The 69,403-nt window shown below is 48.0% G+C and overlaps 5 protein-coding genes across 5 annotated transcripts in view; 3 read left to right on the top strand and 2 right to left on the bottom strand.

The window, feature by feature from the left end:
- P2RX5 (purinergic receptor P2X 5) overlaps positions 1–8,924 on the top strand; it is a 20,495-nt gene extending 11,571 nt beyond the window's left edge. Inside the window, exons 7-12 of the mRNA XM_056865095.1 lie at positions 1,069–1,207; positions 3,671–3,807; positions 4,925–5,018; positions 6,776–6,841; positions 7,516–7,598; positions 8,816–8,924. Coding sequence (XP_056721073.1) covers positions 1,069–1,207; positions 3,671–3,807; positions 4,925–5,018; positions 6,776–6,841; positions 7,516–7,598; positions 8,816–8,924 — 628 coding nt within the window. The remainder of the gene's footprint in view (positions 1–1,068; positions 1,208–3,670; positions 3,808–4,924; positions 5,019–6,775; positions 6,842–7,515; positions 7,599–8,815) is intronic.
- A 4,761-nt stretch (positions 8,925–13,685) lies between these two features.
- Positions 13,686–14,045, bottom strand: EMC6 (ER membrane protein complex subunit 6). Its single transcript, XM_056865317.1, has one exon. It carries the CDS (start codon positions 14,043–14,045, stop codon positions 13,713–13,715), a length of 333 nt encoding a protein of 110 aa, XP_056721295.1. The 3' UTR covers positions 13,686–13,712.
- A 4,190-nt stretch (positions 14,046–18,235) lies between these two features.
- On the top strand, positions 18,236–26,774 carry TAX1BP3 (Tax1 binding protein 3). Its single transcript, XM_056865343.1, has 4 exons — positions 18,236–18,343; positions 23,251–23,370; positions 25,096–25,173; positions 26,619–26,774. Exons 1-4 carry the CDS (start codon positions 18,305–18,307, stop codon positions 26,754–26,756), a joined length of 375 nt encoding a protein of 124 aa, XP_056721321.1. The 5' UTR covers positions 18,236–18,304; the 3' UTR covers positions 26,757–26,774.
- A 5,300-nt stretch (positions 26,775–32,074) lies between these two features.
- On the bottom strand, positions 32,075–49,372 carry CTNS (cystinosin, lysosomal cystine transporter). Its single transcript, XM_056865028.1, has 11 exons — positions 49,357–49,372; positions 48,511–48,609; positions 45,452–45,530; positions 44,795–44,879; positions 44,210–44,313; positions 43,574–43,705; positions 41,646–41,745; positions 40,526–40,645; positions 36,969–37,139; positions 33,617–33,734; positions 32,075–32,205 (listed from the first exon to the last, which is right to left on the bottom strand). Exons 1-11 carry the CDS (start codon positions 49,370–49,372, stop codon positions 32,075–32,077), a joined length of 1,155 nt encoding a protein of 384 aa, XP_056721006.1.
- A 3,481-nt stretch (positions 49,373–52,853) lies between these two features.
- On the top strand, positions 52,854–68,967 carry SHPK (sedoheptulokinase). Its single transcript, XM_056865356.1, has 7 exons — positions 52,854–53,057; positions 56,497–56,638; positions 60,102–60,285; positions 61,094–61,246; positions 63,423–63,598; positions 64,170–64,370; positions 68,565–68,967. Exons 1-7 carry the CDS (start codon positions 52,854–52,856, stop codon positions 68,957–68,959), a joined length of 1,455 nt encoding a protein of 484 aa, XP_056721334.1. The 3' UTR covers positions 68,960–68,967.
- The last annotated feature ends 436 nt before the right edge of the window (positions 68,968–69,403 follow it).

Genomic DNA, 69,403 nt, shown 5'->3' with positions numbered 1-69,403 from the left:
TCACGGAGCACTAAGTTTCACCTAGCACCTATATACTAAACCGAATGTCAGTAGTATTTTTCTTTCCAATCTCTTCGCGGAGCACCAGGAGATGTCTCGCGGAGCGCCAAGTGCTCCTTGGAGCACAGTCTGGGAACCTCTGCTGTGGTGTGTAGATATATTTCCTCAGTTGGGCTCCTCATTGCAACTTGGGTTGCCAACCTGCAGGTTTGTGGGGGAGAAACAGGCACCTCTATACTAATACCAAAGGTTAGGAAAACAGTATAGGAGCGAAAAACATTTACAAACAAGGGGCAATTTTTATATAAGCTACTGAGATTCCTATAAACGTACAATGTACAAATACAAGTAACCACACTATGCAGCATGATGTGAAGTACCTTTTGGACGTCTTATAGTAACCTGATTTATACTTACCCTATGAGGGATATGAACATGATTGTGTATGACTATACACTCCTTAGAAGCAATTCTCTGAAGGCCTGAAGAAGGATTCTACACTATTATGAATTTGAAACGGCCGTATCCTATTGAAGATTGTGACTTCTTATTCATCTGAATTTTCATCTGAAAACTGAACTTGAACTTATACATACTTGGTACTCTGCTGAGAACTTTGAAAGATTTTTTGCTCCTTTACTGTATATTTTGTACATACTATGTGTTGGTTATAGTGTGGTTACTTGTATTTGTACATTGTACGTTTATAGGAATCTCAGTAGCTTATATAAAAATTGCACCTTGTTTGTAAATGTTTTTCGCTCCTGTACTGTTTTCCTAACCTCCAGGTTGTGGCTGAAGATCTCCTGCTATTACATCTGATCTCCAGGCAACAGAGATCAGTTCACCTGGAGAAGATGGCCACTTTGGAAGGTGGCGTCTACGGCATTATACCCCATTGAAGTCCCTCCCCTCCCCAAGCCCCGCCCTCCCCAGGCTCCACCCCTCAAATCTCCAGGTATTTCCCAACCTGGAGCTGGCAACCCTAACTGCAACATTCATGGAGTTAGAAGATTCAGGAGATTAGGGACTGCTGTATATGCACTGTTTCTTTTTATTCCTATGCAGGACCAATGTTCTTGACACTGAAGACGAGACCTATTTGAAAACGTGCCGCTACGGACCGGAGCATCGTTACTGCCCCATATTCCTTCTGGGAAACCTTGTCAGGTGGGCTGGGAGCAACTTTCAGGAGATGGCATCCGAGGTACGGAAGTCAGCACTCCCGCTTCCTCCAACGTGACCTGTCCGCCAGATATCAGCTCTCTGCATGTAGACAGACAAACACTCCCCCCCCCCAAAAAACTCTTTTTGTCCCCTATCTTGTGAAGGCCAGGGCATGAAGGAGGTGTCTTCCCAGGTCTATGGCTTAGCTGAAGGCCCACAGCACATCAGAGACCACTGGCCCATCCATTTCCATTTAGGGGTCCTATTAGTTTTTGTGGCTGTGCTATTATGGGGTGTGGTTCCAATGGGGCTTCTCCCTACTTGGGATGAAACTAGGGTTGCCAGTTGTGGGTTGGGAAATACCTGGAAATTTGGGGTGTGGAGCCTGAGGAGGGCAGGGTTTGGGGAGGGGAGGACTTCAATGGGGTATAATGCCATAGACTCCACCTTCCAAAGTGGCCATTTTCTCCAGGTGAACCAGTCTTTGTCGCCTGGAGATCAGCTGTAATAGTGGGAGATCTCCAGACACCACCTGAAGATTGGCAACCCTAGATGAAACTGAGAGTACTAATTTTTTTTGTTAGTAATACTGCCATTATATTTTGTGTATAAATGGTGTGAAAATGGAATAAAAATGCCAAAAAGAAACCAACAAAGCACGGGGTTCAAGAGACGGAAAGAGCCCGGTGTCATTCTTTCCTACAGGAGCGGGTTGGGGTAGCATGCTTAGTGAGGGTTGCCAACCTCCAGGTTGCGGCTGGAGATCTGCTATTACAACTGATCTCCAAGCGAAAGAGGTCAGTTCCCCTGGAGAAAACGGCCTCTTTGGCAATTGGACTCTATGGTATTGAAATCCCTCCTCTCCCCAAACCCCGCCTTCCTCTCCACTCCCAAAAATCTCCAGGTATTTCCCAACCCAGAGCTGGCAACCCTAGGGGCAAAGCAGGGTGGTGGGTGGGGTTGGCATACCCACTGGCCCCACCCTGACAATTAGGGTTGCCAGCTCCAGGTTAGGAAGTACCTGGAGATCTGGAGGGTAGAGAATGAGGAGGGTGGGGTTTGGGGAGGGACCTCAGCATGGTATAATGCCATAGATGTCACCCTCCACATCAGCTATTTTCTGCAGGGGAAATCTTTGTTGATTAGGGTTGCCAGCTTCCTCTTCACCACCGGAAGCAGGGTTTTGGGGCAGAGCCTGAGGAGGGTGGGGTTTGGGGAGAGGAGGGACTTCAATGCCATAGAGTCCGATTGCCAAAGTGGCCATTTTCTCCAGGGGAACTGATCTCTATTGGCTGGAGATCGGTTGGAATTGTCAGGACCAGGCGTCTGTCCCTAGCACCCCATAAGCAAACTCATCCAGACAGGTAGCTCTGAAGCAGTAATACTTTATTAGGAGCAAAGAGACAGATTAAAGAACTGACTACCTACAGGCAGGTAAGGCTGATAATGGCGAACACAGGCAAGTTACATGCTTAAAGGCACTACGGGCTGAAAAGGTAAACATCGCTAAGCAACCCCGAGATAAGCGGTTCCCAGGAAGACAGATTAAACAATACCACAGCTGCAGTAAACAGGAGCGAAACTGTACACAGGCATTCCCAGGCATGAGAACCAAGGACTCGACGTGTAGCCAAAACCTGGCCTAACTCATGTCAAGAGCCTTTACTCCCGCTAAAAGGCAAAAGGCCTGACAGTAATAGCAAGAGATCTCCAGCTAGTACCTGGAGGTTGGCAACCCTATTGTTGATGGAGATCAGTTGCAACTCTGGGAGCTCTCCAGGCCCTACATGGAGGCTGGAAACCCTACTGGCCATGCCCTTGGGTAAATATGGTGGGAAGCCGAATCCGGGCTGTGTGATCACTCTGCTCTGGTTAGACCTCAACTAGAGTACTGTGTTCAGTTTTGGGCACCACAATTTAAGAAAGATGTAGACAAGCTGGAACGGGTCCAGAGGAGGGCAACGAAGATGGTGAGGGGTCTGAAGAACAAGTTCTATGAGGAAAGGTTGAAGGAGCTGGGTAAGTTTAGCCTGAAGAGGAGACGACTGAGAGGGGATATGAGAACCATGTTCAAGTACTTGAAGGGCTGTCATATAGAGGAGGGTGCCGAGTGGTTTTCTGTTGCTCAAGAAGGTCGGACCAGAACCAACGGGTTGAAATTAAATCAAAAGAGTTTCCGTCTAGACATTAGGAAGAATTTTCTAACAGAGCGGTTCCTCACTGGAACAGGCTTCCTCGGGAGGTGGTAAACTCTCCTTCCCTGGAGGTTTTTAAGAAGAGGCTAGATGGCCATCTGTCAGCAATGCTGATACTGTGACCTTAGGCAGATGATGAGAGGGAGGGCATCTTGGCCATCTTCTGGTCACTAGGGGTGTGGAGGGGGAGGTAGTTGTGAATGTCCTGCATTGTGCAGGGGGTTGGACTTGATGGCCCTGGTGGTCCCTTCCAATTCTGTGATCATAAAGCGAAACCCCTGCTGAAAACGTCTCTCTCTTTTGTCAAGGGTGGTGTGATAGGCATTCAGATTGAATGGGACTGTGACCTTGATAGAGGTGCCTCTGAATGCAACCCTCACTATTCTTTTAGCCGGCTGGATAACAAGTTTGCTGAGAAATCCATCTCGTCGGGCTACAACTTCAGGTAACAAGCTGTGTTTTGTGCGCATTAGCAGTATCCATCTCAAGTGCAAGCCAACGGGAGTTGTCACCCAGGTTCTGCATCTTTTTCGGTGCCAGAAAAAAGCTGGATTCTGTGACCTGAATGCATTTTTTCAAACCCTTTGCATGTTTTAACCTTGTTTTGCATAACTCATTCCCTCTGGGGAAAATGAATGCTTTGGACTCTATGGCATTTGTACCCCACAGTACCTGGAACTGGCAACCTTATGTCCATGCTCTGCCCCCAAATCTCCAGTAGTTCCCCAACCTGGACCTGGCAACTCTAACCCCCACCTCATCCCCTAGCAGTGGCCAGGGGGAACTGGCAATAGGGTTGCCAACCTCCAGGTGGTGGCTGGAGATCTCCCACTATTACAACTGATCTCCAGCCAATAGAGGTCAGTTCACCTGGAGAAAATGGCAATCGGACTCTATGGCATTGAAGTCCCTCCCCTCCCCAAACCCCACCCTCCTCGGGCTCCACCCCAAAAATGTCATGCCGGTGGTGAAGAGGGACCTGGCAACCCTAACTGGCAACTTTACCCACACAAGCTGTGGCATGCTGATGGCTGGGGCGGGGGGCAGAGCCGCCAACTTTCCCAAGTTTCAGAAGATTTCCTGCCTAGAAGGCAGTTCTTCCTCACCACAGGCAAATAGGCAAGGGGCTGTATTCAAGCTGAGGAGAGCGGGCCTGTTGCTATTAAACCGCTTTCTCTCTGATCTGGCTTATTCTAGCAGCCTTCTTCAGCCAGAGCTCAGCCCTGGGTGGCATTTCCATCTGAAACCTCAAATTCAAGCTCAGTTGTGAAATTGACCCTCCAGAGAGACCGATGTTTAGGTGACAAACCCCAAGCAATGCGACCATTGTGGTATAGTGGTTAAGTGCGGTGGACTCTAATCTGGTGAACTGGGTTGGTTTCCCCACCCCTCTACATGAAGCCAGCTGGGTGACCTTGGGCTAGTCACAGTTCTCTTAGAGTTCTCTCAGCCTCACCTACCTCACAGGGTGTGGGGAGAGGAAGGGAAGGAGATTGTAAGCCAGTTTGATTATCTTAAAAGGTAGAGAAAATTGGCATTTAATAACCAACTCTTCTTTTTAGATTTGCCAAATATTACAAGGATGCAGCTGACGTTGATTTCCGCACACTGATCAAGGCATATGGAATCCGCTTTGATGTGATGGTGAATGGCAAGGTAAACAGGGGGTGTGATGAAAAAATTGTGTGTGTATATATATATTTATTGAAGCGCACAGACTTGCCTCTTTTGTCTTTCTGTATTTGTATGTTGTTGTTGGGAGCCTTTTGGTTTTGCTCATTTTTGTGGCTGGTGTTCCTCATTCTTTTTCTTTAGCAAAGGTATTGTTCCAATAATAATAACGTATCATTAAAAAAAAAAAATTACACTTGTAATTTATTATTGTTAGAAGCAGCCCTGAGTCCTGCTTGGCCGGGAAAAGGCAGGGTACAAATTAAACAAAATACAAATAAAATAAAATAAATAATTTACATCCAAAATCATATTTTAAAAATCTGCATTCATTTGTAATACAATGTGAAATATGTTAATACATCTTAACAATGATCTGAACCGGTAGGGTTGCTATCCTCCAGGTGGTGGTTAAAGAGCTCCTTGGGTTACAACTGATCTCCAGGAGACAGAGATCAGTTCCCCTTGAGAAAATAGCCACTTTATAGCATTAAGTCCCTCCCCTCCCCAGCCCACCCTCATTAGGCTCCACCCCCAAAATTTAAAAAGTAATTTTAATTTTTTAATATTATTTTTTCAGTTATTCTGTATGTTCAGTCTAATTGACATAGTATCTATTTTAATTTTTTATTAGATCCCCTGACAAAGTTTATAGTGAAACATGTTGGGATCTAAATGGTGTACTAAACTGTTCTCCCCTGCCCTGTGTTTCCCCCCCAGGCTACATGCTGGCCCAACAATCAAGGATCCAAGTCCACCTATAAATGCACAAGAATATTTGCTTCGGGCAAACCATGTCCTATTTTTCAGTGAAGTAGTCAACTTGACCTGGATAGCCCAGGCTAGCCAGATCTCCCCAGATCTCAGAAACTAAGCAGGTTTGGCCCTGATTAGTATTTGGGTGGGAGATCAGCAAGGAAGTTCAGAGTCCCTTCTCAAAGGCAGGCAATGGCAAACCACCTCTGTTCATCTCTTCCCCTGAAAACCCGCCTACGGGGTCACCATAAGTCAGCTGCAACTTGACAGCACTTTCCACCACTGTTTTGCCCTGACCTGGATGGCCCAGACTAGACCAATCTTGTCAGAACCTGGAAGCTAAGCAGGGTCCACCCTGGCTAGTATTTGGATGGGAGACCACCATAGAAGTCCAGGGTCACGATGCAGAGGCAGGCAATGGCAAACCACCTCTGAACATCTCTTGTCTTGAAAACCCTACGGGGTCACCATAAATTGGCTGCGACTTGATGGCAGAAAAAAAAGTAAACTTGTGTTAGGGGTGTCACACTTCAGATTTAGATGGAGGGGCTTAACATGACTGAATAATAATTTTTTCAAACCTCCACATTGGAAACACAGATGATGGCAGAAGCTTCCAAGCCTGGCTTTCCCCTGTGCCACGTGAACTTTCAGTGTAAAGGGAATTTTCCGGTTTTAGGTGGTACAGACCATGGACAGGATTAGTGCTTCAGTGATGGCCAGACAAAAGCAATGGTGATCTCGAGTGGAGCCCAGATCTTACCTGCAGTGTCGAACCAACAGGAAGTGACCATGATCGCTACAGCTTAAAAGGAGAGGCGTTGATAAAGAGAGGGGATCACTTTGGCCCTGGTGAAATTGCAAAAACTGTATTCTCAAGTCTGGCATTGTTCATCACGCATAAATGATTGCAGCTGAGGTCCGAATTTAAAAGTTCATCTTATCCACAGATTTTTATTTATCTATTTATTTTACTTTTCTTCCAGGCAGGGAAATTCAACATTATTCCAACAATTATCAATGTGGGATCAGGCCTGGCTCTCATGGGTGCTGTAAGTACATCAAATTCAGTTTGGGTCTGGCAACAGGGGTGCCAAGAGGGAAAGGATCATCTTCACCCTGAAGTCCTAGGGAACAGAGGAAGAGGCCGCTGAAAGGGAGGGAGTAGTAGCAGCTTATCACTTCTAGTCACACATCTTGTGTGTCCATCTGAATGAGAAGGGAGGATCTTTGTCAGGGACCCTACAATGGATCTTGGTAGTCTTGTCTGAGAGACATTTGCCCTAATCCAGAGACATGCACGCTAGGGTTGCCAACCTCCAGGTACTAGCTGGAGATCTCCTGCTGTTACAACTGACCTTCAGCCGATAGAGATCAGTTCCCCTGGAGAAAATAGCCGCTTTGGCAATTGGACTCTATGGCATTGAAGTCCCTCCCCTCCCCAAACCCCGCCCTCCTCAGGCTCCACCACAAAAACCTCCTGCTGGTGGCAAAGAGGGACATGGCAACCCTAATACATGCTCTTTCCCCCCGAAATGGCTGCCCTGCTCATTTATTCAGAAATCTGTAGGCATTATCCCCCCTGTACACACCCACAATTGCAACCTGCACACACCTGAGATCCGAGCATACTTTAGTGCACATACACAGTGGTGGGGAAAGGCCCAAGGTTTTAATTTTCAAAATGTACAGTATGTTGTAACAGGATTTTATTGTTTGTTTATAGGGAGCTTTCTTTTGCGATCTGGTGCTCCTCTATCTGATCAAAAAGAGCAATTTTTACCGGGGCAAAAAATATGAAGAAGTGAGGTATGTTTGCCTTCAGATGTGAAGCGTGACGGTTTTCAGGATTCCTACATTGAGGGAACCTTTTCATGTGGATTTGGATGCCAGGGCACCTTGTGCTTCCGTGAGGACTTTGGGTCAAATTAGGGGGCGACGGGTATGGCGATGAGTGAGGCTGCCAACGGTGCCTAGTGTCAGTTCGGTCCCATGGGGCTCCGGGCCACTCTGTTGCTACTAAGCTCATTAACCCCTGAAATGCACACTGCAGAAAGAAATGGTCTTTTAGGGAAGAGTTAGTTTTTATACCCCGATTTTCTCTACTTTTAAGGAGTCTCAAACCGGCTTACAATCTCCATCCCTTCCTCTCCCCACAACAGACACCTGGTGAGGTGGGGGCTGAGAGAGTTCAGAGAGAACCTGTGACTCCTGACTAGAATCCGCCACTCATGTGGTGGAGTGGAGAATCAATCCTGCTTCTCCAGATTAGAGTCTGCCGCTCTTAACCACTATGCCACCCTGGCTCTCATCTAGTAGGATCCAACTAGCAGACTGATTAACTCAGTGTTTTTCAAGCGTCCTCCCTCTCTTCCCTCTTGTCTTGCTAGACTCCTGAAATAGATGTTACAGAGGATTCTGGGGAATGATCTAGGCCGTGGGCAGAAATTGCACAGGGCACCGGGCAGGTTCATTGGGCCTTGTGATTGCCTCACGTTGGCCAAGTCATCATTGCCAGATCCAGCTATTATATAATGGAGGGGAAGGGGTGGAGCCCTACACAGGTACCTGTTTCTCCTTGGAAATGCTCTTTCAGAACAAGTCGTACCAGAATCCATCCTTTGGGGTTTTTTGCCATCAAGTCGCAGCTGACTTGTGGTGACCTTGTAGGGATTCAAGGCAAGAGGGGAACAGAAGTGGTTTTCCATTGCCTGCCTCTGTGTAGCAACCCTTGACTTCCTTGGTCTCCCATACAAATACTAACCGGGCCTGACCCTGCTTAGCTTCTGAGATCCATCCTACACCAGATTAAATGTTTAACCCAGCTGCGTAGTGCAGCAGGAAAAGGTACCACAGTTCCTGCTGCCTTTCAAGGGACTACCTCACGGAGAAGATGTGATAGGTTTCCCAGATATCCCTGAATATCGTTTCAAAACCACTGGATTCAAGCTTGTAACTGTTCCCTTTTTCCAAAATGTACAAAAACAATGTGACCTTTTCCTCCTCTGCTTCTGTCGTTATGGCAGGTCAAGCACAAGAAAGCCCTTGCCCGAAAGTACGGTCAACGGGAACCAGAGCGACGACTCTTTGTCTAGGCTAGATCAGCTGAGACAACTGCAGACTGTTGAAACTTAGCACCGAGACTGTTGGCTGGAAAACGCGCCCTGCAAAGTCTAAAGCAGCCAATTAAGAGGGAGCGACCATGGACCTCTCAGGCGAATGGATGGCAGGATACAGAGGTCCACTCTGGCCTTGGCACCATAAGAACTCCTTGTTTTCCCAGCTGGGGACATTCAGCAATACCCTGGCCCAAGGACATCTCTGCTGGTCAATACAGGATTTTACATTTTTGATAAACACAAAAGCCAAAACCATGTGTGATGAAGATACAGAAATTAAGTTCCGTCTGCACAGCCACCTGGAATGCACATCTCAGCCTGCCAATGTTACAGCTAGTCAGAGGGTTGCCATTTTCAGACTCATCTAACCTTTATTTGGGGTAGGGGGAGAGTCGTTGAAATCCATTGGACCAGACCCTATTGGCATCCTGATGGGAGGGCTTACGTAAAGCAACATATTTAAACCCTTCAGGCTATTCATTTGTCCATCCTCCACCTGGAAGGTTTTTTTAATGGACAACCCTGAACAAACTCACGATTGTGTCCCATGTGGGATCTGACCTGTCACTGAATTGAAGAACTTTGTGTCTTCACTTGTCAAACATGGGGCGGGGTGTGTCCTTTTTTCTGTATTATGTGTGTAAATTTACACCTCTGAAAAGAGAGACTGGACCTTCTCTCTAAATGTTTGATGTTAACTTTGGACATCTGCAAAAGGTTCTACGGCCTATCCATACAGATGGAAAGTCACTGGAACAATGTACAAAAGACACACATACGATGACATTGGTTTTACTCCTGGCTGCTCCATCTTAAGAACCCCTAATCCGTATAAAGGAATGGATTGGCAGACAGCAGCTGCCCTAGGATCAGCGCTAGTGATGTCTCATCGCTTGCTGCTACTTGTGGGTGTTAAAGAGGCAGCCCAGATCAGTTCCAGGATTGTGTGGTCACCACAGCAATGGGATCAAAGAGAGGGGGTGGTATTGGAATTGCATGAGACCCAACAGAGCCTGACTCCAAGGACTTACAAACACGCCTGCTCATCAAGACTTCTGCTGTTCCAAAAGACATTACAAAGAAGCCTTTCTTTACCTCATTTCCTGGGTTCAGTCACTGGAGGGGTTTACCATCCTTCTGTTTGACTAAAGCTGAAGCGAAGGTTTACGTCCAGATCTTTAGGAGTCCCATTTGCCGATGGATTTTTTCTTCATCGACAGTCTTTGTTTTGCAAGTCACTTGTGTGCATGTTTAACTGCTGGCCAATTAGCTTTTCTTTGTTACTAGTAGTTTAATATCAGGCTAGGCCTGAAAAGACCTGTATTCAAATCCCCAGGACACTGGGTGTCTAGGGCTAGTCATTCTCTTTTAGCCTAACCTACCTCACAGGTGTTGATAAGGAAAAACAGAGGAGGGGGAAACCAAATGCATTGCCCCAAGCTCCTTGAAGGAAGGACAAGGTAAAAAAGGTTTTTCCCCCCCTTCAAAACAGCCATTGTGCTGACAGGTAGAATGGCAGAGGAAGGAACTGTATGTTACAAAGTCTCCTGGGGGGTGCAAAACATTTCTGTCCAGAGGCACATGCCACCCCTCTGTGGGACCTCTGACTATCAAGTGATGAAGGCATCAGGGAAGGCACTGCAGCAGTGACCCCCCCCCCGAGTACAACACTTTGCTATTCCCATAGGAGTAAACAGCAAATATATGGGATAAAGCAAAGAGGCCAACACCATTGAGGTTCAAGTTAAAACCTGCTTCCTGCCCTTACAAATCAAATTGGCTCCATTCTTCATAGACCTGCCCACCCCATCCCCCACAAAGCCCCCATCTTAATTTTGTTGCTTGATCACTGCAGAGCGCGACAGAATCTTGCAAACTAGTTTTTGCTTATGTAAATATGCAGTATTTATGGACAGGATTGCTGGCTGTTCTGGCGAAAAACCACAGCCAGCTTTTGAAGAATACGGGTGGGCAGCTGGACGAAAGATATTGGCCTAAATTATAAAGTGCCAACTTTTTATATATATAAATATATATTTAAAATGCATGAGCTGTGCTATGATCTGCTACTGACAAAAAGCAGGCTACAAAGTGAATAATGTTAACCGCCGTGGGTAGAAAGTCAGGTTAGAAGTTTTGAAATCTCTAATGACTATGCGAATAAGGAAAAGGAGCAAAACAAAAATCAATTTTTAGAATGATAGCTAGCTTCTTTCTTATTACAGCAGTATTAAACTTCGCTTAGCGTAAACAAAATATCCAGCATATGTACCTTAGCTATAAGAAGATGCTGAAGCATAGTTTGGCAAAAATGTTTCATGTAGGGCTATATCAAATATTTGCCTTTTTCACAAGCGACACTCCACTGTTTTTCTTTTCCCGAATCGGTCACATGGGTGAGCCCACCCAACCAGGGATCACAAAGCAAATGAGATGCCTTCTTATTTTCTGCAACTCCCATGATGACATCGCCAGAAGCTGGCAAATAAAGGAGTGCTGTAAAACTGCTGAAACAGGAAGCCTTTTTCAGCACTGCTGAAAGTGTCAGCAGAAAGCAGCGCGCAATTTTGACCTAGCCCTACACTTATGTGCAACAGCTAATGACTGCTAATTGATGTACAGGACATTCTTTAAAAATAATTTAAGGCTTGGACTCTAAAGCCATAATAAAGAAAACTAAATGCCATCAAGGCCAAAGTTTATGCGCATACATGTGTGTAGCTAGATTGTTTGTAGGCTTTTAGCAAAGGCCGAACATTAGCTCTGTTTGGATATTAGAGACTGAACTACCAAAACGTTTCAGTCCCATCCAGCTACACACCTAGTTGACAAAATGACCAAAGATTTGGGCTGTTGTCTGGCACTGTCGAAAAGGGAACCTTAACACGAACCAGGCCTAGCTCCCAAACCTGTTTTTAATACGAGTCGGTAGAAATAAATGGGAGATAAAGCAGTAAAAAAATGCAAGGGCATCCCTCACTGCTAACTGAACGCAGCTTCGAATTAAGGGGCAAAGCTTCGGGGGTAGCACAAGGACCGGTTCACTGCTAAAGTGGGGGAATTAAGCAGCCTAGAGACTGGTGAGGACTGAAGCCAGTCTCCAGGGGATGTTCCCTCTGCCAAGCCTGGGGCATATCACTCACAAACCAGTTTCATACCAACCAGAACAGTCCTGGATGCAGGTTGGCAGTCATTGGGCACTGGATCTGCCATCTTGCTCAGCAACCTCTGACCCACGTTCTTCAAGCAGAATGCACTTTCATGAAGCCGGGACTGGAGTTTTGTGTGTCCATATTGCCAAAGTGAAGGATCACTGTTTGCAATAACCACACCGGTGCCTGCGTGCACCTGAGATCCATGTAACTTGAATATAGATTACTGTGAACTAAATTAAGCATCAGTGATGCGTCTTGGTTTACTCATCGCGCGTTGATTCTCTCTGACAGCTATCTTATTTTTGACAGGCTTATGATACTTCTTGACTTAAGCTCTGTTTGTTGTCGGCCAGTAATGGTTTTTGTAGTTCTGTTATGTGTGCGCCCAATAAAGGGGGCTGACTGGGGTACAGGGAGACCACAAAGTATGGGGGGAGGGCAGCACTGTGGGTTAGCAGCAGTGAAGTAGCCAGGAAAGGGGCTGAAAACCTTGTTCTGTTTGCAGCAGTGGCCTGACGGGAGGCCTCTGGGAAGTTTCGAGCAAAAAATAAAGGTAACAGCTCTTTGCTGGTCAATGACTGTAATAAATTGAATTGAAGGTAACAGCTCTCTCCTTGTGTGTGCACCTCTGGGGTTTGACTGCGGCCCGTCTCCTAGCCTTGCCAAGAGAAACGGCCCTGCTGCTTGTATAGAGCATCAAGATCTGGTGATGGCCAAGAGAATGAGCCATGAGGTACATTAAAAGGCTCTCCTTGGCCACAAACAGAGCAGGAAGGCGGGCAGGCAGAGAGTAGGGGGAGGGAGGTTCCTAGCACACTTACAAGGGAGTAAGCCACGTTGAACTCAGTGGGTCTGATGCTTAGGGCTGTGCAGTCAACTGCTTTTAGGTTAGGCATGCTCTTCCGCTTCCATACCCTTGTCTGTATCTGGGGAACAGAAATGCTGACTTGCCCCTTGCTGGATTACCAAGAAGAAGAGTTGGTTTTTATATGCCGACTTTCTCTACCACTTAAGGAAGAATCAAACCGGCTTATAATCACCTTCCCTTCCCCTCCCCACAACGGACACCCTGTGAGGTCAGTGGGGCTGAGAGAGCTCTAAGAGAACTGTGACTAGCCCAAGGCCACCCAGCTGGCTTCATGTGTAGGAGTGGTGAAACCAACCCAGTTCATCAGATTAGCATCTGCCACTCATGTGAAAGAGTGAGGAATCAAACCCTGTTCTCCAGATCAGAGTCCACCGCTCCAAATTACCATTCTTAACCACCACCACCCCGCAGACATGAAAAGTTTTGATTTTTTGAATTTATCCAGTACCTTTCCTAGGTCATAAGTAAAATGACAGCAGCTGTCCAAACCTTCACAGACTATGGGAAGCTGCACAGCAACTCTAGGACGCTGAGCTTGGTAGCAGGGAAGGAAGTGGCTGGGGAGGGAAGCGAGATCTTCCGACATCTTTTTGAGAAAAAAAAATCAAGTTATTTTGCACTCCCTTTAATTTGAAGGATTCTACAAGCTTGTTTTCTGACATAAGTTACAGACAGCGTTAACAGTGCAAGGAATGGATCAATAACCCCCCCTCCCCCAGGGAAATGTTTTGGCAGCCGTCGGCCCGCTCAGTTAGAACCACTCGAGCTTGGCGCATTCCTCCTAGTAAACGTGCACCATGCCATACAAGAAAGTCCAAAAGAGGATGTATGTGAAGAGGCCCCCGATCAGCCCCCCGGTAAAAAGGGGCCGTCGAGATTTAAAGTACTTGCTCCACCGCCGCCCAGCTTTTAGGACCAAAAGCACCGAGAGCAGGACAGAGGCTAGGAAGTAGAAGATGAATCCGTGAAGGCCGGTCAGGCCAAGAATCCCTGCCGTCGCTCCGGAGAGGGCGGACACCGACGTCCTGCAGTAATCCAGGATAGCTGCATTCCCTCGGACGGCCGCTTCACTGATGAATTGGGGGCCTTCCCGTTTGGCCACAACTACAGCCATGGCTTTGAGAGTCTGTCTCCAGCAGCGTCACTTTCAACGTTTCTATTTGTTAAAAAAAAAATCAGTAATTCAGGTTTGTTTCTTGGGGGGTGGGGAGTCATTAAACAGAACTACAGAGCAACAATTGTTAGCTCGGAATCTAAACCCAGTTCATAATTTAATAACAGAAATACGACTTTCCCCAAGCAGACATAAAGCACCCTGCGTTTTATACAATGAGAATCTCAACATGCTTTTTGAAGCTAGTTTCAGAGAGTAGCCAGCTGCATTCTGAAGTAGAACAGCTACATTTGAGTCCAGCAGCACTTTTAAAAAGGTAAAGGTACAAGCACTGTGTCATTACTGACCCATGGGGTGACATCACATCATGATGTTTCCTAGGCACACTATGTTTTACGGCAGAGGTTCTCAATCTGGGGGTCGGGACCCCCAAGGGGGTCATGAAGTGTTTTCTGGGGGGTCGCCGCCACTGTCCTGGGACAGCCCCCATCCCGGGCTGTCCAGGACTAACCCAGATGCCCTGTAACCCTGATCCGTCTGCGAGGGCAGGGAAGACCCCAAGCAGAGAGGTGAGGGACTGGCCGACTGACAGCCAGAAGGAGCCGGGCTGCAGAGATGCGGCGGCGTGCCGCCACACACCAGCTGTAGCCCCGCTGCCCAGCTGAGAGGAAGGTGGGCCAGCCCTGGGCGTGGTCGCACCTGCGCCAGGCGGATGATGCGGCAGGATGTGTGGGAGGCCGAGGAAGCTCCCCTGGCTCAGCCAGTTCAGGTCTCGGAGGAGAAGAGGGCAGTCCCCCTTGAAACCGCTACAGCCACGTTGTTTTTACTTTTAGCAGAGCTCGGGTGGGGCGGGAGCTTCAGCCTGGAATCCAAGTGCGCATGTCTGTAGGGTGGCTTCGCTTTTCTGCCCTGAGTCATCAGTTCCGCTCTGGCAAGGCCAAGGGGGAGAGAGTCGAGATGCATGCGCAGTTCGGGATTTCCCCCTCGAGCGCGCAGGTTCGGTGAGGCGCAGAAGGAGCGGTGACTGGCGGAGGGGAGAAAAAGGCACGAAAGGTCCGAGCGGGATAAGCGCCCCTCAGCTCTTTCCTGGCCCTTCTCTCTCGTGAGGTGATTAAACAGAGCTCCGCTTTGAGGGATAACTGCAGTTCTGTGCACAAGCAGTGTCCCAGTCACAAGAGAGGGGGTTTCCTCGCGAGAGCCCCGGCCTGCTTGGAAGAGTTTTTGGGGAGAGAGGGGAGGACAAGGAACGCAGTGCATGCTCAGAGGCACTCGTTCCTCCTTGCCAGGAAAGGTTGCAGTGCCACACAGTCACAGCTGCTGCGCAACACGTGGTAGTACCATTTGCTTGCTTGTTTTAAACTTTAAATTTTAAAGTAATTATATATATGGATACCCTGGACTGCCAAAAAAACAAATGTGTTTTCTTTATCCTATTGAAAATGTCATTTATGCAAATTTATGCAAATGTGACGAGGGTCGCAGGTTACTCGGCAATTGTAAAAGGGGGTCGCGACTCAAAAAAGGTTGAGAACCACTGTTTTACGGGGTGGTTTGCCATTGCCTTCCCCAGTCGTCTACACTTTACCCCCAGCAAGGTGGGTACTCATTTTACCAACCTCAGAAGGATGGAAGGCTACCTGAAACCGACTTCCTTCAGAATTGAACTCAGGTCATGAGCAGAGCTTGGACAGCAGCTTAACACTCTGAGCCATGAGGCTCTTCTAATAGCACCTCAGAGACCAACAAAATTTTGGGGATATAAGCTTTTTGAGAGTCAAAGCTCCCTTCATCTGCCGAAGGTGGCTCTGACTCTCAAAAGCTTATACCCCAAAAATCTTGTTGGTCTGTAAGGTGCTACTAGACTCAAATCAAGCGGAACTTGGTCTTTGATCATTTACAGCATATTGTCACAGTAGCAATTCTCAAGCCATTTGTTTTGTAACAGACCAACTGACCAATGTGGCATTGCTCATCTGTGCACAATAGCTTCCAGCTGTGTGCATGGATCTAGGATTTGGGATGCTAATTCAACAATGGCATTCAGAAGGAACAGACCATATCTGACCTCCTCCAGGAAAAAGAACAGAGCAAAGTGGCATCTCTTCCTTCCCAATGGAACTTCAGAAGTGAAGAGAGTAGCGATCCAACAGTGCAATCCTATGCAGAGCTACTCCAGTCAATGCCCATTAAAATCAACTAGCCTATTCTGGAGGTTGGGGAGGGCAGCAATAATCTCACAAATCCTAGATGGACCAGCTGGAATTCTTACTCAACAGGACATCCCACCTATCCTGTCTTTGACTGGTGTTCTCCCCACCTACCCTTGGAGAACCCAGCCTAGTTTTAAAATTGTTGCTTTAAGGAAGAAAACATATTGGTTAAAAACTGAAGTTACTGATCTATGTGTCATATAGAAGTGGGATAGAGAATTTGCCTGTAAAGAACAGGTTGTCTTTTCCTGGCGTTTTCCATGGTTCTCAAACTCATGGGAAACAAATAAAAAAGTTATTATAGGAAAGAAAATGTTGGCAAATTTCAAAGAAGTTGATGCACTGCAGCAAAGAGCCCTGTGGCAGTTTAAGGATTAATACGTTATTGTAAAGGCTTTTATCCTACAATAAAGCTGTTAATCTTTAAGGTGCCACTGGCCAATTTCCAAAAAAACAAACGCACCAGATCCTTGCAGCAAAGGAAAGAAACAAGCACCTAAGCATTCATCACCCTCTGATTCTGTCTTTTACTAAGAAATAAAATTCCAGTTCACATAACACAACTCAAAATAGCTGAAAGCTGAGCACTTTAGAATGTACTACATCGGGGAAGGAGGGGGGAAATGTGAAGCTTTTAGGTGCTTTAAAAATAAGTGGCAGCATAGAGCAGTGGCTAACTGAATGCACTTTAATCCAAGAAGCTGCTGGTTCAAATCTCGCCTGTGCCACAAAATCACCAGGTGGCCTTAGGAAGGAATGCTTCCTAAGCCTCGTCTATTTGCAATATCAAGAGGAGAGATAATGCTTTCATGCTTTATATGACCGCTGTGAGAATTACAACAACAACAATATATACAAAGCACGCAGGATACTGAGAGCCAGTGTGGTGTAGCAGTTAAAAACAGCAGAATATAATCTAGAGATCTGGTTTGATTCCCCGCTCGTCCGTATGAAGCCTGCTGGGTGATCTTGGGCCAGTCACAGTTCTCTCCGAACTCTTTCAGTTCCATCTACCTCACAAGGTGCCTGTCGTGGGGAGAGGAAGGGACTGTAAACCGCTTTGGGACTCCTGATGGTAGAGAAAAGCAGGGTATAAAAACCAATTTCTTCATAATAACAGAGTTAAACTGATCTGCCACAAATCTAAGTACTGGGCAGGTTGCAAATATGCAAAAAGAAACCAGCGTTAAGCCTGTTGTATCAAAATCAAGCAAAGGTCCAGTGACATCTTGAAGACAAATAATATTAAAGACAAATAACGCGGCGAAATAAATGTTGCAAAGCTTTAAGCTGCCGCTGGGCTTTTGTTTCGCTTAATTTATACCTAGCCATTCTAACCAAGGGAGATCCTCTGTTTTATCCTAACATCAGCCCTGTGGCGAGCCCTGGTTTCCGCCCCCCCCCTCGACTCGGCTTCCCCTTTGTCCCCTTCAAATCCTGAATTCCTCTCACCTTTTTCTCCGCCAGGACCCCCCCCCCCAACGAACGACAGCCGCTCGTCAGACCACCTCACCGGAAGTGGCGCAGCGCCGCCATCTTGGCCCGGAAAGGGCGCTGGGAGCGAGAGGAGACCAGGCGTCGGCTTCCCCGCCCACGCAGCGCCCACCGCTCCCCCCACCTCCCGAAGCCATAGAGACTCGGCACACCACTTCCGGTTCAAACCGGAAGTACCCCTGCCCGTAGCGGGAGAGTAAATTTTTACACAAGCCGCGCAAAACGCAGGGTGGGGGGGAAAGAAACCCGAAATAAAATCGGTAGGATACCTTTTTATTGGGCGAGCCCGCCCCGATGACGCAAAACCTGGTGCGCCAGTAGAGGAAGGCGCTTTCAACCGTCGATAGGCGGACCGCTAACGCGCCTCGTCACGGGAGCCTGGAACGCCTTGTGCGCATGCGCCGGGAAGGGGGGCGCGGTCACATGACGAGGGCGGTGGCGGCGCAAGGGGCGGCCCCTCAGGTGGGCGTGGCCGAGGGGGGCTGGGTGGGGCCTTTTGTTCTGTCTGAGGGGAGAAAGAGGAGCGGCGGCCGCCAGCCCAGCCCAGCCGGGGCCATGTCGTACATTCCCGGGCAGCCGGTCACGGCCGTCGTGGTGAGTACGAGGGAGGCAGAAAGAGGAGGAGGAGGGGCAGGGGGTCGCCGGCCTCTCTGCCCCCTGTGGGAGCCGCGACCCCCAAGGTCGCCCAACGGTCCTTGGGGGGGGAGGGGCCGCCTGCGCTGCCTACGCGAAATAAGAAGAATGTCCCTCGTTGCCCCCCCCCCGGAGCCTCTTCGCTCTCCCTCCGTATCGAGCGGTGGTTCTCAACCTTTTTTGCTCCATTCCCCCCTTTCATCATTGTTCAGAATATAATTCCCCCCTTCCCAAGATAGTCTAACTAAAAAAAAAAACAAGCTAAAATTTTACAGATTGTACATAATCTACAGGATGTCACACTTTGCTGAATAGTGGTCCCAACCCCCCCAACTTTTTTTTTAATAAATAGTTTTATTAATTTTCAATAATAAATAGGGGTACACAAGGAAAAAAAGGAAAAGGGAAAAAACATTACATAAATATCGTTCAACATTGATATGCCTAGCACTACCCCCTTATAGAATATAAAGGTAAAGGTCCCCTGTGCAAGCACCGGGTCATTCCTGACCCATGGGGCGACGTCACATCCCAACGTTTACTAGGCAGACTTTGTGTACAGGGTGGTTTGCCAGTGCCTTCCCCAGTCGTCTTCCCTTTACCCCCAGCAAGCTGGGTACTCATTTCACCGACCTCGGAAGGCTGAGTCAACCTTGAGCCGGCTACCTGAAACCGACTTCCGTCGGGATCAAACTCAGGTCGTGAGCAGAGTTTTTGACTGCAGTACTGCAGCTTAACACTCTATAGTAATACATTAACTTACTAGCAGAGTGGATTTGATCTCCAATTTAATCCTGCTGTAGCTCATAGAGTTTAATTGTTATTTTTTGGTTTTAATGTATTCATAGAAAGATTTCCATTTGTCTCTGTTTTGTTTTTGAGTATCCTTTTGTAATGTTTCAGTTAATTGTGCCATTGTTATGTATTCGTAAGCTTTATCAATCCAGGTCTCAATTTTTGATATTCTGTTTTCCATAAAGATGCTAAAACTACTCTTGCAGTTGTAATTAAATATTTTAATATATCCTGTTGGTCCTTGTCGATGTTATCTGGAGTTTTACTCAGTAGAAATAGACCCCCCCAACCTTTAAAATCCCCCCCTTGTTGAGAACCCACAGTATAGAGGCTGTCTTCATCCGGCTCTTCCGGCTCTGCTTTTCTGGGGAAGCATCCCTTCTCCCCCAGCCCCGAGTTCGGGGTCGTTTGCAGGGCTGGAGGGGGGGCGGCCAGTGGGAGGGTCCTTTATTTACAGTCCGCCCTTCTCACCGAGCCTGAAGGCGGATTGCACAGTGTGAGGCCGCGCAGTGCATGGCGTGGGGCGTGCAATAAGCAATGTGATACGGTGAGGAGGGGAGGCCAGGGGTGGCTTGCCAAAGGACCCCAGAGCTAAAATTTGAATTGGGGGGGCCTCCCAGGTCACCACCCTGCATTCTGGCCCCTAGGTTGACCCTGCTTTCCACTTTTCTCCCCTCCTGCCCCCTTCCTTCATCGCCTGTAGCTTTCTAATGGTTTGATCCTTTCTCCTGTGTGTGGGAACAGCGGCGTTTGTGTGTTTCATAGGAGCTCTCCATTCCTTCAAGATATATTTATTGTCATCTTAGAACATTAGATAGGCCGTGCTGGATCAGACCAAGGCCCATAAAGTCCAGCAGTCTGTTCACACAGTGAACAGTCGCCTCTAGGAAGCCCACAAACAAGACGACTGCAGCAGCATTGTCCTGCCTGTGTTCCACAGCACCTAATCTAATACTTTCCCTCCTCCGGATGTGCGGCTGCACCTTTGTCTTCTGCTGAACCTTCAAGATGTCAGGAGTGGGGGATGTGCTTCAGGCTGACACAATGCTTTGTTTTCACCAAAACAGACTTAGGCAGTGTTGTATATGCTTGCATAGCCATAAGTCTTACTGTGCTCAGTGGATTTTTCTCCGACATGACAGTATATAGGGTACCTTCTTGTGGCAGAAGCTTTCTTTGTTCCTCTGATAACGTTTGTGCCCCACACAGTGAGGCCAAAAGGCCATGAAATGCAGTAGAGCCTCTCTCTGATCTTTTTTGTGTGAACCCTGGAGATACATCTATATTTAAGTTTTGCTAGAAAAGTTATTTCTGGACTTCATGCATTCCATTGTGCATGTACCTTCCTGCTAAGAAGGACACTCCATTCATCTGAGAAAGGGCTGAAGGTCATGAAAGGGTATCCCATAAAATGTGTTGGGCTTTTCAGTAGTCGCTGGGCTGTTGCTTTCTTCTAGGAAGTCTTTTCACTCAGATTCTTGAAACAAAGCATGAGTGTGCTCCTCTGCTTCTTCTTTAGTGATCTGGGTGGGGCATCATTTCTTTCCATGGCCCCTTTGGATGCCATAGAACGACCACTCCGGCTTCCTGGGCATCGTGATGCCTATGTTAGTCTTTGCGCTCCTGAATGTGTGTTCTCATTCCAGCCTTTTTTCACTTTGCCCTCTGGCCCTTTTCTGAGTCGTCTTCCTCACCCCCAATAAACAGAGACCTTATTGTCTGCCCAGCTGGATCTTTTTGAGTCCAGCTGATATTTCCTTTTGGGGAGTGGCTGGTGATTCAGGGCTGGGTCGGCAAATAGCCTGAAGGAGTGGCTTTATTTTGTGCAGTCATGGGAATGAATAAATGTCAATCGGTGTGTGGGCGCATACATGTTTCCTTCTGTCTGGAACAGGAAGAGAGAATCCTCCCGGCAGCCTTCTGCAAACAACACATCACAGTGCTGTGTGCTGCTCAGACAAGTGCTGCCCCTCCTTAGTCCGGGGTCTGGTCTTCGATGAGGTCATCTTTACAGGAATGCTGATGAGTAGATAATAACTTGTCAGTTTCTGTGATAGATGCCCGGCCAGCCAGCAGCCTCCCTGGCCCCTTGCGACATATGAGGAGGTTTAAGATTTTAGGAGTTTCAAGCAAGTAGATGGCGGGTGAATGGTGGAGCGCAGTGGAGAGAGCTTGGCCATACAGACCCCCTGAGCAACACATAGTACCTTTGTGGGTTTCTGGGAGACCCTGCTCAAGCTAACCTATTTTGCACAGTGATTGAGGAGGGATACAATGAGAGAAGAACTTCCAAGCATCTTTAAGCTGCAGAGTACCATGGGGCCTCGTGTTAATGTGTTCAAGCAGAAGGAAAGGCTTCTTGACATTTTGCTGGTGGAAATTAGTGGTGGTGGAAAGTGCCGTCAAATCACAGCTAACTTATGGCGACCCCATAGGGTTTTCAAGGCAAGAGACGTTCGGAGGTGGTTTGCCATTGCCTGCCTCTACCTGGACTGAGAGAGTTCGGAGAGAACTGTGACTGGCTCAAGGTCACCTAGCATGCTGCCTGTGGAGGAGTGGGGAATCGAACCCGGTTCTCCGGATTAGTCTGCCGCTCTTAACCACTACACCACGCTGGAAATTGGTAGCCAAAGAGTTAATCTTCCATGGGGTTTTCTTGCTGGCAACCACCCCAGTAGTAGATATCGCTTTGGCCTTCTACTGTGTGGCTATATGAAAATACTGAAGGTAGAAATGAAGGCATTCCTTTGTTTCAGAGTTGGAGGCTGGTAGTAGGGAAGTGCTGTGCGAGGGTTAAGCTGGCGTATTTCCAGTCATTAAGGTCGCAGTCTGGAAAGGGAAAGGTCCTTGCATGTTCCCAGCTGCTCTTTCCCCCTCACCAAACACTTTGGAGTTTCTTTCTTCCTCCGAGGAATCCATGGTTTTTGTGCTGCAGAGAGGCAATTCTGAAGAGAAAAGAAAACTAGAAATGTGCATTTATCCTCAAACCAAAGCTTCTGCTCTTAGCAGCCTCTGAGTCCCAGAAGTCATTGGTTTCAGTGTCGGTGGTCTTAATCTATGTTCCCTAAGAATGACAGGAGGTGACAGCTGCTGCCAACCTTGTTCTGTGAAGCAGTCGAAGAAATTATCAGTCACTGCAGTCCTCTGGCTTTGTTTGCCCCCCCCACACACACACACCTTCTTGTCCCTGCTCATGCCTTTCTCTGAAAGTGGCTGCTCTTTCCAATGAGCTCATAACAAATTCCAATCCCCAATAAAAAAGAAGTATAAAGGGCTGCTTGTTTACACAAGAAGAAACCAGCCGTTTTCTCCCCCTCACCAAAACTTCATGCTGGGCCTCTTTGGCCTGGGGGAATGGTCTTGCATACTGAGAATGAAAGCCAGGAACACTTTGAGGAAAAGGAGCCCAGTTTCAGAGGTAGAGACTCAGGGCCAGAGATGGCTGATTGTTTCAGATCGTTATGAAAACCATCTTTCTGCCTGTCCGTAGGGTTAAAGCAGCAAAGCTGATGACCGCCAGAGACCCTTCTGTAAGGCCTTCTTGGATGCTCTAGCCCAGCCAATTGTTGCTGGAGGCAGTAGCTCTTCCGCCACATTCTTTGGAAAGATTTTTGGGGAATCATAGCTGTGTGGGAGAGCTTGTTGTCAGGTCAGCCCAGCCCCTTCTTGGTACTTCAGAAGAGGGGGGGGCACGGGAAATGGTATTTGGAACAGGAAGTTAATGGTTCTGCTCAGTCTTGGTTTATTTGGTGCCGGGTCTAGCTGTGTCCAGCAATTCAACAGCAAGCCTCTTTCCACTGTGATGCACTGACACACACCCCTGCTGTTGGTATTCTCCTTGTTCCGCTCCAGGGAACTTTGCTTTCCCTTTTAACCAAGCATGGGACAATCGTACTTGAGATGTGGACTGCAAATAAACCTGAATGTAGTGTAACGCTGTGCTCTCGAAGGAGCTCGTTCTGTTATCGGAGTTCAGAGTCCAGAGCTAAAATGGACACATTATGAGCCATGTACTGTAATCGGTCTAAAAGCAAGCAAGTTCACTTCTGACTCACCCTTTCTTCTCCTTTAAGCAAAGAGTCGAAATCCACAAGCTCCGCCAAGGGGAGAACCTAATCCTGGGCTTCAGCATTGGAGGAGGCATCGACCAGGACCCCACCCAGAATCCCTTCTCGGAGGACAAAACTGACAAGGTCAGGAGTGAACCCCTGCTCCCCCCCCCCCCGAAGTGACTTCAGCAGGTTGTGCCTTGTTGGGATCCAGCCAGTGTGGCTTTTTCCTAGATTTTATTTACTTGCGTGCTTATTTGTTTGGATTGTATACCACCCATTCCCCACTTTCAGTCAGGCTCAGAGTGGGCTTACGTCATACTAGCATAATTAAAAGCCCAACAATTTACAAGTTAAAAACCGCAAAATCACTTTAAAATTATGAAGGTCACTATTATTAATGTTCTGTGAAAATTACATACTGGACATATATATTTCCCCCTCTCCTGTTTTCCTTCTGTACCCCCCATCTCATATAATAAATAAATTTATATTTTAAAAAATAATTATGAAGTTGCCCTAAAACCATGTCACAAGACACTAGTGGGGACCCAACTGAGAGGGAAGGAACAGGAGAAAACAATAAATACTCTCAATAAGGGAAGGGATGGGGACTACATAAAAGGGTAGGTAAATAATAAAAAGAAGAGGGGGGGGAGGCCAGCAAGATGGAGGAAGAAGAGTTGGCTTTTATATGCTGACTTTCTCTACCACTTAAGGGAGACTCACACCGGCTTACAATCACCTTCCCTTCCCCACAACAAACACCCTGTGAAGTAGGTGGGGCTGAGAGTGTGACTAGCCCAAGGTCACCCAGCTGGCTTCATGTGGAGGAGTGGGGAAACCAACCTGGTTCACCAGATTAGCACCTGCTGCTCATGTGGAGGAGTGGGGAATTAAACCCTGTTCCCCAGATCAGAGTCCGCCGCTCCAAACCACCGCTCTTTAACCACTATACCACACTGTCTTCAACCATAGGCCTGGCTGGGATGCTGGCTGGGTCCCTGTCCTCTGTAAAAACCAGCCTTGTTCTGCAGCAAGGGTCTTGTGAAGAGCCGAGAGCAGGTGGGCAGTCCTTTCCTAGCTGCCACTTTCACATCACAGCCCTCTGCTTCATTTGGATGTGTTAGTAGGCGGGCTGGTGCTCATCCTGCTCTTGGCTTTCTTGGAAGTGTGGGGTCACCTGCTGTGAGTGAACCACGCCCCTGAATGACCAGGCAGGAAGCTGTGAAAGAGTCGGTACTTCCCTTCTTTCAGGTCACAAATGCTCCTAATGTGCATTGAAGTATTAGTCAGTTTTGGAGACAGCTTGTACAGCTGCTTAGGGGCATTGGATCAGGCTGCCCGTTCAGTGGGGCTTAAGGGAGGCCATGGCCCAGGGCTGGCATAGTGACTCTTATGGGAATGAGTAAAGCAGAAGAATTGCTATGCTCTAGGTTTTCTAAACCAGATCTCTTCCACTCTAAGCCCTCTTCGGGAATGCCAAATGGCAAGTCCATTTCTGTTTTTGATGATGACCCAGTCTAAACAGTGACAGCACCAGGATGGGGCATGGGAGAGTATTTGGAGCGAGGCTGTCCGGGTCCAGCTCTGCTTGTGGAGCCAGGCCCTGTCACAGAGAACAGCTGAAAGGACACTTAACCAAGCATTGCACAGATAACATGCTGGGCAGCGAAAGATAATTACCCGCTCACTTGCAGCCTTCTGCATGTCCATTGATGGTTTGAACAGCTAGACTGGCAAGTTGCTTGCAGGAATGAATTGCTGCTTCACCCCAGAGCGTTGACAACTGCTAGGAGGTGAGAAAAAATGCATCATTCTGTTTCATGGCTGGTATTAGTATATTTTTTCTCTCTCCTCTCCCTGCAGGGCATTTATGTCACAAGAGTGACAGAAGGTGGCCCAGCAGAAATCGCTGGGCTTCAGATTGGAGACAAAATAATGCAGGTAACAACTCAACTCCTTGTTTTACCCTCTACCCCCCGCCCCAACACATTTATTTCCATGAACAGCCAGGCAGTTTTATAGTGGCCGTAATCCAATTACTTTTTATTGGCTGGCTGTTCAGATAGTAATTAATTTTTAAATTGTAATATAGCGGTACTTTTTAATGAATCATCAAGATTCTACATGTGAACCGGAAAAATAAACCAGCAATCTGCCCATTTATTAGTTTTGTCAAACAAAACACAACTCTTGATTTTCATGAAATGAGCAGAGCCAGAGAAACAATTTGCAATAAATGCAGTGGGGTTTACTTGCATGTAAAGGTGTTTGTGATTGCATTCTGAAGCTTGTGAGATTAGTTGCTGAGTTCCAAGTCAGTGAAATTCTGTCCTTTGGCCATGATTCTAAACACTTGGGCTTCTTCAATTGGGTTCAATGAGCTTTTTTACACTAGCATGTCCAATTCCCCTCCCTACTATCTCCCCCATCCCAGTTTGCTTTTGTCCCTGTAGGTCCCATAATCCCCACTGTAGCCTTTTTGGGTGGCCAAAGGATTTCCCTCCCTTGGTCACCAGTGAAAAAGCTGGTTAGCTCCAACTCGATTCTAGCAACATCAAGGTGTGTGTGTGTGTGTAAAGTGCCGTCAAGTCGCAGCCGACTTATGGTGACCCCTTATGGGGTTTTCAAGGCAAGAGACTAACAGAGGTGGTTTGCCAGTGCCTTCCTCTGTATAGCAACCCTGGACTTCCTTGGTGGTCTCCCGTCCAAACACTGACCAGGGCTGACCCTGCTTAGCTTCTGAGATCTGACAAGATCAGGCTAGCCTGGGCCATCCAGGTCAGGGATACATGTAGCTTACTTGCAATACTAACAATGCTAAGCTTCCTTAATTTTTTTTTTATTTTTAAGTATCGATAAGAGATGGGGGGTCTCACTTTTTGAGGTTCATATTGTTTTATTCACTTGAGCATTGTAGAGCACGGAGTCCATTCCGCAAAGCCAGGAAGGGACTAGCATGCTTTTAATATCTTCATTTTCAGGGGGGCAAACTCATGTTTTGAGGGCCGCATATGACATAAATGTTACTTGGCCAGGCCAGGCCTTGCCAGCCCAGATTGTGACTGGAGGGGGTGGCTGCCTCCTCTGGCTTGCGGGCCAGATAAGAGCTCTCAAGGGGCCAGATCCAGCCGCATGCCTTATGTTTGACACCCCTGATCTACGTCTTTAATAATCTATGGTGTTCTTTGCTTTGCAAAGCTTGCAACCCTAAGCGTAGAAGCATGCTTAGCTTGATGGTATCATCTTTTATATTAGAAACGAGGCTACTATATGGTTTTTTTGTTTGTATTGTGTAGTTAATTTTTTTGTTCTGTATGTGTATATGTTTAATAACAATTTTTTAAAGCATGCTTAGCGGTCCTTATTAAATACAATTCCTGCTGCAGGTGAACGGGTGGGACATGACGATGGTCACCCACGACCAAGCCCGGAAGAGGCTGACCAAGCGGAACGAGGAAGTGGTCCGGCTTCTGGTGACCAGACACTCGCTACAGAAGGCCGTGCAGCAGTCCATGATGTCCTAACTGTGCTGTTGCGCTGGGATGAAGGAGCATCTGGAACGGGGGGTCGGGAAGGACATTGATCTCAGTTCACCAGTGGCCCACAGGCAGATCCTTTGGGTGGATGCCGCTGACTGCCAAAAAACTCCTCTTCCAATGCGGCACTGTCCGCACCATCTCTGCAGAAGTACACTCTGGGCGTACATGAATATGGCAGCGATGTCGTGGGCACTGCCGTGTTGTCTCTGAGGAGGGTTTTTTTGGTGGCACAGTTGGACTGCTCTCCAAGCTCACCCCTGAAGTGTAGCAGGCATCCAATCAAGACACTCTCTTGGAAAATGAAAGCCGACCCAAGGTGTATAGGGCATGTTTGCTCGAGGTTCAGCCCCGAGGGCGGAATCCACCTTGAGTGCTGCTTTTGCAAAAGACCTCTGTGAAAGGGACGGAGAGGTCCCTGGCGCATTCCGCTCATTAATTCTGCCTGGGCTCCTGCCTTCCGAGAGTAACAAAAGCCTCTGCAACTCTACAAATGGGAGGGACCAGGCTCTGGTGTTCCTGGTTATGTGGAGGTTTTCTTACTGTTGTGGAAGGTATCTGTGGCTTAATCACCAAATGCTCTTAATCTGTTTTTAAGGCAGCCAAAGCACATTTCACGTTTGTTTTTTAAAAAAAGGCATTACTGTAAATAACCATTTTGATACTGTCATTGCCAGATCTGTTTCCGTATTCTAGTTTGGAAACTCAAGACTAACATGCCAAATGCAGTCTGTAGTAGAGACAGAGTGTGGTACTGCTGTGAAGATTTCCATGGCCAAGATCAGGCCAAATCCACCTGCAGTGCCAAACCCCCATGGGACTTTCCTCAAGACCTGTGTCCGGCAGTAAGAGCCCCCCATCCTAGAACCTCCCTGTTTTTGAGTGTGTGTTTTTGCTGTCAAGTCACATCTGACTTATGGTGACTCGGTAGGGTTTACAAGGCAAGAGACATTTGAGGGTGGTTTGCCATTGCTTGCCTCCACGTCTCACCCTTGGTATTCCTTGGAGGTCTCCCATCCAGATACCAGCCAGGGTCAGGGATGAGTGTGTGTGTGACTGGCTCAAGGTCACCCAGCAAGCTCTCATGGCGCGAGAGAGGATCCGAACCTGGGTTTCCCAGCTCCTAGTCTGATACCTTAACCACTACACCACACTGGCTCTCTGTTGTTCTTCAGTGCCTCAGCCTGGAAGGCAGCAATTCCTCTGACCAAATGAGTACAGACGTGAATCTCCCACAGCTCCCCTGCTGCAGCCTGGCAAACTCTTAAATGTCGCGGGACAGCTACGATGAGAGCATTAAGGTTTTTTAGGGCTCCGACATCATGCTTTGAAAAGGCAGAGCAGGCTGCTCTTGGTGCCGTGCCCTGATTCTTTGCACAGCGGGGGACGGTCCTTCCACTGCAGTCCCTTTTGCAGGCAAATCCTCTTGGGGTCTTTCAGCCCTTACAAAGTTGGCCTTTGGTTTCTCTTTGTCTTGCCCTCTTTGTGATTGCCCTTTTTTAATGCACTGTAAATAATCCTCCTGTGGAAGTTTCACTAACTTATTTCAGTATATTACTGCTATTCCCACTTGTGTGCTGATTTTACCTGAGTCATATTAACTCAGGCTGGGAGCAGAGAAGAGCGTGCCCTTCTTTGCCACTTGCTGCCTCCGGTGCTGTGTTTTGTTCTGGGGGCCTTTTTATAACTTGAGCTATAAGCCCCCTGATGGTACAGGGGTAAGAGCCAGTCCACAGCAGCCTGGTTTCTTCTTGGGGGGAGCATTTTGTTGGTTACGCTGCTGCCCTGCCTGACTTCGCATACAATAAAACTGAGCTGGGTTTTCTAGTGGTTGCGTTTTTCTGGGTTTTTTTCCCTCAGCCAGGATCAAAACATAGGTGGCTTAAGAGCTGTAGCACAGGAAAGCTGCCTTGAGATCCTTTCAGGAAAACAAAAGTTACTGAGCAGCCGCAGGGTCTGAGACCTAGACGGGCTTTGAAGGCTTTTCTCTAGATTTCTGCTGATTGGATAGGGGGGCAGTGCAGAGATAGATCACAAAATGTTGGCTGCTAACTGTACATGGGGCGGGGGGAGAGTTTTGAATTCAGACCATCCTCCAATGTAGCAAACAGCATTTGCAAGCTTGAATATCGAAGGGCCAAGTCTGTCCTTGTATAGTTTTCCCCTTACACTGCCCTTTCGAGGCATCATACAAACGTCATTGTTTCTACTGGGATCTGTGAAGGTCTGGGTGGGGCTAAGAAAATACAGTTGGCTTCAGGGCACTCATCTGGATTGGGAGGGGGAATGCTTTTGCAGTTCAAGCGTCTGAAATGGGGGGGAGAAGAAGAGTTGGTTTTTATATGCCAACTTCCTCTACCACTTAAGAATCAAACCAGCTTACAATCACCCTCTGCTCCCCACAACAGACACCCTAAGAGGTAGGTAGGGCTGAGAGAGTGTGACTAGCCCAAGGTCACCCAGCTGGCTTCATGCGTAGGAGTGGGGAAACAAATCCAGTTCATCAGATTAGCCTCTGCCGCACATGTGGAGGAGTGGGGAATCAAATCTGGTTCTCCAGACCAGAGTCTGCTCCAAACCACCACACCGGCTCTCCCAGTCATGTGGACTTTGCCTGCTGTCAGCATGCAATTGCTGTCCCTTCCACAGCTGCTCGAAGCTGAAAGAGTGGCAGTGGAGGAGAAAGCTGGGATAGACCCCACTTGCCAAGCCGCTACGGGATAGATGATCCAGTGACAAGCTTGGTTTTAAAATGTGTTCAGGATTAAGCTACAGGAGCAACCTCTCTACTCATAGAGGTAGCTCACCACCATATATGTGCATGCACACCCACAGTTGCCATTCTGGGCCTGGAACAAACTATTGACCTCATTCTCCAAGAATGCCAGGCATTTCTTGCTTACTCAGCAGCTTTTCCAGAAGGGGGCAAGATATTGACTGGCCGTATTGGTGCTTATCCCTAGCCAGGGGCATTTGATGAAAAGGCAGGCACACAGCTGACTCCTGCAAGTCCTAACCAACCTGCTATAACCCCCCCAGCATAATGTTACCAAAGGGACTCCAGCAGGAATATTTGAATAAAGGTCCCCTGTGCAAGCACCGGGTCATTCCTGTCCCATGGGGTGACGTCACATCCCGGTGTTTACTAGGCAGACTTTGTTTACGGGGTGGTTTGCCAGTGCCTTCCCCAGTCAGCTTTCCTTTACCCCCAGCAAGCTGGGTGCTTGTGTGCAGAGCTTGGACTGCAGTACTGCAGCTTGCCACTCTGCGCCACGGGGCTCTATAGTGGAGTCTTCTAATTCAGTGTGATGGTTTAGTGCAAGGGTGTCAAAGATAATGCCCGCTGGCCGGATCCAGTCCTTTGAATGCTGTTATCCAGCCCGCAAACCGAGGCAGGCCCCCCCTAATTCTGGGCTGCGGGGGCCTTCCGATCCACACTGCTTGCTGGCTGGCACCTCCATGTGGAGGTCTCAGTCCACAGGCAGAGAGGATTGGAAGGCAGGGGGTGGTTGGGGAGGGTAATGTACGTGCTGGGCTTAACAGCCAAGGCAGCCACCCCCCAGTCCCACTGTGGGCTCACCAGCTGACACTTAACCTAGTCTTGATGTGGCTGGCGAGCTCGCTGCAGGCTGGTACACAAGACCCGGCCAAATGACATGTCATATCTGGCCCTTGTAACAAATGAGTTCGACACTCCTGGTTTAGCATAAAAGGACTCTGCTGTGTTACCCTTGAAGCAATCCTGGAACTTCAGAAGAAGACATTTCTTGCACCAGTAGGGAGTTGGCCTGAACTCTGTTCCAATGCTAGTCTGTTTAGTCAAGTGTAAGAACTTAAGTGCCCTACTACGGTAGACACAAAAGCCCATTTCCTCTAGCTCACAAATACCAACAAGCCAGCCTGATTCTTCTAGGAAACATTCAGTCAGAACACAGGTGCAAGTAGCCCTCTTGTCTTCCAATGCTGGTTCCAGGCAACAATGCTGCTGAACATGGTCCATTTTGGATGCCACAGCTAGGTGATGGATAGCACCATGCGATATTAGAAAGCCATTTATCAAAAGCAGATTAAGAAAACCAGAACGATTTATGGTATTCCCCCCCCCCATCACACTGAAAGGCCTCTTAGGTCGTTTATGCATGGGTACTTTCGCTCACGTTCGCCCCTGGTCTGAATCGGTTGTTCTTTGGAGTTATGCATAAGTTTTCGGTCCATTAGAGATGACCTCGCTGCCGGCCCTTGTAATATCTGGGTCTTCCCATTCCTCTGTTGACCTGACTCTTCTAACTTCCCTGAGCAAAGCCCAGGTGAAATCCCAGTGCATAAGGCAAAATGCAGGACACGCAAGCTTGGTTTTGCGCACAGCCAATTACAAAGCATGTCCAGAGACGGGGATTCAAATAATTCCTGATTTCTAGGAGCTCTTTCTGAGCAGAAGCTTTTTAAAACAGGCTTGGATTTCTCCCCCACCCTCTTCCTTTCAGATTGCTCTGTTTTTGTTGTTGTCCTTAAAGTGCTTTTTTATGTGGCAGTTGGGTTTGGGGAGAGATTTTCTCACAGTAAGCACTACAAGTAAGCCAATTACAACGCAGCATTTAAAGAGGCAAGACTTGATTTGAGCTTGGAGACTGCTGGTGCATAGATTCCCAGCAGGAAAGTGTGGGTCCAGCAAGCAACGAACCTCAGGTAAAACTCCCATGCATAAACGGCCTTAGTCCATTACTCACAACTAGAGTTCTGTTACAAAAGCCTTAATTGTTATTAACAGGCCTAGGTGTTTTACACCAACTGCCACAGGCAGTCTTAGGATACATTTGTAGAGGAAAAAGAGCCTCCAGAGATAGTCTGACGTTTTCCAGCCTCTTCCTCGTTCCAAACTGAAGGAATCGCCCACAGCTAATCTGGAACAGGGTTTACTGGTTACTTCCGTGTCTCCAAGCACATGGCCTTGATCCTTAGAAGCATGGATGTTTGCTCCCTGCTTCACCTCCTGTTCCTGGCCATCTTCTCTGAAGGTGATTACTTTGTAAGCAGATGTCAACTGGCTACTGGTAAAAAAGATTAGCACACAGTATTTTAATATCCAGTCTCCTGCCTTCTTTCCTGTGAGCTGAAGGGGTCCATTCCTCTGAAGACACCCAGGGAGGGTGGCAGCACACAAAGGCACGAGGGTGGCAGGAAGGCACCAGTGGTTTGTGGTCCATGTGAAGGAAGTCTGAAGTTGCCATCATTCCACAGCAAGGATCCTTCTTGGAAGCATGGTTGGGTGTCTCAGGACGGGCAGCCCGTTCGTCAAGGCAGAGATTTTAACCCATGGGCTCATAGCCCGAAGATCTATACAAACAATAGTGCTGGATGATGAAGACAATGTCAAAAATGATGGAGAAAAGGCCTAGACCAAACTTGGTGGGATCTCCAAAGACCAGCTTCCACTCATCTAAAAGAAGGGGAGGAGAAAGGGCTCTGTAAAATTAAACTACAGAATTTCAAGCAACTTGTTTTGAGAGGACACAGAAAATATTTTAAATTTAGCAGGGGAAAGAGGCCAAAAGGCTTTAGAAAAAGCCTGACAATTGTATGGAAGGTGGGTATTCCCCCCCCCCCACTCCCTTTCTCATAACACACTTGGGATTAAACAACAAATTGCTATTGCATTTAGGATAGATGGACAGCGGAGCTTCACAGGTCAAGTAAGCATCTGAGATCCACTGTCCCCCAAGCTGTGCTTATGGCTGACAACTGAGGACAGCTTTTGCAGAAAAGATGGATGCGGGAGGGGAAGGAATGCAGCCCTCCGTAAATGGCCACGATGGGTAGCCGCATTAGTCTGTCACTAGCAATAGAAAAGAGCAAGAGTCCAGGAGCATCCTAAAGACTAACAAAATTTTCGGCAGGGTATGAGCTTTCATAAGCCACAGCTCCCTTTTTCAGATACAGTTAGAATGTGATTCCATCTATCTTTAAGTAGAGAAGAGTGAATTAGACACACAAGGGCAAGGTCAAAACCAAGTAAATGACATTAGCAGGCATGATTGGATTAGGTGTGATATGCAGAAGGGTAGTAGGCCTGGAGAAATTAGCATTGGTAGTAAGACAGGAATCCCAGATCTCTATTAAGTCCAGGAGAATGTGAAGCTGAAGACTATGCATTCTCCTGGACTTAAAAGAGATCTGATTCCTGTCTCATTACCAATGCTAATTTCTATATGCCTACTGTGTGTGTTAAGTGCCCTCAAGTAGCTTCTGACTCATGGAGACCCTATGAATCAAAGTCCTCCAAAATGTCCTATCCTTAACAGCCTTGCTCAGGTCTTGCAAACAGAGGGCCGTGGCTTCCTTTATAGAGTCAATCCATCTTTTGTTGGGTCTTCCTCTTTTCCTGCTGCCACGCCTGCAACCCCTCCGCATATCACACCTAATCCAATCACGCCTGCTAATGTCATTTACTTGCTTTTGACATTTACATTGCCCTTGTGGGTCTAATTCACTGGTCTCTACTTAAGGATAGGTGGACTCCCATTCTAGCTGTGAAGAAGTGAGCTCTGGCTCACAAAAGCTCATACCCTGCCGGACATTGTGTTAGTCTTTAAGGTGCTACTGGACTCTTGCTCTTTTATGAATGGTGTGATTTTTAACCAATGGTTGTCAGAAGTGCTGGTTGATGGAGCCTCGGTGTACAGAGGCAGCTGGCATGTAAGCACCAATGGCTCTCTCTCTCTCTCTCTGTCATGCCCTGCTTGGGAGCTTCTGCAGCTAATGGGCAGAACCCTGTGGGAAACCAGGTACTGTCCCAGATGGGGTTCCATCCTGCACTTGGAGGGCAGGCGATTCCCTTTCCTCCTGCTTACCGTTGTTGTAGGACTGCAGAAACATCTGCAGCAGACTGAACGAGCCACCCGTGAAGTCCAGCAGGACGTTACCAATGCTCCAGCCTTCGGTGCTCTTGCGGCGAAAGTTCATGTAGGCCTAAGATGGGAGAGAGAGGCCTGGTGAGTGAGGCCCAGGCTCCTTCGCTTTGGGCCACCTTAGAGAACTTCATGGGTTACTAGCCTGCCTGTCCGTGCCATCAACGGCCTGAGCAAGAACACACACAAGAACGGCCCTGCTGGATCAGACCAAGGACCATCAAGTCCAGCAGTCTGTTGACACAGTGGCCAACCAGGTGCCTCCAGGAAGCCCACAAGCAAGACAACTGCAGCAGCATTGTCCTTCCTGTGTTCCACAGCACCTAATATAATAGGCATGCTCCTCTGATACTGGAGAGAATAGGCATGAACATAAGAAAAGGCTACATTGTCAGTGGCAAGATTTGTTTCAGTCCTTATATCCCTCCAACACTAGATATATGCTGCTCAAGATCAATTGATCAAGGAGCTTCTAAGGGATAAAAGGAAAAAAAGCTATGCTGGATCAGACCAAGGTCCAGCAGTCTGTTCACTCAGTGGCCAACCAGGTGCCTCTAGGAAGCCCACAAGCAAGACGACTGCAGCAGCATTATCCCGCCTGTGTTCCACAGCACCAAATGTAATAGGCATGCTGACTAGTATCCATTTTAACAAGTAGCTATGAATAGCCCTCTCCTCCATGAACATGTCCTCTCCCGTCTTAAAGCCTTCCAAGTTGGCAGCCATCAACACACCCTGGGGCAGGGAGTTTCACAATTTAACTCTGTGTTGTGTGAAGAAATACTGCATTTTGTCTGTTTTGAATCTCTCACCTTCCATCTTCAGCAGATGACCCCACGTTCTAGTATTATGAGAGAGGGAGAAAAGCTTCTCCCTGTCTACACACACTTGCCCAGATAAACAGCAATTATACCCCCGTCCTGTGGGTGACCGAGCACAAGCTGGCCACTTCTCTGAATCAAAACCCACAGATTTCTGAGGAAAGCGAGGGGAGTCGATTACAACGTTCTGAGGCACCGGCTCGGGCAAAGTTGAGCAACATGCCGGGGAAGTGACTGCTTTGAAATGAGGAACATTCTTGGGGGGAGGGAGCAGCAGCAGACCACATCTCCCCCCACACATGCGCATGCACACACACACACACAGGAAACTGCTTTACCAGTCATAAGACTTTTGGTGGTCGCCGGCCGAGGAGTGTCCGGCTAGCCTCAACCAGGGCCAGGGCTTTTTTTGCCTTGGCCCCTGCCTGGTGGAATAGCTGCTCTAGTGAGACCAGGGCCCTGCGAGACCTCAAAGAGTTCTGCAAGACTTGTAAAACAGAGCTATTCTGCCAGGCTTATGGTTGAGACCGGCTACGGCTCCGATATATAAAGGCTGGCCTCCCTAACCTCCCCACTGCAGTATCACCTTTTATTCCATCTGATGCCTTCCATCTGCTCACCTAGCTGAAGTTTGTGTATTGTGATTCGTTCGTTAGTGACGCCTAGGTCATTTAGTATAATGTTTATACAATTTTATAGGGCTATTTTAAAATGTTTTAATGCTTTTATTGATTAATATGACTTTTATATTCTGTAAGCCACTCTGAGCCTGGCTTTGGCCGGGGAGAGAGAGGTAACAAATGGAAATAATAAATAAATAATTAAATTTTGTAGCTTGTCACCAGTTTGCCCTATTTCCAATGCTGCTGATTTTTATGCTGCTTATATGTGATTAAGAGCCCCGTGGCGCAGAGTGGTAAGCTGCAGTACTGCAGTCCAAGCTCTGCTCATGACCTGAGTTCGATCCCAACAGAAGTCAGTTTCAGGTAGCCGGCTCAAGGTTGACTCCGCCTCCCGAGGTCAGTAAAATGAGTACCCAGCTTGCTGGGGGTAAAGGGAAGATGACTGGGGAAGGCACTGCAAACCACCCCATGAACAAAGTCTGCTTAGTAAACGTCAGGATGTGACATCACCCCATGGGTCAGGAATGACCTGGTGCTTGCACATGAGACCTTTACCTTTTATATGTGATTGGTTATGAAATGATGCTGAAAGATGCCAGGATTTTAACGGGGAGATTTGGCACACGGGAAGAAAAACTGGAGCAATAATGAAGAGTGGAGAGTTCATTTCTCAAAAGGTAGTGGGTTCTAGATCAAATCAAGCCTGAACTCTCCCTAGAAGCCAAAGTGACTAAACCGAGGCTTTCATGCTTTGGACACATTATGAGAAAGCAAGAGTCACTGGAAAAGACAATGATGTTCTGGGTCACTGTGTGTAAAGTGCCGTCAAGTTGCAGCTGACTTATGGCGACCCCTTTGGGGGGTTTTCATGGTAAGAGACTAACAGAGGTGGTTTGCCAGTACCTTTCTCTGCACAGCAGCCCTGGTATTCCTTGGTGGTCTCCCATCCAAATACTAACTAGGGCCGACACTGCTTAGCTTCTGAGATCTGACGAGATCAGGCTAGCCTGGGCCATCCAGGTCACTAGTCATCTTTTATTTGTCTCTGGATTGTATGATCTGCTTCCTGTTATTAGATATATATTTTAATGATGAATTTGTATTCACATTTTAATATTTTATGGGAAATGTTTAAATCTTTAACTGATGTTAAATTATGTTACTATTTTTTTAATGTAGTTGATTTTATTTTGGCGGAATTTCTACCTTATTCTGTATTATTGCTATGGCTTTTTTTGCTAATGCAATGAAGACTTGATGATGACAATGATGGTAGGTAGGGAAAGTTGAAGGCAGAAGGAAAAGAGGAACAGATGGATTGACTCAAGAAAGGATGCCACAGCCTTCAGTTTGCAAGACCTGAGCAAGGTTGTTAATGACAGGATGCTTTGAAGGTTGTTAATTCGTATGTGTGTGTTAAGTGCCGTCAAGTCGCTTCCGACTCATGGCGACCCTATGAATGAAAGTCCTCCAAAATGTCCTATCTTTGACAGCCTTACTCAGATCTTGCAAATGGAGGGCTGTGGCTTCCTTTATTGAGTCAATCCATCTCTTGTTAGGTCTTCCTCTTTTCCTGCTGCCCTCAACTTTTCCTAGCATGGCTGTCTTTTCCAGTGACTCTTGTCGTCTCATGACGTGACCAAAATACGATAGCTGCAGTTTAGTCATTTTAGCTTCTAGGGTCAGTTCAGGGTTGGTTTGATCTATAACCCATTGATTTGTTTTTTGTTAATTCATAGGGTCCGCATAAGTTGGAAGAGCCATGAAAGCATGTAACATACACAAAAGAAATTGAAAAAGGGATATTTGGAATAAACCCACGGGTACTCCTTATTTCCAAAGCCTGCTTACCTGTGGGAAGTACTTGACAAGGGTAACTCCCAACTTAATGTAAGAGAAGTAAAACAAGAACTGAAGCCACGTGATCTCCCGGACAACAGCCACAAACAGGGTGGCGAAGACAAAAATCCAGGCGAGGGCCAGCAGCCCAACAACAATCCAAGAGACCTTCTGGCTCCCTTTCTGCGAAGGCAAAAACAACACAGGAAGGTAGTAAGTACACAACGATGGGGGAATCCTGCTGTGAACAGCACGGTCTCCCATGATGTTGGGCCTGGTCTGGGAAACACCAAGTGCAGTTGTCTATAATGGGGATTCTTCACCTGGGATGATGCCTCTGGGGCCGTGTTGGCGAACCTATGGCACGCGTGCCACTTCCGGCACGTGTAGCCTTCTTTGCCGGTACGCGTGGGTGAGCTCCAAAAGGCCTCCTGGGTCGTCTGTGCCCCTCCCTCTCTCAGCTGAGCTCCCCCCCCACCGTCCGTGCGTCGGCGGGTCAGCTTCCTGCCACGCACGCGGCTGGCTTCTTCCTCTTCCCCCACTCTTGCCCCGCAACAGCTGATAGGCGGCGGGGAGGCCAGCAGCAACGAGGCGGGGCCTCCTCCTCTAGGCTCCAGCAGCAGCTCCTCATCACTGCCTTCCTCCTCCTTGTCCCCCTCAGGCGGCTCCCAGCAGTCCAGCTCCAGGCTGCAGCCGCCACCGTCCTCCTCCTCAGGCGCCTCTCCCCCTGCCATTTTCGCCCGCCTCCTCCTCCGGGCGCTCGTGGAGGGCCAGGCGGCCCCTCAACAGCTGCGCGTCCGCCGGAGAAAGGCCTGCCATCTCCCGCCGTCCTCCCCCTCTCCCCCGTTCGCGCTCGTCCCTGACTCCTGTGGTAAGCTTGTGGGGTAGCCGGAGCCACCCTCGAGTCCTCCGGCTTGGGCGTGGCTTCTGCCTTCTCCCTCCCCGCCCCCTAAGGTCGCCCGCAGGCTGGCGGGGTCGCAAGTGCTGGTGCGCTCGCCCTCGCTCTCGCCGCCCCCTCCTCCCCTGCCCCCGACAGCAGGTGCCCAATGCCGCCGCACCAGGGCCCAACGTCTCCGCCGTCCCGCGCCGTCGCCTCCCCGCCTCCCCAGAGCTGTCGGTAAGGGGTGGGGAGAACTTCGGGTGTGCATCCTGGAGCAAGTCCTGGGTGGGGCTTGAGGCCCGACCCAGGACACTTCCTTCCTTCCATCCTTTCTTCCCCAGTTCCTTCCTTCTCTTTCCTTTTCCAGTTCCTTCCTACCCCTTTCTCTTTCTTTCTTTCTTTCTTTCTCTTTCTTTCTTTCTTTCTTTCTTTCTTTCTTTCTTTCTTTCTTTCTTTCTTTCTTTCTTTCTTTCTCTGTCCCTCCCCCCTTTCTTTCTTCCTTCCCCAGTTCCTTCATTCTCTTTCCATCCCTCCCCCTTCCCCTACTAGGGCTGCCAACCTCCAGGTGGTGGCTGGAGACCTGGCAACCCTAGCAATAATGTCCAGTATTCAGGTTAAATTGATGTATTGGCACTTGGCGATAAATAAGTGGGTTTTGGGTTGCAGTTTGGGCACTCGGTTTCTAAAAGGTTTGCCATCACTGCTCTGGGGGGTTGCCTGGCATCCAAACACAAGGACAGGTGACCTTCAACCAACTCCACCTAGTGGCAAACCTGAAATTCATCTCTAGTTTTCTTAACCTAAGGACCATTGTTCTTTCCTTTGCTTCTCAGACTTGCTGGGGACCCTTGGCTCCATAGGTACTTAGGAGACATCTAATTAACTACTGGCTTTTAGATTCTCAACAGAGATTGCCCCCCTTGGCTGAAACTGATTTTGCTCCCAGCACAGTGTCATCCAATGAAGTTTGCAGCCATTCTGATATTCTGTTTGAAGGTTCCAGATCTCTTCATCATGCCCCAGAAAAACTTTTGGTCTCATATCTCACAACATTTAAATACAAGCTTGTGTATGGGGTGTTCAAACAAGCAATCTATATAGGAATATATTTAACACAGTGACAATTTGAAGAAGGAGAAGAGTTGTTTTTTATATGCCGACTTTCTCCACCGCTCAAAGAAGAACCAAACCGGCTTACCATCACCTTCCCTGACCCCACAAGAGACACCTTGTGAAGTAAGTGGGGCTAAGAGAGTGTAACTAGACCAAGGTCACCCAGCTGGCTTCATGTGTAGGAGTTGGGAAACCAACCTGGTTCACCAAATTAGCATCTGTTGCTCATGTGGAGGAGTGGGGAATCAAACCCGGTTCTCCAGATCAGAGTCCACTGCTCCAAACCACAGCTCTTAACCACTACACCACACTGGCTCTCTTTGGTCTTTTATGTATGGCTGTTTGTGTTGATTATCCAACCATCAGGGGCCACTTCACTCTCCCCTTGCATTTCCCCATGTTTTCAATTTCTAGATAAAACAGGTCTTTCAAAATGCGGGCAAAATGCAGGGAAATGCAGGGGGAAAGCGAGGTGACCTCTGATGGTTAGAAATGGAATGCATAATCAACACAAAGACCCAAAGTCGTCGGAGGGGTGACAATGAGTGAAACAGCCATGCATAAAAGACCTTTGACTCTTCCCCTAGGTGGTCCACGGGTTCACCACTGCATTCCTCCTAAGCTATGGCAGGTCAGGATCTCCCATTATCTTCATCTACCCTTTCAAACATCAGAGCGGAAGGAAAGTATCCTTTTTCCTTATGCTGTAAAGAGTCATATATGGAGAAAGTGCCCTATAAAATAAAGCCACCGTTTATTTTATTCTATTTTGCCGACAAGTCACAGCTGACTTATGGCGGCCCCATAGGGATTTCAAGGCAAGAGATGTTTGGAGGTGGTTTGCCATTGCCTGCCTCCGTGTCACGCCCCTGGTATTCTTGGAGGTCTCCCATCCAAATACTAGCCAGGGTCAGGGCTGAGAGTGTGTGACTGGCCCAAGGTCACCCAGCAAGCCTCCATGGTGTGAGTAGGGATTCGAACCTGGGTTTCCCAGGTCCTAGTCCGACACCTTAACCACTACACCATGCCAACTCTCATCTCATACCATATCTAATAACTCATGTTGTGTGTATTGCAGTACCAGCTGTCATTCAAGAGACATGACCCTGCTTGCTCTCTAAGGCCTGGTCCACCCATGTGGCAGAATAAGGAAGTAGAAGCGAGTGGCCAAGACTGTGGATGGAGGGCCAGCTTTGGGAGTGTTTCCTTCTGCTAAAGCCTCCCTGCAAGCAGAAAAAAACAGGAAAGCAAGCAAAAAATAAACCCTCTCCATGCTCCACTAGTTTTCTACCCAAAGAAACATCCATTCCACCACCACCTTCTTGAACACATGAAGCTGCCTTATACTGAATCAGACCCTTGGTCTACTCAAGACTGGTAGCAGCTCTCCAGGGTCTCAGGCAGGGGTCTTTCACATCACCTACTTGCCTGGTCCCTTTAACTGGAGATGCCGGGGACTGAACCTGGGACCTTCTGCATGCCAAGCAGATGCTCTACCACTGAGCCATGGCCCCTCCCCTTGAACAATGACCCTCCCTTTCTCAAGACCAGCAGAGCAGAAGTGTGGAACAGCCACCTCATAAATGCAGCACTGGAAAATTATGAAGAGGGTCACAGCTACAGCATGGAGACTGAAGAACACGTCGTTACTGTCCACGGGGTTCAGTCCATTGGGAAACTGCTGCAGGAACTGCTCCTGCACAGGGGGAAAAGATACCCGGGTGAGTTAGAGATGGCTGGAAGATGAACTGTACTAAAGGAAAAGAGCAAATAGCCATACACTACAGCAGTTCAAGACTTATACGTCAAACAGTAGCTGATTCCGAACATAGTTGGAGTCCTCACTGAAGAAGACGTTTCTTCTTCAGTCAGCACTCTATGGCCCATTTGTGTGTGTGTGTTAAGTGCCGTCAAGTCGCTTCCGACTCATGGCGACCCTATGAATGAAAGTCCTCAAAAATGTCCTGTCTTTGACAGCCTTGCTCAGACCTTGCAAATTGAAGGCTGTGGCTTCCTTTATTGAGTCAATCCATCTCTTGTTAGGTCTTCCCCTTTTCCATTTATGCATGGCCAATTTTGAAGCTCGTTCAAAGCTCTTTTTTAAAATGCGACTTAAAAATGCCTATTCACGGTCCCGACGCAAAAGGAGAAATTCCATCCACCCCCCACTCGCCTGCTCCTTCGTTCGTTTGCATAGCCGTTAGCAGGTGCATAGCAAACATGCTGCTGTTTTGTATGGTTCCCTCTTCGCAGCAGCAGCAGCTGAGCAAACACAAAAGGTCGTGTTAAATGGGCTCTTTTGGAATGCGAAGCAGGTATGCGCCGGCTTCGCAGTCACTTCTGGAATGATGGTTCAGAGTGCAAAAATCAAAGAAATCTGCGGGGCAATTCAGCATGGAACGCGCTGCTAATTACTATGCAAAAATGGCCAATGTTCGGAATCTGCCACCATTTGACTTATATGTCTTGAGCTGCTGTAGTGTATGGCTATTTGCTATTTAATATTTTGCATTTTGAGAAGGCACTTAATGTTAGTAGTAAATTACACACCAATACAATTTATTCAGAGTATATATTTTCATTGTTATTACTTTTGGCTACACGTGCTGTGACTTTTGATGTTGATCCTTTTACAGCATTGTCCCTGTATTGTTTAATACTAAAAGGAAAAGAGGGCAGCTCCACAGCCAGCCTACCTTAACGGAGCCGATCCAGAAGAGCCCAACATTGAAGACTGCATAGGCGATGAAGCCCGTAAGGTTCAGGGCGATGAAGTCGAAACTCAGCCCCACAACGCTGGTGAAAGACACAGAAGTTAAAAGTAGAGGCATCTCTGGGCAGGAGGTGTTCAGCGCACCGAGAGAAGGCCCAAAGGGAACCTCCACATTCAGAGGCAGTAAACCTCTGTATCCCAGTGCCAGGAGGCAAGATCAGGCGAAGGCCTCAGCATCCATGCTTTGTTTTTGGCCCTCCCAAGGAACTGGGTGGCCACTGTGTGAGAGAGGATGCTGGACTGGATGGACCACTAGTCTGATCCAGCAGGGCTCTTCTTGTGTTCTTATGTTCTTGGGGAAGGGCCATAGCTCAGTGGTAGAGCATCTGCTTGGCATGCAGAAGGTCCCAGGTTCAGTCCCCGGCATCTCCAGTTAAAGGGACTAGGCAAGTAGGTGATGTGAAAGACCCCTGCCTGAGACCCTGGAGAGCCGCTGCCGGTCTGAGTAAACAATACTGACTTTGATGGACCGAGGGTCTGATTCAGTAAAAGGCAGCTTCATGTGTTCATGTGTTATGTTAGGATTAGACATCCTGAGAATCTCTCCTTTCAATTAAAGCAAGATGTAACGTTACTAGACCTCAGGGGTACGGACATTAGACTGAAAAGCGTGTTGGTAGAACAACAGAAGCCCAAAGGGGGAGAGGAGCAGGACTGGGTTGGATGTTAGTTTGGCCCAAATATTGTACGTATCGCACTTCACAGCAGGTAGGACCGGCCATTTATTTAATAAATTAGAGTGCCACCTCTCCAGAGAGCTGTTTGAGGTGGCTCACAAGTAAGAACAGCAACAAAATTATTAATATTAAGAACAAGTCTGATAAAAATAAAATACAAGTTGAGTATCCCTTATCTGTACATCTGATATCCACTGATCTGAAAACCGGACCTTTTGAGCCGGCATACAGGCACTCACAGGCCCTCAGTAGTGCCACTAATGGTTCAATGTACACAAATTTATTAAAAATATTGTTTAAAATTACGTTCAGGCTATGTGTATAAAAGTACATATAAAACATAAATGAATTTCGTGTTTAGACTTGGATTCCATCCCCAAGATATCTCATTATGTATATTTAAAAATTCAAAAATATTCCAAATTATGGAAAGATCCAAAATACAGACCACTTCTGGTCCCAAGCAGTCCGGATAAGGGATACACAACCTATATATAGACGCTGATAAAGCCAGGTCTGTAAATGTGATGGCTCTGCCTATGAGCGCCCTCTGCTGGCACCTTCTACAAAACCCAGAGTTTTTACTTCAAAAAGATCTGCCAAGTTGGGCGATCTGATCTCTTTCCCTGGAAAGGAAGCAAGTGGACCAGTTTCCTCTTTGGCCTTGATTCATTCTCAGGGGCAAACTAAGCCATGGTTTACAGTTTTTGCCAGCAATCTCATCGGAAGAGATTGCTTGTTTCCCATCACCCCTTTCTGTAGCAGCCTGCCAATCATCTTGAGAGCCAGCGTGGTGTAGTGGTTAAGAGCGGTGGTTTGGAGTGGTGGAGTCTGATCGGGAGAACTGGGTTTGATTCCCCACTCCTCCACATGAGCAGTGGAGGCTAATCTGGTGAACTAGATTTGTTTCCTCACTCCTACACACAAAGCCAGCTGGGTGACCTTGGGCTAGTCACAGTTCTCTCTGAACTCTCTCAGCCTCACCTACCTCACGGTGTGTGTTGTGGGGAGGGGAAGGGAAGGTGATTGTAAGCAGTTTTAATTCTGCCTTAAGTGGTAGAGAGTCGGCATATAAAAAACCAGCTCTTCTTCTTTTTCTTCTCCCTGCCAATCATCTGGGCTTCTCTCATGATACAGGAAGGAGGCTGTAGGGTCACGGGCCTTCCCTTCTTACCTTTTGCGTTTCCAGTTCTTAAACGCTTGCGGATAGAAAGAGATTGACCAGGCGAAGAAGTAGATCCACCCGATTACCTGGTCTAGAATCCTCAAAGCATTGCTGTGGATCACAAGGAACTGGATTCTTGGCCTGTTAAAGAAATGTCAACAGGTTGCCTGTTGGATTCTCCTCTGTACAGTTATGAGAGTTGACCAGCCAACAGCACGTGACTGCTGCATGTGCATGACCCCCCTTGGGGTGGGCAGCAGAGATGTCTGTCACAGATGATGGAACCATATGCCAGACTGGGGTTGCAAGAACAGAGAGGCTCTGTAGAGACGGACTGGGGCATTTTTATTTTTAAAAGTCTGGGTGCTCTAAGGCAAAGCTTCTTAAACTGTGGGTCATGACCCAATATGGGATCGCGTAACTGAATGTGGGGGTCGCGAAAAATCTGGCAACAGTAAAAGGTTTCTGAACCTTTTATCAGCAAATGTTTGATTTGTATACCTATTTTATATACCTATATACCTGGAGTTGCATAAAAATTTCTTGGGCAAGAAGGGGTCATGAGTGGTAAAAGTTTAAGAAGTCCTGCTCTAAGGCAGGGTGATTGTAGCATTGTTACTGGAGACCCCAAAGAGTTCGGCTTACCCAGTCTGGCTGGATTGGTTGGCACAAAGATACACAGTCACCTGCCCAACATCTTCGGCTCTCACTTGGAAGTTAGTCTTCTTTAGGCCCACAGGTATTATTACCTGACAGACAAGATAAGAGGTGAGAATTGCACCCCATCTTTTCCAGTGCTCCCAGATTATCTTGAATTCTTAATCATTCCGATTTTTCTTCTTGGCCAGACATAATGCCTTACCCCTCAATTAACAGGAAGATTTTTGAAAACCCCAATCGAACAGAGTGTGAAAAGGCAAAGACAAAAACAAGTACCCATTTTTTATTCAGTTGTGTAAGATCTTCTTTGATTACTCCATTGATTTCACACTTTCCTGTATGTTCTCATGACTACCACTTAATCTATCTGCTGTCTGGTCATGATAAGGCTGTTACTCTATCAGTAGTTTACTACTTAACAGCCGCTTTGAAGATACGCCGAAAGTTATAATCAAGTTACACCTAATTGCTCATTTGCAGACAGGCGCTCTTTTTGCACTGGATTGGAGAGTTGCAGGCCTACGTGAGAAGGGCCCAACTCCAAACTCGGACATTCATCCTAGGACTTACGTGATCAGGCAGTTCGATGATGGTTGTGTTCTTGGACGAATACGTGACATTAAACGTTATCACCAGTGCCTCCTTGGCGGGCGTGCTACAGAAAGAGGAAGGAGGAATTAGGGCCATGGAATCGAGAAGAAGCGAGATAGGGCAGGGAGGGGGCTAGAGGACATTGCAAAGCAGGGAACACTCCGCATCCAAAGCAGAGCTTTGGCCAAGCGGCAGAGAGGAAGCTCGGCTGAACGTGTGCAAGGACTTGCCCGAACTGAGCACACAGCAAACGACGCCGGCATAGCATGGTGTAGTGGTGGTTTGGAGAGGTGGTCTCTGATCTGGAGAACCGGGTTTGATTCTCACTCCTCCATATGAGTGGCAGAGGCTAATCTGTGGAGCTGGGCTTGTTTCCCTGCTCCTACATATGAAGCCAACTTGGTGACCCTGGGCTAGTCACAGCTCTCTTAGTGCTCTCTCAGCCCCACCTACCTCACAGGGTGTCTGTTGGGAGGGAAGGGAAGGGGGTTGTAAGCCGGTTTGATTCTGCCTTAAGTGGTAGAGAAAGTCGGCATATAAAAAACAACTCTTCTTCTTTCTAGCCCCCTGCTCCGTTCCCCTTCTACCTATCTTGCACCCACTTTACAGAGAGGAAACATTCACAAGTAAACTCACCTTAAAGTGGCGGTGATGTTGGCCACAGTGCCATTTTCTAATGAAACTTCTTTTGGGACAGAGAGTGACAGGGCTCCGTCTATGAGAAAAGGCCATGATCAGACCAAGCTCTGTTCTGAGGGAGGGGGCGAGAAAACTCAACTGACCTGCTCAAGGCACCCAACAAGCAGATGAACCATTTGTTGTGTCCCCCCCCCCGATAGGGTTGCCAACCTCCAGGCACTAGCTGGGGATCTCCTGATATTACAACTGATCTCCAGCCCGATAGAGATCAGTTTCCCTGGAGAAAATGGCCGCTTTGGCAATTGGACTCTATGGCATTGAAGTCCCTCCACTGCCCAAACCCCACCCTCTTCAGGCTCCACCCCAAAAACCTCCCGCCAGTGGTGAAGAAGGACCTGGCAATCGTACCCCCGGATTTAACATGGAGCCTTCCCCCACATCCTTCGACCTAGTTGTGAAGTTCCCCTTTGACTTTGTCTGGGGCAGAGGTAAACAGAAAGGTTGTTCTCTGGAAATGTGGGGCCCTCGTAAGGCTGGTCACAGGGCGTTGGTTTCCCTGTGCAAGCACAAGCCCCATGACTCCTGGCCCATTTGTAACTGGTAAAGTCACCGAGCCCTTCATTTTTCAAGAGTGGCTCCTTTGTACACAGGAGAGTTTGTAGCTGGGAGGAGGGAGAGTTGTGAAAAGGAGCCATGGCATCAGGCTGTACTGTTAAAAAAGACAATACTTTGTTTGATGCTCAGAGACAAATGTGAAGGTGTTTTCCACATGGGGACAGGTGCTTGTGGTTTCCCTGTTCTTGCTATGGCTACCAATGCAGCAGCAATGGGGCTTTCCCCTTGGTTTCTCTGCCCCTTAGCAGCAGCTGCTCCCACACTAGCAGAGCTTTTTCAGTTGTTTTTGTAAATTGGCAATTGAATATCATTATAATGTTATTAAAATCTGTATCTGAAAAAGGGAGCTTTGACTCTCGAAAGAGTATACCCCGAAAATCTCTATGCTATGGTATCTATGCTACTGGGCTCAAATGTAGCTACTAAAAATCTGGCCATTTATGCAGGGTCGATTTTGATGCTCGCTCAAAGGTGCTTTGTAAAATCCACCCTTTAAAATGACTATTCAGGGTCCCAAAGCAAGAGGAGAAAGCCAAACAAATTCCACACACCCCACTCGCCTCCCTCGTTTGCATAGCCATTAGTGATGGTCCTTTGCTAAGCTAAGCCACGCCTGTGATTTTTCATGGTTCTTTCAGTAAATGCTTTGAGGCGGGGTGGAGCAAATACAAAAGGATGCATTAAAGGAGCTCTTCAGAAATGCGAAGCAGGTATGCCCCGGCTTCTGGAATGAAGGTTCAGCGTGAAGAAATCAAAAAAATATGCGGGGCACTTCAGCTGCTTACCAAGCATAAATGGCCTCTATGTCTCATATTCTCTGAATTCCCAGAAGTCTGTAGCCATTATCAATGCAGAGATACACGTTCCCCCTTATATCTCCACAACGAAAGGGGCTACAGACATACTCTTAAAAAAAGAAAGAAACAGGGGAATTCAGAGAACCCATTACACAGATTGCTATAATGTTATAACAATATTCAGTTGCCAATTAAAGAACAAAAGAGCCCCCTCCCAGGTTGCAGAGGGGAGAAATGGGTACTGCAGGGGCAGAAAAAATGTCTACCTTGTGGATGGGACCGGGAAAACCCAAATTTTCTTACCCACGCAGACACCATCCAGGGCTTTGCTGCAATACTTCCTAGAACTTCACAGCAAAGCAGGTTTGAGAAAGATCAGAGAAAAGCCAGAGAGACCAGGCTTCCTCAAAGCTGCAGGGAAGCAGGAAAAACCACCAGCAAACCCAGGGGCAAACCACCTGTGTTGAAATGGCTTCAGTTAACAGAGGACTGCCATCTTACCATGCTCCTAGCCCCAGGAAAGCAAATTCTGCCACAACTGGAGGTAGGGTTGCCAGGTCCCTCTTCGCCACCAGCGGGAGGTTTTGGGGCAGAGCCTGAGGAGGGTGGGGTTTGGGAAGGGGCTTCAATGCCATAGAGTCCAATTGCCAAAGTAGCCATTTTCTCCAGGGGAACTGATCTCTATCAGCTGGAGATCAGTTGCGATAACAGGAGATCTCCAGCTAGTACCTGGAGGTTGACAACCTTAACAGGGGAGGGTGTCGTCGTCTTCAGACCTTGCTTACTGTCCCCGGGAGGAAAGTCAGTGTAGTGTCAGGACTGCCAATGTCAAGCTAGAGTACCGGATTCAAATCCTCACTCTGCCACAAAGCTCACTGGGCCAGCTTATGATAGTTACCCTTCCCTTCCTCAGCCTGATCTCCCTGGCAGGCCTGTTGTGAGGATCAAAAGGAGGAAAGGAAAACCATGTTCCCTGCCCCAAGCTCCTTGAAGTTGGGGCTGGAGAAAAATGCGAGAAATGAACATGCCCCAGGCCAGTTCATTGCTCAATCTGAGGCATGCTGAGTTTTGTCAGGGGAGGCAGGCAAATCTGCAACCAGTCTTGACTTGCATGCTTCTTTAAAAAAGATTTTATACCACGAAAGCCATCTTGTAAATCAGCAGAAGCAAGTTAAAACAATTGAGGTTGGAATAGTAGGGGGAAAGTGTCATAAAACAATTGAAAACAGCATCAAGACTAGACCGAGGAAGCTGTTAAAACCCTAGAAGCACCCCCGTAAAGCCAGGGGATAAAAGCAGGAGTGTGTGAGGATGCTATGTGGGCCTCTGGAAACAGGGTTTCTCTCTTGGGCAAGCGTTTGCTTTAGCTAACAGCCCGGCCAGTTCAGCGTGACAAAGACGACTCCTTGAAACGAAAATATTAGCTTTTAAACTATCTCTTCCCTCTTCCCCCATACTGCTTTAGTTTGCAACGCATTTTAAGCGCTTGCCGTTGAGAAATTTGCAGGGGTGTGTGTATGTCCCTTTAAAAACAGGCACCCCAACCAGACATTCAACGCAGGAAATCCATTTTTAAAAAAGAAAAACATAAGAAGCAAGACAAGCGTGCCAAGACCGGTTCTCCAGCCTCGTGATCTCTCCCACGCGACGCCCAGCGGCAGACAGCCCAAATCTCAATGACCTCATGACTGTGGAAGGTTTCCGTGTCGGGCAAGTCAAAGCACTCACCACAGTCTCCCGGTGCTAGGAGTAACAGACACCACAGAGAGATGAAGCGACCAGGTCCCCGTACCATAATGGCCAGCTGAAAAGCAGAACGCAAAAGGGGAAAGCCGTCAGCCCAAAAGTGAACTCCAACGTCAAAGGGGGTATTTTTTTTTTTTAATTGATTCCAAGAAGACGGACGCAGAGAAGGAGTTGATGGCCTTTGTGGTCCACACAATATAACAGGAACTTTAATCCAAAGTTTTTTTAAAAAAATCAGTAAATATTATTACAACACAATGCTCGCATTATTCTAGAACATGCATGTCTCTACGCGGCAGGGCCGGATTTAGGTTTGATGAGGCCCTAAGCTATTGAGGGTAATGGGGCCCTTTATATGTCCAGCTGTCCTTTGTCAACAACAAATTGCCGCTGTTTTTTGTGTTGAATATATACTATATGGTAATTTATGGACCTAGCAGGTATCTAAAGCCATTTGCTACATGTAGGTTTTATTTTATTTGTTTTTTATCTTATATTTTGGAAATGTACATCCAGGTTTTTTTTTCCCTTTAAATTTTTTTGTGGGGGCCCAAAAAGAGTGGGGCCCTAAGCTACAGCTTGTTTAGCTTATACGGAAGTACCCGGCCAGGGCTTGCACACCGATTTTTTTAAAACGTTTTTTGGCCACAGAATTAGAGACGTTTGAAGGAACGCTCAAGCTGACAGTGAGCCTACAACCCTTCAAAAGATCAGATGGTTTTGCCACCCCGCTTTCCCTCTCACTTGTGCCTAGCCCCATGGCACGCTGCCCAAAGACATTCAGCAGGGGTCAATCCAGAGAGGATGCCAGTTGCCACGGCTACTCTTTGAATGCTTATCGATTTGGCGCATGGAAGGGCAGGTGGGGCAGCCTCTGCCCAGCACGGAAGCAGCTGTTCACTGCTGGAGGGGGGGGGGGAAATCCTGCCCTTTGAACGGCAGCTTCAGGTGCGGAAACGGGCAGGTGAAGGTTTTCCTGGCACGGAGGTAAACAACGTCCTCTTGTAGTAGAAAAGGGCAAGAGTCCAGTAGCACCTTAAAGACTAACAAGAATATTTTCTGGCAGGGTAGGAGCTTTCGTGAGCCACAGCCACAAGAGTCCAGTGGCACCTTAAGGATTAACACGAATATTTTCTGGCAGGGTAGGAGCTTTTGTGAGCCACAGCTCACTTCTTCCGATACCAATAGTAGAAAAGGGCAAGAGTCCAGTAGCACCTTAAAGACTAACAAGAATATTTTCTGGCAGGGTAGGAGCTTTCGTGAGCCACAGCCACAAGAGTCCAGTAGTAACTTAAGGACTAACAAGAATATTTTCTGGTAGGGTGTGAGCTTTCGTGAGCCACAGCTCACTTCTTCGGATACCAGTAGTAGAAAAGGGCGAGAGTCCAGTAGCACCTTAAAGACTAACAAGAATATTTTCTGGCAGGGTAGGAGCTTTCGTGAGCCACAGGTCACTTCTTCCGATACCAGTAGTAGAAAAGGGCGAGAGTCCAGTAGCACCTTAAAGACTAACAAGAATATTTTCTGGCAGGGTAGGAGCTTTCGTGAGCCACAGTTCACTTCTTCGGATACCAGTAGTAGAAAAGGGCAAGAGTCCAGTAGCACCTTAAAGACTAACAAGAATATTTTCTGGTAGGGTGTCAGCTTTCGTGAGCCACAGGTCACTTCTTCCGATACCAGTAGTAGAAAAGGGCGAGAGTCCAGTAGCACCTTAAAGACTAACAAGAATATTTTCTGGCAGGGTAGGAGCTTTCGTGAGCCACAGCCACAAGAGTCCAGAAGCAACTTAAGAACTAACAAGAATATTTTCTGGTAGGGTGTGAGCTTTCGTGAGCCACAGCTCACTTCTTCGGATACCAGTAGTAGAAAAGGGCAAGAGTCCAGTAGCACCTTAAAGACTAACAAGAATATTTTCTGGTAGGGTGTCAGCTTTCGTGAGCCACAGGTCACTTCTTCCGATACCAGTAGTAGAAAAGGGCGAGAGCCCAGTAGCACCTTAAAGACTAACAAGAATATTTTCTGGCAGGGTAGGAGCTTTCGTGAGCCACAGCCACAAGAGTCCAGAAGCAACTTAAGAACTAACAAGAATATTTTCTGGTAGGGTGTGAGCTTTCGTGAGCCACAGCTCACTTCTTCGGATACCAGTAGTAGAAAAGGGCAAGAGTCCAGTAGCACCTTAAAGACTAACAAGAATATTTTCTGGTAGGGTGTCAGCTTTCGTGAGCCACAGGTCACTTCTTCCGATACCAGTAGTAGAAAAGGGCGAGAGTCCAGTAGCACCTTAAAGACTAACAAGAATATTTTCTGGCAGGGTAGGAGCTTTCATGAGCCACAGCCACAAGAGTCCAGTAGCAACTTAAGGACTAACAAGAATATTTTCTGGCAGGGTAGGAGCTTTCGTGAGCCACAGGTCACTTCTTCGGATACCAGTAGTAGAAAAGGGCAAGAGTCCAGTAGCACCTTAAAGACTAAGAAGAATATTTTCTGGCAGGGTAGGAGCTTTCATGAGCCACAGCCACAAGAGTCCAGTAGCAACTTAAGGACTAACAAGAATATTTTCTGGCAGGGTAGGAGCTTTCGTGATCCACAGGTCACTTCTTTGGATACCAGTAGTAGAAAAGGGCAAGAGTCCAGCAGCACCTTAAAGACTAACAAGAATATTTTCTGGTAGCCACAGCTCACGAAAGCTCCTACCCTGCCAGAAAATATAAATATAAATTTTTATTCATACCCTACCAGAAAATATTCTTTTTTATATATGTATAAATTTTTATTCATACCCTACCAGAAAATATTTTTTTCATATATATAAATTTTTATTCATACCCTACCAGAAAATATTTTTCATATATATAAATTTTTATTCATACCCTACCAGAAAATATTTTTTTCATATATATAAATTTTTATTCATACCCTACCAGAAAATATTTTTCATATATATAAATTTTTATTCATACCCTACCAGAAAATATTTTTTCATATATATAAATTTTTATTCATACCCTACCAGAAAATATTTTTTTGTTATTCTTGAAGGTGCTACTGGCCTCTTGCCCTTTTCTACTCCTGCAGACAGACTAACCCGGCGACCCAATGGGAACGTCCTCTTGCACCGAGGCCCAACAAACTTGGGGGTGGGGGGCTGTTTTATTGCAGGAGGTAGTTGGAAGCCACAGCCCAAAGTTAGTGCACAGGCTAGATTGCGGGAACGGGGTGCTCCTGGGGGCGCCGGATAGGCGAGCGGGTCTGGATCCCTGGAGAAAATCAGCTTCACACCCGCCGGTCCGGGTTGGGGCCACCCTCTCCCTGCCTAGCCTACCTCGCAGGGCTGTTGTGAGGATAGGGCGGAGGAGGGAAACCGGGGCTCCCACTCGGAGCAAGAAAACACGCCACCTGCAAGGACAGGGAGGCACGGTCGTTTCAGACCGAGGACCAATCCCCGAGGCGTTGGACCCCCTTTCGGGACTACGAGTCCCGCCGCGCATCGCGGCACGGCCGCGCTCGAGGCCAACGGCCGAGCGTCGCAAAGGACACTGGGAACTGGAGTCCGCCTGCGTCACGGTCTCCGGCCGCGCGAAGCCCCTTCGAGGGGGCCGAGACTCACCCGGGAGGGCCGCCGGCAGCGCCTCGCTCCTCGCCCGCCCCGCGATCTCTGCCACCCGACAGCCTCCGCGTCGTCACCCTGGAGACCGCCCCGTGGAACGAGCCGCCGCCAGGCCTCCCGCCTCCCTCTCGCTCGCCGTAGCAGCCATCTTGGGTGTGGCGGTAGTGACGGGACGTGGCCTCCTAGGCCCTCCCTCGCTCGCCCAAAGCCGTTTCCCTCGCGTGGTTCCCAACGGGACCAGGCTTTTAGATTAAAAAACAAAACAAAATTCAAGGCAGTTTTAAACTATTTGAAACGCGGAGGTGGCGAGGAGGGGCGACGCCACGCCTGACGTGGCCGCCGCGTGAGCCCGCCATCTTGAGTGTGTCGTGCGTCCCACGTGTCAGGGTCCACCGTTGGCTTTTGCAGGGCGGTTGCGAGTCCTCCGCGCTGTGTGAACGTCTCAAGTGCAGTTTTCGGGTGCAACAGCTTTGGCCTCGGCCAGAAGCCTCACCTGGATGCTCCTCAAAGCCGACGAGATGAACTTGACCCGGCCAACGGGGTGAACCGACTCTTGCCCTCGTTGCCAGCGGGTGTGTTGGGGCCTCGAGAGCCCACGCTGCTGGCCACCTCTGGGTTCCTGCCATTGCGGGCAATGCAAACCCCTGCTCAGGTGGACGGGGGTGCAAGCCCTGCCGTGCCTCCGGGTCCTGGGCGCGCCTGCGCGTTGGGAATAGACCTGGGCACTTCATCTGTGAAAGTGGCCGTGGTGGAGGACGCAGGCCGAGGGCCCGTGGTGGTCGAGAGCTGCAGCAGAGAGACCCGGGCGCAGGTGGAGAGCCAGGCTGCCGGGCTGCAGGTAGGGCTGCCAGCCTACAGGTGATCCTGGGGGAAAAAAAGGAAAGGCCCCGTGCTGTATAGTAGGTAAGGCAAACCAGAAACAGCCCGCAAGAACAATAGGATAGAAATATATTAAAGTGAAAAGGTGAAATAAGCAAAAATGCACACCACAAAATGCACACATATATACACCAAAAAATTCCCAGCCTAGACAATTCAAATTGTCTAGACCACTGGTTCCCAACCAGGGGTCCGTGGACCCCCAGGGGTCCGTGAGAACTAAATTAAGGTCAGCGAAACAAAGTTATAAACCCATAATAAATTAATATTTTAAATTAAAAGTTCTCTATTATAAAAATATATGTTCAAATATTATTCTAAGTTTAATGTTTCACTAACAGTTATGATTAAAGTTTATTTTCAAATTCCCTGAATTTTTATTTTGAACCTTGGGGTCCCTGCACCGAACAAAAAAGTCCTAGTGGTCCCTGGTCAAAAAAAGGTTGGGAACCACTGGTCTAGACAAAGACAGGATGATCCTGTCTTTGAGATCCTTGTGAGGAACCAGGTGTCCGCGAGGGCATGCAGTCAAGCCCCGGGTAGCAAGCTCAATGATTTCTCCTCCACCTTTTCTTCCCGTGGGAAAGTCTCTTCAGCTCAGGAGAGAGGTGCGATACCTAGAGACCCCTTGAACCCCCATTTCAAAGTAACTTCCCTATTGTAACTTCTGCTCTGATCTCAAGGTGTGAATTCACCGGAATCCGCTCTCTCTTGATGTGGAGAGATCTCTGATGTTTTGCATTTCAAAGTGTTTACGTGTAAACATTCTAGTGGGTGCATCCTATAAAACTGACGTCCACATGTATTGTATCATTCTAACCTTAAGTTCTTTTAGACTTCTGTACTCGTTACTTTTGGGAATAAAGCCTTTTAAACTCTCTGCAAACGTCTGGAGTGAAGTTGATAATTCCTGAGATGCAATGGAGTCATAGAGTCTGACACCAGGTCCGTTATGAAATGATACCTATTAGGTGCATTCTACCCTGATTTGGATGGCCCAGGCTAGCCTGATCTCGTCAGATCTCAGAAGCTAAGCAGGGTCAGCCCTGCTTAGTATTTGGATGGGAGACCACCAAGGAAGTCCAGGGTTGCTGTGCAGAGGAAGGCACTGGCAAACCACCTCTGTTAGACTCTTGCCATGAAAACCGTCGGCTGCGACTTGACGGCACTTTACACACACACACACACAGGTGCATTCTATTTCCTCTTTTTTTGATTGCATAGCTGATGAAACCCATAGCGAAACGTGGTCACATGATCTAGACAACACGTCCTATCAATGAAGCTATGGATTAATTCTTGATGTTTGTTCCCAAGCCTTCTGTCTACTTCTTCCTGCAAAAGAGAAATACAAGATTATATAGAACGAGCATTTTCAAGATCTGTGATCTGAATACTTACCTTTGAACTTGTTATATCAGTTTCTGACGATTGTTATATATTTGTGCATTTTGTTTGTATTTTTGCTTATTTCACCTTTTCACTTTAATATATTTATATCATATTGTTCTTGCGTGCTGTTTCTGGTTTGCCTAACCTCCAGGTGATGGCTGGAGAGATCTCCCGCTATTACAAGTGATCTCCAGGCGACAGAGATCAGTTCACCTGGAAAAAATGGCTGCTTTGGAGGGTGGACTTTATGGCATTATATCACATTGAAGCCCCTTCCCTCACCAAACCCTGCCCTCCTCAGTCTCCGCCCCCAAAATCTCCAGGTATTTCCCAACCCAGACCTGGCAACCCTAGCTGCAGGTAGGGATGCCAGCCTCCAGGTGGGACCTGGGGACCCCCTGGAATTACAGACCCTCCCCAGAATGCAAAGATCAGTCCCCCTGGAGAAAATGGATGCTTTGGAGAATGGACTCAGTGGCATTGTACCCCACTGAGGTCCCGGTCCTCCCCAAGCTCCATCCCCAAGCCTCCAGAAGTTTCTCACCCGGGATCTGGCAATCCTACCCCCCACCCCAATCCCCTGCCGGTTGCCAGGGGGGACCAGGAAACCCTAGCTGCAGGTGAGCCGGCCGAGGCCAAGAGGTGGTGGACCCTATTTCTCAGGTTCCTGATACACACTGAATGTATGCAGGGGAAAGAGAGAACAGAGGCTGGGCTGCCCTGTGTCGGGTCGCCTTTTGTAGATGTTCCCTTCTGTTCAAAGCTCTCTGCAAACAGAGAACTAGCCCAGCAAGTAAAGAAAAGGGGCATCCTTTTCCCCTGCCCTGTTGGTTTTCTGTTTGCAGGGAGTTTGTAATGCAAAGGAATGTTCAAGAGCTAGAATCCACCACCTGCAGCCAGAGGGGATGCCATGTGAACTCCTCCACCTCTATATTGTAACCCTTCATGCTTCCGTATGCCTGAGCCAGGCCTGTGTATTTAGCACTAATTGTTCAGTTTGTCCCAGGTAAAAACAAGGACACACTTATATTGCCAAGATTGCAATCCTGTGCACATATATGTGGCAGTAAGTCCAACTCAGTGTGTTTACTTCTGAGTAAGGTTCAGCTGCCCATGCACTAAGATTTTCTTCCCAGGCTCTCCCTGCTGCACATTTCTGAAACCCTGAAAGCCAAACTACATGTTACATCTACCACATGATTACATGTTACATCTACCACATGAGAGCCAGCATGGTGTTGTGGTTAAGAGTGGTAGACTTTAATCCGGAGAACTGGGTTTGATTATTACAACTGATCTTCAGCCAATAGAGATCAGTTCACCTAGAGAAAATGGCCACTTTGGCAATTGGACTCTATGGCATCGAAGTCCCCCACCTTCCTGAGGCTCCACCCCAAAAACCTCCTGCTGGTAGCAAAGAGGGACCTACCAACCCTGCCATGGGGGTTTACTCTATTCAGTGCAAGCGTTCTTCCTAAGCATTCTGCTTAGGAAGGCACAGTCTGTTTTATTTATTCTGCAATAGCTTGCCCTCAGTGATTGTAAAAGCAAATATAGTCTCTCGCTTGCAGGTACACCAGAAAAACAAAGCACCCCAAATAAATAGGAGTCTTTTGGCACCTTAAAGGCACATTTCATTCCAGCATCAGCTTTTGTGGACTGGAGCCTGTTTCTTCAGATGCTCCTGTCCATGAAAATTTACACTAGAGTAATACTTGGTTCATCTTTAAGGTTTGCAAGACTCCAGTTTGGTTTTGCTGCAACAAATTAACACAGCTTCTCCTCCTGGAGTTTTAGTCTGTTATTGCCAAGTTAAGTGAACCTCTCCTAGGTGCAAAATAGCAGGATGTGTCATACAGAGGGAGCAATCCTAAGCAGAACTACTTAGAAATAAGTCCTATATTATTCAGTGGGGCTTGAGTCCTTAGGATTGCAGCCGTAGTACCTTAACGGCAATGCGTGCGCCCGTGCATTTCGTCTGCGTTTCTTAACTTTTGCTCTTGCAGGGGGATGAACAAGACATTCAGAAAATTGTAGCTGCCTTGGATGAATGCCTCATAGCCCTCCCTCGGCAACTCCTGCAGGGAGTTCGCCGCATTGGAATCTCTGGACAGATGCATGGGATCGTGTTTTGGAAAGCTGGCCGAGGTAAGCTTTCTTGGTCAAAAAGCTTGTTTTTAGCTTGGATCCCTCGCCCCTTCTTTGTGAGTGGCAAGGAATTTAAAAATTCAAACATTCATAATAATAGAAGAAGAGTTGGTTTTTATATGCCGACTTTATCTATTACTTAAGGAAGAATCAAACCAGCTTACAATCACCTTCCCTTCCCCTTCCCCATTCTGTGAGGTGGGGGGGGGCTGAGAGAGCTCTAAGAGAGATGTGACTAGCCCAAGGCCACCCAGCTGGCTTCATGTGTAGGAGTGGGGAAACCAACCCAGTTCACCAGGTTAGCCTCTGCTGCTCATGTGGAGGAGTGGGGAGTCAAACCTGGTTCTCCGGATTAGAATCCACTACTCTAATCCACCACTCTTAACTACTATACCACACTTTCAATAGGAAATTGAAGCCCCATGAGGAATTGCCAGGGGGAGGGGGATCTGGAAAAGTCTGCAAGGAATCATGGGGGACGGGACAGTTTTACCCTACCTCTGCCCGCAGAATCTTCCCTTCCAGGATTCTCCTAAGTTTTTAAGGGCTTGACAGTTTCTCCTGCCCCCTTTTAACTGACTTTCAGCTGCACCCCACAATCTGCCTGCCTCCTGGAGCATGTGCCTAACTAAGCCTTTTATTTTCCCTTTTGATTAATTTACAAAGGGCCTCAGGTAGCAGGACAGGAAAAGAACTTTTGCTGCCCAAGATCTTCAGAGCAGAGAGATGAACCAGGGATATGATGCTGTATAAGGCAAATTCATGATCTGGGCAGGACTCATAGCTCTGTGATGGAACATAGACCTCTGAGGTCCCAAGTTCAGTCCCCAGTAAAACGAAGTAGTGTAAAACAATACTCTTTGATGTCTGAGATCCTGGAGAACCACTTCTCATTAGAGCAGGCAATACTGAGCTCAGTGGGACCAGTGGTCTGATTCCGTTGTAGGGCAGCTTCTGTCATTCAACTGCATGAAGAGTGCGAGGCTGGAGGAAGCTGTCTGTCCTGCATACCAGCAGACCTGAGGGCCTGAAGCAAGTAGCATAGTAGGAAAGCAGTCTGAGGGTCAATATTGGGCTGTTTTAGGTCTGGATCCAAAGTGTCAGTATCAAAAGCAAAGTCCAAATGCCAAGCCAAAGTTGGTTCCAATGTCAAGGCCACAAGAGTCTCAGGAATGATCAGAGGACCAAGAGAACATGGTAGCAGTAAGGAGTTGTTCCCATGTCAGCCTGGATGCAAGCATCTGCTTAAATAAGCCTGACTCAGCACTCTCTGCTGGAGGGAGCTCATTATTCTCATCGCTGTCAGCCGGCAGTGCTCTTAGTAGTGCTTGTAACCCAGCACTCCTTCTACTCTCAAGAGGAATGTTCTGCACCTTTGGTGCCACCGCTCCAGTGGCTGTGGAGGGCTGCTGTGGTACACAGGTGAGTCCCCTGCCCTGGGTGGTTGTAGGCGCTGGGGACATTCATCCGTTCGTGCCTCCTCAGCCTGCCACTGTTCCTCTCTTCCACTGCCTGCTGCTTCAAGGTCCTCTTTGTCCGAGGAAGCCTCAGCAGGCTGCCCCATGACACTGTCATTGCAAGTCATAAAACCATTTCCCTGAAAGGATTGGTTGTTTCCTATCTGAGCGGATCCTTCTGAGATGCCCAATACTCTGTGGTGGGATTGTTTGAATGCTGAAACAATTTACGATGAGTATTCGATCCATAAATCTGTCATTTCCAGCTCTCTTGTGAGGTTAGATCAAAAACAAACAAACCCTTCAAATGACAGCAGCAACAAAAAAGTCATGAGAGTAAATTATTTTTTTTAATTAGATTTTTAGGGTAAAAATAAAACAGGAGGGGTAGGGAGGGAAAAGTAAAAATAAACATATATTCTTGTGACAATCCACCACATCTGGTACTTGACGCATTAGCACATTATACTTCTAAATTAAAATTAAAATGTTCATTACAATTCTTCTAAAGTCAATATTCATAATAACCCCCACAATTTCTATTTATGTAAAATGTTAATCTCTATATTTTTTCTTATCTTCTATTACAGAATTTTATAGTACTGTATTGCATATTATAATCAGACTACATTAAATTTCATTATCAACCATTGAGTATCTTATTCATTCAGTATAGCTAATTCATTTTATTAAAAATTCTATATTGTACCACAAAACATAATATTAATTTAACTACAAATTGTTTCTCTATCCGAATTTGTCATAAAAGGGTTGCCACTTGTCCCATGAGAGTAAATTCTTAAAAGGAGGTGCTTCTTATTATTATTTTTACATTTCCAAAATCTCACTCTCTTTTAAGGTGTTTGGCCTCTGGGTGAGGCCCCCCCCCACCCACAAAGTGGCTGTCTGTTTTTCTGAGTGGATTAAGCCAAGCTGCACTCTCTTTGCTGCAAATGATTCTCTTTTTGTTGTGATGGCCTTTTATCCTTTTAAGGGCTTGCTATTAATGTTGCTTCAAAGAGGCCATTTTACCGCTAGGGAGATTAATGGGATGAAAAATGTGGCTGGGAGACCGCTTCAGAAGAGGGAGGAGGAAATGAGGCAGAAACTTACTTTTCGTGATTTATCTCCTTTATTTGCATTTTACAAGCCCGGCCTTTGTCAAAGGGCTCAGTGCCTTCAGATGGAGATCAAAAACCCCCAAACAAAAAACCTCTCACCAGTGGCAAAGAGGGACCCAGCAACCCTGTCAGTACACAGGATAGTTGCTGGGGGTATATATTGCTATTTCTCATCAAGTAGCTTAAATGGTTTCAGTGCTGGAAGATCAGCGGAAAGGAAGTTTGGTGAGACAACATCTGGGCAGGAACATCTGGCGTGGCTCTGCTCACTGCGGGGGCTGGAAAGCTGCAAACTTTCTTAAAGAAACAGAGATTCTTGTTAAAAATATTGTCAAAGGCTTTCACGGTCAGAGTTCATCAGTTCTCTCGAGACACTGTCCTTCAGTGTTACTCCTCTGAAGATGCCTGCCATAGGTGCTGGCGAAATGTCAGGAAAGAAAATACCAAGACCACGGTCACACAGCCCGGATAACCTACAAGAACTGAAGAGATTCTTGTGTCTGTCAGTGTGGCATAGTGGTTAAGAGTGGTGGACTCTGCAGAACCAGGTTTGACTCCCCACTCCTCCACATGAGTGGCGGACTCTAATCTGGTGAACTGGGTTGGTTTCCCCACTCCTACACATGAAGCCAGCTGGGTGACCTTGGGCTAGTCACACTCTCTCAGCCCCACCTACCTCACAGGGTGTCTGTTGTGGGGAGGGGAAGGGAAGGTGATTGTAAGCCGGTTTGATTCTTCCTTAAGTGGTAGAGAAAGTTGGCATATAAAATCCAACCCTTCTTCTTCTAAGTCAGCTTGGTGCCCTCTGGAGCCTCTGGGGAGTTGTACCAGTGTGTTATTTCTCCCCCATGTGTGTTGTTCTTTCTGACCCCTTGGCCGCTGCAGGTTGCAAATGGACTGGCAGTGGAACTGGGCAACGATTTGAGCCGGAGGAAGTCAGTCACCTGATCACATGGCAAGACGGTCGCTGCAGTAGCATCTTCCTCTCCTTGCTGCCGCCACCACAGTCACACCTTAGTGTGGCGACAGGATTTGGCTGTGCCACAATCTACTGGTACCTGCGGAACAGGTAGGAACTGCCTTGCTTTGGAGGGCACCTTCTCCATCTTGTTTTTTTGTCTCTCATTCTTTGGCGCTTCTTTGCAGGCAAAGGCCGGGAGCTCAACTTCATCTTAAGGTGTTTAGGTAGGCTTAATCCCTGACCTGGATGGCCCAGGCTAACCCGATCTTGGAAGCTAAGCAGGGTCGACCCTGGTTAGTATTTGGACGGGGGACCATCATTTGGATGGCAAAAGCAAGCAATGGCAAACCACCTCTGTACATCTCTTGTCTTGAAAACCCTACGGAGTTGCTGTAAATGGGCTGCAATTTCACGGCTCTTTCCAAACAAGGACAGGTATAATGTATGTGTGTGTGTGTGTGAAGCCTGGTCAAGTCACAGCTGACTTAGGCAACTCCTTAGGGTTTTCAAGGTAAGAGACTTAGAGATGATTGCCAAAAAGTTTAGAAAATACGTTCGTGCCCTTGGAGCATGGTAAGTTATTTTGGTGGAACAGTGTTCTTTTTACTTTTTGTTAATTTACAAAGTTATATTTTTCTGCCTACTTGGAGAGTCCCCCCCATATGCACAGACCCCCACCATGTCTGCCAGCAGCCTAGTTTTGCCTCTTTCAGCCACTTACTCTTAGGGGAGGACTGTAAATTACAACATCGCTGATGTATTGTTCACATGCCTGTTAAGAGAAGGGGACATTTAGAACCGAGGAAGCCACTCCCTAGAGGTTTCTCCCTTTTGGAAAAGAGCAGCCCAGAGAACCCGGAGGTCTTTCTCGTTGCTCTAACCAGTCTCCACTATCGTCCTGTCGTCCTTTGGCTAGCCCAGATTTCTTGACACGTTACGATGTTGCTGGAACCATCCAGGATTACGTGGTCAGCATGCTGTGTGGTCAGGAACGGCCGCGGATGTCTGTCCAGAACGCTGCCAGCTGGGGATACTTCAACACCACCCGAAAAAACTGGAATATGGACATGTAAGTAAGAGCCGAGAGCCAGCATGGTGTAGTGGTTAAGGTGTCAGAGTAGGATCTGGGAAACCCAGGTTCGAATCCCCACTTTGCCTTGGATACTTGCTGGGTGACCTTGGGCCAGTCACACACTTTCAGCCCTGACCCTGGCTAGTATTTGGATGGGAGACCTCCAAAGAATACCAGGGTCATAATGCGGAGGCAGGCAATGGCATACCACCTCTGAATGTTTCTTTCCTTGAAAACCCTGCGGGGTTGCCATAAGTCAGCTGTGACTTGATGGCAAAAAAAAAAATGTCTGTTTCAACATGCTGGCAAATACGCAGAACTTTATTAGAGAATGATCGTTGAAATATTTTACAATAGTTAAATTTTAAGGTGGTAATTTTAACCAGGGGTTGTTTTTATTGATCTTACACCTTTATTTGTACGGGCGGTCTGTGATTCTGCAGTGCAAAACTATTGAGTCTGGACATTTTGATGTGTTGGCATGTGATTGGTCAGTTGACCATATTAATAAATTTGATTCGATTTGATTTGCTGGCAAAGCAGAGGGCCTTCCCCACAGAAGCGCAGCAAGAAGCAGGAAGATCCTTCTGGCGGGTATGCCATATGACATATGTGTCATATGTTCAGAACGAGTCTCGCTCATTCCCACGTCAACATTTATTAGTCTATAATCAACTTTGTAGTCGCTCAAAAGTTATTTCAAGTGTCGTAAATCTAAGCAATAATCAAGCAGGCCTTGCGGCCTTATGACAAACGCTGTTTTGAAAACTCCTGGCTTCCTCTTTAGAGAACCGAGAGTCCGAGGCCTCCGCCTGGGCTGGGGCTCCGCGAGGAGAGGATTCCCTTCCCTAACCCAGCAGGGAAGATACAGTTGCTTTCTAGCCCATCTCAAGGTTTGCAGAAAACTTGTGCCTGACGCTTGGTGTTTTCATCACTAACCCAGTGTGGCAAAGTAAACTGTTGTGTGTGTGACAGGGTCTAACTGCTTGTGGTTTGCATCTGGAACAACTAATCTCTGAGAGCCACCATGGTGTAGTGGTTAAGAGCGATGGTTTGGAGCGGTGGACTCTGATCTGGAGAACTGGGTTTGATTCCCCACTCCTCCACATGAGCGGCACAGGCTAATCTGGATTTTTTTCCTCACTCCTACACACGAAGCCAGCTGGGTGACCTTGGGCTAGTCACAGCTCTCTTAGAGCTCTCTCAGCCCCACCTAGCAGGGTGTCTGTTGCGGGGAGGGGAAGGGAATGTGATTGTAAGCCAGTTTGATTTTGCCTTAAGTGGTAGAGAAAGTCGGCATATAGAAGTCAGCTCTTCTTCTTCTGGAACCCAGAAGGGGTAACGCACCTAGTTCATCTGTGCTGTTGGTCTGGTGTGATCTGAACAGTCCAAATTCACTTGAAAGATTGATGGCATTTCCTTATCCTGAGTCAGGCCTTTACTCTGTCTGGGACAGAGCGATCTGCTCAGACTGTCAGCGGCTCTCTGGGGTGGAGAAAATACTTTCCCCTCGCCTGCTGCCTTGGGATCCTTTGGACTGCCAATGCCAGGGGACTTTCTGCATGCCAAGCAAGTGCCTGAGTATTACGCTTCCGTAGGGTTGCCAGGTCCCTCTTCACCACCGGTGGGAGGTTTTTGGGGCGGAGCCTGAGGAGGGCGGGGTTTGGGGAGGGACTTCAATGCCATAGAGTCCAGTTGCCAAAATGGCCATTTTCTCCAGGGGAACTAATCTCTATGGGCTGGAGATCAGCTGAACTAGCAGGAGATCTCCAGCTAATACCTGGAGGTTGGCAACCCTATTCATGCTGATGCTCCTCTACACCTTGTTGGGATGAGGGCCCTGTAATGAATCACTCTGCCACATCCCTTTGCTGTAAAGTGGGCAGCTTGGGCTGACCACGAAAGTAGCTGATCCAGGCCAACCTCAGGCTGGGGTACGGGTTTCTGCCTTTCAATTTAACCCAAAGATAAAGCTTTAAAAACACCAGAAGAAGGCCTGGTGAGGACTGAGTATGCTCCAGGAGGCACAGAATATCGAGCCGTTTGATCCAGTGTACTCCGCACTCCTTTGATAGCCTGAGATCCACCCACCCACCCTGGAGGCATCCCGCATCGCTGATGGCTTTCATTGTAGCGCAAACTCCTCCACTCTGTTCTCTTCCTCTGGTTTCAGCCTCGGAGAATCTCACTTCCCCATCCATTTTCTGCCGGAAATAGTTGACCCTGGAGACCTTGCAGGGGAGACTTCCTGTGTGTGGCACGCGATTCCGAAGGGCGCCCAAGTTGGGGCTGCTCTGGGCGACTGCCAGTGTTCGGTGTACTCCTGCATGCCCAAAAGCACTGATGCAGGTACGGGCACAAGATGGTAATGGCTTCTTCCTGGTGGCCCTGAGAACCGAAATGTTCCCATCCATGGGAGAACAGGAACATTGCTTTGTGAGTTGATTGGACATTACTTTTGCCTGCTTCAACTTTGAATGCAGCATGTGATTATGATATGTTTCATAGAGTTGGAAGGGACCCCAGGGTCATCTAGTCCAACCTCTCTCCCCCTCTCCTCCTCTCCCTCCCTCCCTCTCTCTCTCCCTCCCAGCAGGGCCATTCTGATATTATTTGGAATCATCTTGGATCGAATTGTCACAGAAGTTCATTGCTGCCTGGTAAAGATAAGGCTGTCACTTCTTCTGTAGTTTATTACTTAACAGCTGCCTTGAAGATACACTGGAATTCTAACCAAGTTACGCCTTGGTTATCCAAAATGCATTGAGTCCTCCAGCTCAGAGGATTCTGGTTGGCAGAGTTTTGTGGCTATTCGGGGCGCTAGGCGGACACTGCTTAGGGACTAATCTCTGATCCTTCGGTCCAGTCTTTTGACATTATTATGTCACCCCTCTCCCCACTTTCTTCCTCTTACTCCTAGTCCTCAACATCGGCACCTCTGCTCAGCTGACCGTCCTGGCACCCTTTGGCTTCCAGCCGGCGGAGTCCCCAGACCCTCGTTCGCCTGTGACCTACTTTCCATATTTCGGCAATCGCTATCTGGCCGTGGCAGCCTCATTGAATGGCGGAAATGTCCTGGCAGCATTTGTGGACATGTTGGCTGAATGGATGGCTGAGTTGGGTAAAGTATTGGGGTGGGGAGCCAAGGGTTGATAACGGGAGTGGGCGGGAGATTGTGGATGGTTGTGGGAGGTTGTGGATATGTCTAGAGTGACTTTAAGAACATAAGAACACAAGAAAGGCCATGCTGGATCAGACGAAGGCCCATCAAGTCCAGCAGTCTGTTCACACAGTGGCCAACCAGGTGCCTCTAGGAAGCCCCCAAACAAGACGACTGCAGCAGCATTGTCCTGCCTGTGTTCCACAGCACCTAATGGAATAGGCGTGCTCCTCTGATTCTGGAGAGAATAACGAGTGTCCATTTTTACTAGTAGCCATGAATAGCCCCTCTCCTCCATGAACATGTCCACTCCCCTCTTAAAGCCTTCCAAGTTGGCAGCCATCACCACATCCTGGGGCAGGGAGTTCCACCACTTAACTATGAGTTGTATGAAGAAATACTTCACCCTCCAACTTCAGCAGATGACCCCACGTTCTGGTATTATGAGAGAGGGAGAAAAGCTTCTCCCTGTCCACTCTCTCCATACCATGCATAATTTTATAGACCTCTATCATGTCTCCCCTTAACCGCCTTCTTTCCAAGCAAAACAGCCCTAAGCGTTTTAACCACTCCTCATAGGGCGGTTGCTCTAGCTGTTCTCTGATCCTGGAGAGGCTTTCAGATGGTCCCAAAAGAATGTCCTTGCCTGATCAGAGCAGTGTCCAGTGCTCTGTCTTTACCAGTAGCCAGGTCCCAGGGAGCTGGCAAGCGAGGTGTGGGGGGTGCGGGCCAGAGCCCTTCTGTTTGCTTCGGGGACCCTTCCTCACCCGCACTCCACCTCCAGCATCCCCGGGTGCTCCCTTTTATTTCTCTCCCTTGATCAATTGCCAGCCAGTTTCCTTGGCTGACTTGGGATTCTCATGTGCGGAGAGAAGAAGAAAAAGTTGGTTTTTATATTCCGACTTTCTCTACCACTTAAGGGAGACTCAAACCGGCTTACAGTCACCTTCCCTCCCCCTCCCCACAACAGATACCCTGTGAGGTAGGTGGGGCTGAGAGAGGGTGACTAGCCCAAGGTCACCCAGCTGGGTTCGTGCATAGGAATGGGGAAACACATGCAGTTCACCAGATTAGCCTCTGCTGCTCATTTGGAGGAGTGGGGGTATCAAACCTGGCTCTCCAGATCAGAGTCCACCGCTCCAAACCACCACTTTTAACCACTACACCACGCCGGCTGTCATTGCTGCTGAAGGGTCTGCAGAGGCACGGCGGAGGGGCTGGGCTCCATCAACAGCTGAGGGGCAGATGCCCGTAACCTTCAGCTCCATACGAGGAAGACCTGACAGTCCTCTCTCTATTCCAGAGCTCTCTGGGCAGGAGATGCTTTTTACCAGAGAAGCCAGGCGAGGCAGACTTTGAGGCAGACTTCAACCCTGCTGTTGGTTTCCCACTGCCTCCCACCCCTCCTCCTCTGCCAAAATGGTTTCCTTTCCCAGGATCTGGACTTCCAAACACAGACCTGGAAAGGGGAGGGGTCCGCTTGCAAAGGCAAGGTTTGCAAGTTCTCCCCCCATCCCTTTCTCCTCTGGGAAGCATCCCCTCCCCAGAGTGCTTTGCAGGAGTGAAGGGGTCGCTAGGGCTAATTGGTTGGGGTTCCGCCCCCCTTTATCTTTTTGTGGTTTGAATCCCAACAAAAAGGCTTTTTGAAGGTAAACATCTAAATCTCCCATAAACCGCAGAACAGCCCCTCTCTCTCGGCTTTTAGTCGAGCCTTGAAAGACAGCCTTAATGAGGATTTTCAATTACTTTTTCAGCTTTATTACTGTTCTAAGCACTGTAATGGCTTGGATGCTATTAGGTCATGTATTTAGTTTCTTGCCCCCTCCCTCCTCCGCCCACAGTTACTGTACCTGCACTGCCTCTTGGCTGGAGAGAAGAGGACCCAGCCATCCGCCCCTTCCTGGACTCCCTGAACACCAGTCTCTTCACCCCACCCACCCCTCGGTTTTCATATGCCGAGAGAATCAAACTGGCTTACAATCTCCTTCCCTTCCTCTTCCCACAATAGACACCTTGTGAGGTAGATGAGGCTGAGAGAGCTCGGAATAGGGTTGCCAACCTCCAGGTACTGCTATAAATCTCCATCCGTGCTGTAGACTATGGTAAAAAGGCAAAAAAACAGCACTTAGAGCTCCAAGTGAAAAACGTTCTTAGAGTTTATACACATAAATATTTCTAAGCACCTTATGCAAAATGTGAGGTCATACACCAAACAATGTGAGATCTTATAAACAGCCTAACTATCTAAATATACAAAACGACACAGAAACAAGACAGGCAGCAGGAGAACCTATAGAACACTGCTATACAACTGTATTAAATCCATATCAAACAGGTAAATCCTTCCAGGTCAATATCACTGCAGGTAAGTCCTCCTTTTGAAAATGAATAACTTGCTGTTCGAAGAAATATTTGTTGGCTAGCAAAACCATGCAAAAGTAGGTGAAGAACTGTGTCAGTCTGGAAAAGATGCAAAGCGGGAAACGCTTCTTCCGGAATTAAATAGCGCTTTCTTCAGCCCTTGCATTTCGCCACTTGTATAACAAAATCACTTACTTAGGTGGATGTGGTTTGATAAAGAACAGCTCACAAAATTAGCCAGCCATCTCTTACATCCCTTTTGATCACCTGAGTCTAGTTCCAAAGTACTGTCAAGTTGGCAGGTATGCAGAAAAATCCTTCCTTCTTTATACTTTCCTCAGCTACTCAGGTGCATCTTCCCAGGTCTTATGATTCTTATTAACACCTGGCAACCTGCTGGCTCTCCAAACCCCGCCCTCCAAACCCCGCCCTCCTCAGGCTCCTCCCTAAAAATAACCCTAACCTGGCAACCCTAGCTCGGAGAGAACTGTGACTAGCCCAAGGTCACCCAGCTGGCTTCATGTGTAGGAATGGGGAATCAAACCAGTTCACTAGATTAGAGTCCACTACTTATGTGGAGGAGATGGGAATCAAACCGGTTCTCCAGATTAGAGTCTGCTGCTCTTAACCACTACACCACGCTGGCTCACAGGAGGCAGGTCAGGTGAACACCATGGACACAGGACTGCTCACCTCACAGCCAGGCCTTATGAGTGACTGGACAGCCATTTTGGATTTCAAACCTGAACATGATTGGACCAGCCAGCTCGCTGGCTTCTTCCAGGCCCCATTTCCTAGGTGTTACCTTCCTCCTCTTAAAGACGGGGCCTGTTTTCTAACTCCTGTGTCTCTACAGGATGCTGTGATAGACAGACCGGTCCTCTTAACTGAAGTTTCCCTCTGATCCTAGGCCTGATCCCTGTAGGGCAGGGGTGGGGAACGTCAGGCCGTATAAGGCCCGCGAAATCATTTGGTCTGGCCCTTCGTGGGTCCTGGCAGATCTCTAGCTCAGAAGGATCTAAGACTGGAATCCGCCCCCTCCCACGGAAAGGAATGGCCTCAATTCAAGGCGGATGTGAGTTTGTTTTGCCGAGAAAAGGAACCTTTTCCCATCTTGCAGAAGAGTAGTTAGTTATGGAGCTGCTAAGACCACCCAAGAAATTGTATTAACCCTTTCCCACCAGTTGGATGCCTGCCTGCTTGCCCGTGCCGGGGGTGGGGTCATCTGGGGCAGCTGCCTGCTTGGGGCTTGGTCGGCTAATTTCTAAATTGATAATTTTGTATGGCCCGCGAATGATGTTATAAATATCCAAATGGCCCTTGGAGGAAAAAAGGTTACCCACCCCTGCTGTAGGGCGTCCTGTTCTGCACTGGAGGAGGTGGTGGCGCTCAGACACTTGGGAAGGATTAATCAGCCCGCTTGTTTATTTAGTGCATCATCTCCCCAGCCACAAGATCTTGCTCTGCCCTTTATTTTTTAAAATTTTAAACATATTTTATTAACGGATATAGTTGATGTGTCAATTTTTCTCCCATAGCTATTTGCCTCAAATCAGAATACCAAGAACGTAACGTTAGGAATTCTGCCGTTTTCCAATATCTTGCTATAACCCTCCGGGCGGCCATTAACATAAACACTATTAATCCTTTAGATGTTACTGTTTGGTTATGCTCCCCCCATATTGTTAGTAGGGCCAATGCAGATGTGGCATGAGTGTTTTGATGTGTAATATTTGAAATTTCTGCGAAGCTCTGCCCTTTATTGATTTCTTTTCTTGGTGTGTTTATCGGCAGGACTCGAAGTCCCACGTTCCGCCCTCTACCTGCGAACTATCCAAGCTGCCTTGGCCCGAGCCGACACGGCTCTCTCTGTTTGCCCGACCGTCTTTGGCGAAAGGCACATGCCTGAGCAGCGGGGATCTGTGACGGACATCGCGGCCTCCGACCTCTCATTGGGTCACGTGACCCGAGCCCTGTGCCGGGGCGTGGTCCAGAACCTGCACTCCATGATGCCTTCCCAGCGCCTGGCGGAGGCAGGCGCCAAGCGGATCCTGGCCAGTGGCAGCGCCCTCTCCAGGAACGAAGTGTTGAGGCAGGAAGTGGAAAGGACATACCCCTTTCCGGTGGTTTACGGGAAAGACATGGACGCGGCAGTAGGGGCCGCCTTGGTGATGCTACACAGGAAGTGAGGTCAGGGCTCAGGACGACAGGAGGCCCCTCCCTCATGCTTGGAAGCGGGCATCCCACATGCCCAGGGAGCCTAAGTAGAAAGAGCAAGGGGACCCCCTACTCTTTGCAGGAGGATGAGCTCCCATCTCATGCCGTGAATGAGGGTTGTGCAAGTGGGCTGCCCAGGGGTGCCACAGAATATCCTTGGCAGCAGAGGGCAGTGTGCAAGTGCCAGTTGTCGACTGTTGGCGTTTGAGCCTTTAGATCTGAGCCTCCAATGGGCACCTGTAGGATGCCTCTCCCGAGTTCCAGTCCCCAAGGGATCCTTTCAGTAATGGGGTGGGGAGAGCACCCCCTTTGAATGGACTAGGGAGCAAATTTGGCAAATTGGCATTCCATTCCCAGAACTTATTCCCCAGTGCTTATTTCTGTGTTCATAATAAAAAGGCACCAAAGATCTCTCT

Source organism: Euleptes europaea, chromosome 19 (genome assembly GCF_029931775.1).
Source record: "Euleptes europaea isolate rEulEur1 chromosome 19, rEulEur1.hap1, whole genome shotgun sequence".
Classification (NCBI taxonomy): Eukaryota; Metazoa; Chordata; class Lepidosauria; order Squamata; family Sphaerodactylidae; genus Euleptes; species Euleptes europaea.
Note: the sequence above shows the minus strand (reverse complement) of the source record. Positions and strands in the feature narration are given on the sequence as shown.

Coding starts and splice junctions, on each gene's coding strand:
- EMC6 (XM_056865317.1), bottom strand. CDS start 14,045: ATGGCTGTAGTTGTGGCCAAACGGGAAGGCCCCCAATTCATCAGTGAA.
- TAX1BP3 (XM_056865343.1), top strand. CDS start 18,305: ATGTCGTACATTCCCGGGCAGCCGGTCACGGCCGTCGTG. Junction 18,344..23,250: donor AGCCGGTCACGGCCGTCGTG/GTGAGTACGAGG, acceptor TTCTCCTTTAAG/CAAAGAGTCGAAATCCACAA. Junction 23,371..25,095: donor CGGAGGACAAAACTGACAAG/GTCAGGAGTGAA, acceptor CTCTCCCTGCAG/GGCATTTATGTCACAAGAGT.
- CTNS (XM_056865028.1), bottom strand. Junction 43,706..44,209: donor AACCAATCCAGCCAGACTGG/GTAAGCCGAACT, acceptor TTTCTTTAACAG/GCCAAGAATCCAGTTCCTTG. Junction 32,206..33,616: donor TCTGCAGTCCTACAACAACG/GTAAGCAGGAGG, acceptor CCCTTCTTTTAG/ATGAGTGGAAGCTGGTCTTT.
- SHPK (XM_056865356.1), top strand. CDS start 52,854: ATGCAAACCCCTGCTCAGGTGGACGGGGGTGCAAGCCCTGCCGTGCCT. Junction 56,639..60,101: donor GTTTTGGAAAGCTGGCCGAG/GTAAGCTTTCTT, acceptor TGGCCGCTGCAG/GTTGCAAATGGACTGGCAGT. Junction 60,286..61,093: donor TACTGGTACCTGCGGAACAG/GTAGGAACTGCC, acceptor TCCTTTGGCTAG/CCCAGATTTCTTGACACGTT.